The sequence below is a fragment of the Panthera onca genome, chromosome C2 (genome assembly GCF_046562875.1).
Source record: "Panthera onca isolate mPanOnc1 chromosome C2, mPanOnc1 haplotype 2, whole genome shotgun sequence".
NCBI lineage: Eukaryota > Metazoa > Chordata > Mammalia > Carnivora > Felidae > Panthera > Panthera onca.
In genome coordinates this window covers 27,934,199-28,006,287 of record NC_138347.1, presented here as the reverse complement: position 1 = coordinate 28,006,287, position 72,089 = coordinate 27,934,199, and positions in this window count along the sequence as shown.

Genomic DNA, 72,089 nt, shown 5'->3' with positions numbered 1-72,089 from the left:
TATGAGATTTAACTGGTAGTTACATCAGAGGCTCTCACTCTCAGCTTAGAAAACCCCACTGCCAATATTTCTGCACAGGTCCTAGACCAGTGTCAATGGAGGTTAACATGCATTGAGCTCTTGCTATGTGGTCCAACTATGGATTAATTCACCGTATTGGTTCTCACAATAACCTTGTAAGGTAGCCACAACTATTATCCCAGAGATCACAAATACCGAATCAAGGCACAAAAAGCTAAAGTAACCTACAAATTTATAATCGCACTTCAACAAAGGAGTGAAGCTGAGATTTAAGTCCAGATGCATCAATTATCTATTGCTGCATAAGAAATTATCCTAACACATAGGGGTTTACAACACTTATTTCAGTTTCTGTGAGTGAGGCTTCCTTGTGGCTTAGCTGGGTCATCTGGCTCTAGCTTTCTCATAAGGAGGAAATTACTGTCATCTCAACATTCAACTGAGGATGGATCTGTTGCCAAGCTCATATGGTTGTTTGCAAGATTCTGTTCCTCGCTGGCTATTGGTCTGACAGCCTCAGTTCCGTGCAGGTTGCTGCCTGGAGGCTGCCCCTGTGGGCCTCTTGACAGGCTGGCACCAAACAAGGCAGCTGGCTTCAGAAATGAGCAAACAAGAGAACCCCAGAAAGAATCTGAAGAAAATGGAAGTCACTGTCATTTACAACATGATCTTGGAAGTTGCATCCCTTAGAAGCATGACATTAGGTATAGTGCCCACTCAGGGAAAGGAAATGGAGCAAGGTGTAAATACGAGGAAGCAGAGATCATTGGGAGCCATCTTAGGAACTGTCTACACTTTTTAAAAATGATTTTTAAAAATGTATCCTAAGCCTTTTGATGATATAATTTGTAAATCTACATTTACTCCACCTTAATCCTTCTAACAGATTGTAAAACCACCATTACCAATCACGTAGAAACAGAACTCCTACAATTTTATGTATTTTTGAACAGTTATTAAAGAACAACTCTGAATTACAACTTAGTGTGACTTAGTAAACAATTCAAAAGCAAATTTAACTTGCTAATACGTCTTGTAGCTCTGACTTTAAAAGCATCTAACCTTATAAAATCATCTATAAAATGTGATAAGTACTAAATATTCTTTATTTGCTGTTACATTTAAACCATATTAAAAGGCAGAATGTTATTTTTTTCTTTATCTTTTTTCTTCTTTTAGGTAGGCTTCATACCCAGGGCAGAACCCAACACAGGGCTTGAACTCACAATCCTGAGATCAAGACCTAACATGGATGGAACTGGAAGGTATTATGCTGAGTGAAAAAAGTCAGTCAGAGAAGGACAGATATCATATGTTTTCACTCATGTGTGGATCTTGAGAAACTTAACAGAAGACCATGGGGGAAGGGAAGGGGAAAAAAATAGTTACAAACAGAGAGGGAGGGAGCCAGACCATAGGAGACTCTTAACTACAGAGAACAAAGTGAAGGTGGATGGTGGGGTGGGGGGGAGGCGGGAATGGGTGATGGGCATTGAGGAGGGCACTTGCTGGGATGAGCACTGGATGTTGTATATAAGTGATGAACCATGGGAATCTACCCCAAAAACCAAGAGCACACTTTACACATTGTATGTTAGCCAATTTGACAATAAGTTATATTAAAAAAAAAAAAAAAAAAAGAACTAAGCTGAGATCAAGAGTCAGATGTTTAACCAACTGAACCACCCAGGAACCCCAAAGGACAGAAGTGTAGATGCACAGAATTTTAATGAGCTTGACATAAGAAAGTTAAAAAAAATAGAGTAAACATTGCTTCTTATCTTCAGCCTTTGTTTTAGACAAACTGATGAATACAAATTCAAACACAGGTGAGGCTTGCTCTGTTTTATGAGACAGTGAAGAGATTTCCTCTATATTTAAGTATATTTGTATAACCAGTTATACATACATATATATAAAATCAATCTTCTCTAGGTTGCGTGATGGCAACTAACACGCAGCCTCAATTTCAATAATATCTTTCAAGAGGGCAATAGTGATAGTAGTTACTAAAAATTTAAAAGTGTGATCATATTCATTTAACCACCAGCCAATTTTATTTAAATCAGGACAGTTCAACAAGAATATTCCATTATCCATTCATGATCTAATTCCGGTTTATCATATCAATTGCAATATGGCACCTTTAAAAAAAAAAGTCATGAGACATTTCTACCTTGTAACAAATAGGTAGTGGCAATTACTCGATACTAGCATTTTTGAAGCTAGTTCTCAAGTCAACTTTCTCCTTTCTTTTTTTTAAAAAGTGCTTATTTATTTATTTTGAGAAAGAGAGAGAGAAAGAGTATGAGCAGAAAAGGATCAGAGAGAGAGGGGGAGAGGGAGAGAGAGAATCCCAAGCAGGCTCCATGCTACCAGTTCAGAGCCCAATGTGGGGCTCAGTCTCACAAACAATGAGATCATGACCCGAACCAAAATCAAGAGTTGGACGCTTAACCAGCTGAACCACTCAGATGCCCTGCCCTCTCTCTTCTTATTAATGCCAGCTGAAAGGTTCAGGCATCTTCACGACCATCCTCATTTACAGCAACAACTACAAGTTCGAGGGTCTCCAAGACCATCCTAAGCTTTGATAATTTGCTAAAAGGACTCCCAGAATTTAGAAAAGTCACTATCCTCATGAGTGAGGATACAGGTTAAAATCAGCAGAGGAAAGAGTCCCAGGAAGCAGAGCTAGGCGACACCGAGGTGCAGAGCTTCCAGTTGTCCCTGGCAGGTGTAGACAGTGCCTGTTTCTTCTAGCATTGATGTGGGACAATATGAATAAGGTATTGCCAACTAGGGAAGCTCCCCAGGCTTTAGTGTCCTGAGTTTTATTGTGGCTCGGTGACATAGATATGATTGACCTTCCACCAGGCTGACCTTAGTCTTCAGCCCCACCACAGGTAATGTGATACTATGTTGCCTAAGGCCCTTACCATAAATCACATTTTTAGCATAGACTTCCCGGCATGGCTCAAGTTTCCAGGTAAGCAAAGACACCCATGTGAAGCAGGGATCCCAAGGGCTTGAAGATTACTTCCCAGAAGTGAGGGAAGTAAGCCTCTCTTTGGGCCAGGTTAATTCTTACCAAGTAGAGATCATTTTTGTTCCAGGAATACACTTCTTGGAATTCTCCAAATACTCCTCAGTGTCTCCTATTCCCATGTAATATATTTGTTCTTGTTGGCGTCTGTGTAAGAGAATCCAGGGCCAGACCTGTTTCCCACTCCAACAGACCACGAAGACTTGGCTCAGTTTTGTGCTTGCCTTTCCTTTCCATGGTGTGGCATTGGGCACACTTGTGAACAAAACTCCCCCAGCCCTCTTGACGTCAGCCATTTTAATTCACTCTCTGGCCACATGCACTATAAGGTTTCCAATTGAAAACCAGATGTGCCGCTCTCTCCTGGGCATGTTTTTAGCCACTACATTATTGTCTTAACTTGAGTTGTTCCAAAAGTAGCACTTGAGCTAAGAACTGAAGTGCAGGTGTTCATTTGTGAAATGATTCCAGGAAATAGGGGTGAGGTAGTAGGAAATGCGGGACAGAGAAGGGAGGAAATCCAAGATGAGTATGTGATTCTGAGATTGCTACTGTGCAAAACAGTGCATTATTCCATTGGGACCTCCTGAGAAGTCCAAAGAATGCCTCTCAGAATTGTTTACCTGAGATGGAGAAGGAATATCAATCTATTGGCCTATATAACCCATCGGTCAAGCATTACCCTACTGAAACTCACTCTGACCACAGTCTTTGGTGTTGGAGGAGGCCTGGGAAAGAAATCAGAGTCATCGCTGTTTGACAACTGGAATGTAGACTGGAACACTCTACTCCCGAAGATCCTGGAGCCAGAAAATAAACTGCGGTTATGTCCGCTGAAACTTTATTACCCATACTAGAGGTTCACAAATGTTGAAGATTTTCTGAATCACCTGGGGAGCTAATAAAGAACACAGAGGCCTAGATTCATAGAAAAGAAACAGAGCGTGTACCTCTTTCTTACTAAACTCCCAGGTGATTCTGATACCTACACAAATATTTGAGTACCGATTATGGCAGTAAAACCTCGGTTTTGAGAGCATAATTTGTTCTGGAAACATGCTTGTAATCCAAAGCACTTGTATATCAAAGCAAATTTAAAGAACCATTGGCTCAGTTGTGATGTGATGTTCAGTATCACATACTACTTGTACTGTAAGACATCACTAATTTTCAGGTTAAAATTTATTAGAAATGTTTGCTCATCTTGTGGAACTCTCACAGAACAAGTTACTCACAGTCCAAGGTTTTAATGTACTCTATATGAACCCTGTTGGGAATAGGCATCCTCACTAGGAATTTGAGGTTAATTTTTCTACTATTAACCTGAACTCATGGCAGGTTGAGACTGTGTTCCAGGCTCCCCTACACCCTCCCTGTCTCCAGTTGTATTGTTCTGTCCATGAAATTCATGCTCCTGCCTATTCAGCAAGAACCTTGACACTATCTAGCTCTTGTCAACTCTCTCTCTCAAAGGAAAGGAAAATTACATTTAATGAGCATTTGCTATGAACTGGCCAATTAGATAGGTATATCAGTGGTATGACTCCCTTTAATTCTGATGACAGTCTTGCAGAGTAGGTGGTATTATTCTCATTTTTTCAGGTGAAACAGAAATTAAAGCTCAAGGAGATGCAAAGTTATACATCTACTATGGACTGAATGAGAAAACCCGTCTACTCAACCGTAAAGACCTCTCCAACCCATCACACTCCTTTCATTGTGGAGAACTAGAAACAACAATCTGCATCAGCTTCACCTAGAACACATCTGTGCTCTCTTAAACTTGAAAGAGGAAGACACTAACCCAGTTAGGCAGACGTCTTAAGTTGTAGAGGTCAGACCAGTCATCCTGTGTGAAAAACGGTACCCGATCACACACTGACTGATGGATTTATCTGATGGGAGAGCATTTACTGAGCACAGCGGGCCAGCACTGGGTGCTTTGCATCCGTCTCTTTCCTTTAGTGTTCATTGTAACCAGGCGTTGCTATCTCTTTCCTGATCTCCCAGAATGGCACATGTATCTTCTTACAATAGAGTCCCAGCACCTGTATTAATCAGGAAATAGATCCTCACAAAACATTAAAGGTGATTAAATGCAGCAAATTTTATGCCGGTTTCTTGCTGGTTTTCTCAGATCTGCATAAATTTCTTTTGGAGACTAGACTAAGACAGCCCTTATTTTTGAAGTTCGAAAATTAGGACTGAACTTTATTTATTATTCATACCCTTTGAAAGAATTTTTAATTATAAATTTAAATGCATTATATGCCTTTTAAAGTGTTTAAGAGGAAGTTGAAATACATCTTAGTATTTAATGGCAGTCGGGGCCATACCTTTTAATATTTATTTTCATCCTCTATAGTCTAAATGGTTCTTTCTCATTTCCCATTAGCTCTTAGTAGCAGAGGACAGTCTTATGAGCATCATATGCCATGTGTACACTCAGTACTTCCTGTCTCAAAAACAGCAGTCCCATTCACTCTAGCACTCACATGTCCGTGGGAAATTGTTCATCGTTTCAGAGCTGCTCCGGACATTCTTCAAAGCAAATGTATTTGGTATATTACTTTATGTTCCTTGAACAGACAGCAACATAGTTTTTGACGGCCTATTTTCAACAGCTAAGCATGAAGTCATTGTAAAACAGTCTAAAGGCGTTTAGTCTGGTGTTAATGATCTGTTTTGACTCTATGTTGTCTACAGTGTCTGATGTTTCTGTTTCAACTTCTGCAGCAGAAGATAAGGTGACATTTGATACTTGGGTTCAGCCCATAAAAAGTTTAATTTAATTACAGAAGGGGCTGATTTGCTGGATTAAAAGGTCAAGTATTGTAAAATTCATTTTGGGGGACAGAGATTTGAGAGGGCTGCCCAGTGCAAAGTTCACTGTAGTCAGATGAGAGCAAGGCACCCGAGGAAATGAGGCGGAGTTAAAAACCGCTGGCTGGCTGTTTTCATTCCAGGAGACACATTCAAATATATCCAAAGGGTCCAACGTAATACTTACAATCCTTTATCCTCAGTATTATTTTTTTGGCTGTTTAAGAGTTTTGCATTAGGGTGATTTGCAAATAATAACAATAATAATAATAAAAAATAAATAAAGGCAGAGTTAGGGAGTGAAGCTAGAACTGTCTTTGTTTGTAAAATGCTACAAAACCCACTGTTAACACGAAAGGCCACTAGCATCTGCCCGCTCCTTTACCTCGACCACTGCACGCAAAACCCGCTGGATTTTTATAAAGTGTCATCAGGCTTAAAGTACGGCAGCGAATTCCAGAGAGCTAGGCTTTGCTCTCGGCCCGCTGCAGAAGACGCGGAACAACAGCAGCCAAGGCTTCTTTCTGAGTAATCTCGTTTAAGGACGTGCCGCGCCTGGCCAGGGGCGACCCGACCAGCTGATTCTAAAACCATTTGAAACAGCTGAGCGACCCTTCTCCCAAAGAATAAAGAGCAGCAGAGGTGCAGCTGGTTAGAGAGGAGTTCAGGGCTGCGGGAGCATCAACCACAGAGGGCAGGGAGGAGAGAGAGTGGGGCGGACGCTCACAATTTGGCTTCGTTCCACAGATCAAATGTTGACCAAAGGATAAAAGAGGATCAGAAATGACTCAAAGACTCCCGGCTGGAGCTGCTGAAAGAGGGGCCGCTTCATTAGACAATATGGTGTGAGGAATGTGAGCAGCCGGATCTCCGTGCCAGTAAAAAAACCTCCAGCTCACTGTGCGCATCACACTTGCGCCTGCATCCGGACTTGGCCGCACGAATTTTCACTGCGCGGGGAGGCGGCTCAGGGACAACTCGCCCCGGGAACTTGATCTCCTCCCTACCCACCACGCACCTCCCCTACTTTAAAAAAAAAAAAAAATCTAATTACAAAATCACTGGCTGAAGGGAACGTGTGGATGTAATATGCCTGGACCTCCGTAATCCATTTGACGCGGTGCCTTGCAAAATCTGACTTGAAAAATTAATACTAATTGATTTGGACAGAAGTGTTGTCACATGGATTGAAAACTGGCTCAAAGTCTGTAAACAAAGGATAATGACAAATGGCAGTGCAATCAAGGAGCACTAGTCGAGTTTTCCATAAGAGGGTGCTGTCCGGGGGGGGTGGGGGGGGGGCTCCCTGAGTCAGGACTGGGGTGTATTTTTGGTCAGTGCGGATATTACCTACAAAGAAATGAAGAGGGGATGGACGAAATCACAGCTGACTCTCAATAGGAAGGAGGGTAAACATTAATAAAAGGGGAATCACGCTGGGTCAAAGGAATGCTGGAACCATAGAAGGGGAAGATCAATGGGAAAAGAAAATCACTGTAAATATGAGAAAATGACAGGGAGACATTCTTTCCAAACACAGAAATTTAGAGCATACATGTAGTTTGCCTGATATTTTATCATCTCTTGAGCTTTCCGTTGATGCTCTAGCATTTATTTGAACAAAATAATGGTAGATTTCAGCGCAATAAATATTCTTACATTTGGAAAGCTTTATAAAAATGCTTACCGCCAGCCCTACTGCTTACAGAAACCAGATCTTTGGGTGTAGGTTCATTTGCATGCTGATTTACGAGCTGAAAAATCAGAGTAAAAATTGAAAGCATTTGTAGTCAGGCAACCAAAATGAAGCATAAAAAGAGAAAAAAAATGATAATGCAAATGCAGCTTGTATTATTTGCACCTGGAGCTCTCATGAGACCTGGTTTACCTTTTAATATGAAGAATACAATTTCCTGCCAAAATAAAATGAGTCAATCAACTACCCATTGATTGAGTTTCTATTGTGCGTCGAGTCCTTTACTAAAAGGTTTTTGTTTTTGTAAGAAAAGAGTTATTCCAAAGTAAACTGAGGAAAAACAAGGAAGGCACATTTCCTTATCTCTTCCCAAGTCTTAGAATTGCAGTGTTAAAAAGAACCTAAAAGTTCATGGATTCTGACTCCCTTCATTGTGGACAAGAACTGGACCTCACAGGTACATAAGTCTCCCCTGCTTCTGTTGATGTCTCCTGGTTGGGGACCTATGGAAGTTTCTGCCCAAATGCCTCCACACACCTGCGCATCCGTGAGGCCCAGTGGAAACTTTCACTTCCCCTACGCATCCATCACGCCTGAGATCTCACTTCACCACTGTCCTTCCAGCCAAGCTGAGCCAAGCTCAACAGAGGCACAACGTACTTTCCCCAGGCATTCCTTTTGGAACCCTGACCAAACCCGCTGACTGGGCCAGGCCACAGGGTGCAGCACCCATCGGTGCCTCTCTGTGCCGGGGTGAACAGCACTCTAAAGCCAGAGTCTTTCAGAACTTTGGGGCCACTTAATCCCACAGTGCTTTTCATTCTGGCCATCCTTGGCCTCCACCCAAAATACACGTTCCAGCAGTGGTCTGTCCTCTCACATCCTAATCCTCACCGTTCTCTCTGCTTCCTCTCCTATGAGTCATCTGCCATTTACACTTCACTTTCCTGTCAACCTCTTGGCTTTTGCTCCCATTGCTCCCTGGGCCTATCGGGACTTTCCCTAGGTACTTGTAAGCGCCCACTCTCCTTTGCAGGCCAGTTTCAATCACCATGCCCCTCTCTGCAAAGGAGAATCACCACCTACCTCCTCTTAGCTGCCTTGGCCTGTAGAATTGACAACTCCTTTCATTTTTTTCCCTTGGCTTAACAGAAGCAGAAATGGAAGAAACTGACAATTCTATGGGGCAAGGCAGTTACCATAATTCTTTAATGGTTCAAGAATGTGTTTGTATGTCTGTCTGCACTGGAATACAATTTCTCTGAGGGCCTTGACCTTGTTTTGTACCCCCTAATGTATCCTTAGTGCCTAGAACAGTGCCTCCTACATGTACTAGGCTCGTCCCAAATATTTAAATGAGGATCTCTACTGGACTGTTAGCTTCTTGGAGGCAGAAACAATGTCTTCTTTCCCTACCATCTCACAGTTCCTAGCACATATAGCTGGATAATCATACTGAATTCTTTCCACAGTGCCATCTGGAACCCTTCTTCTACTGTAAATAAATTCCCCTTTCACTGAAACTCTTTACTCAGCTCTCTCCCAATTTGCTTACTCTATCTTAAACCTGGTTCTCCGTTAAGATGAGACTTCTCTTTTTGTCCTCTTGAAAAGAGGCTACTCATCCACACAGCCTCTTTTACCTAGGACCTAAGGTCAGCCCACTCCTAAGTTCCCATTTCAACTCACTAACTGTCCTTATAAGCAAAATTATTGGAACAGTATTCAATATCCTTGTGGCAATCAGCCTCCAGTCCCCATCTTCACTGAAATGGCTCTTAGTAGAGTCAAATGTAATGGAGAATTCTTAAGCCCATTTCTGGCTACTTCCAATTCTCAGTTCATATATTTTCCAACCTCTCTATAGTATTTGACACTTGCTATACCTGCTTCATTTCCTCTCTGTTCTAACTTTTTCAGTGTTTTAAAAGCTGTCTGTCTTCCATCTTATCCTTTATCTAGCATTTTGCCCTCAGGCCTCTGAGCCTTATTCTCTGGTTAAACTATTACCTTTGCAATGATGACTCTCAAATGCATTCTTCTAAGACACAAACTCATTTATCCATCTGTCTCTGGAGAGCTCCTATTGGGTAACATAAAACACTTCAACATCAGCCTTCAGAAAGATGAATTTATGATGTATCCCCTAACTTTTCTTCTCCCGTGGCATCCTCTTAACTTAGTCAAAAGTACCCCCCAACTATCCTGTCTTCCCAGCTAGAAACATGGAGGATATTTCTCGACAGCATCCACTCTTTCCCTCTCAGTGGTCAATTGTTTTTATGCTATTTCCCATGTTATTGTAACATCTATCCCTTCCTCTCTATCCCTATAATCACTATGTGAAAATAGTCTCCGAACACAATGCTCCTGTTTAACAAAGATAAACATGATTTATACATGAGTCTTTTCAGTGTATCTCCCTCCTCCTTGCAAGAAATACTTAAGAGCCAGTTGCTATGCCCATAGTGGTAATGAAGCAAAAGAGTAGAACATTGAAAATAACCAGAAACAGGAGCCAGGGAAAGAAAAGTAATAGGGAGAAAGCACACCTTCAGGAAAGCAAGAACAGAGGTGGGGAAAAAATCCTGGAGCCCGCACCTGAAGTGAGGATAGAAGAAAGTTTTGGGTATAGTCGTAGGGTTTGAGAGAGATAGAAAGATGGATGGGGAAAAAAGATTTTTATAACACCATTCCTGAAATTTTAATAAAGTCTTATATTGCATTTAAATATCGTTGGCTCCAAAATGTGTGTTTATTTGACTGTGCTATCACAAAGAGACTGGGCCACATGAACGCCAAGGTTTAAATGATCTACACATAGATTATTGTAGAAGCTCTATGGAATGTCCTGGGTGCTTTCTTCAAACCTCCATCTGGATGTCAGAGTGACATTTTAAAGATAAAAACTTGATTATTACAATGCCTTGTTTTAAAATTTTCAGTGATTTATCCAAATGGTCACAAAAGTTCAAGCTGCTAATTTAGGCATGATTGTCCCTTATACTGTGACCTTTGACCAAGCATTCAACCAAAGCTTCAGCCATTCCTCAGTGCTAAAATCTTTCTGAATAGCTAGCAATCCCCCGAAGACATCACCTTGCATATGATTTGTTTCCTCTACTTCAAATGATCTCCTTTCCTTCTTCACATGACTAGTTCGTATATGTCTTCAAATTCTGTACAAATGACTGCTCCTAAAATGCCTTTCCTGGCATCCGAATCTGAGTCAGATGATTGCCCCCATCATCCCTGTAATCATGACCCATGCATTCTCTAACCCATCAACCCTTCCTTCTCCTTGAGAGAGCCAACATTACCAGATTGATGTTTGCCTGCAAGATCTTTTTTTCAGAGCATTTATAAACACCATACACAATGTGTATATGAAATATGTGTGTGTATTTTACAAAATTGGATTATATGTATTATAAAATCAATTAAGAATATAAATAAGACAATATCCAGGATTCTTTTCCGCAAAACAATAAAGACCTTCTATAACAAATAGTAAAATAGGGGCGCCTGGGTAGCTCAGTTGGTTGGGCGTCTGACTTTGGCTCAGGTAATGATCTCACAGTTTGTGAGTTCGAGCCCCACATAGGGGCTCTGTGCTGACAGCTCGGAGCCTGGAGCCTGCCTTGAATTCTGTGTCTCCCCCTCTCTCTGCCCTTCCCCTGCTCATTCTCTGTCTCTCTCTATCTCTCAATAATGAATAAATGCTAAAAAAGAAAAAATAGTAAAATACACAGTCTCAAAATGTAAACTGAGTATTGTGGACATATATGAAGTTTTATCCAGACTGGCGAATCTGTGCAGAGTCCATGAATAACACAGGGAGTTAGACATATTCTAAAGTCAGTATTTAATATCAGTGGATAAGAATGAGGCATTCAATAAGCGGGTAAGAAAAACTAGCTAAATATTTGAAAAAGAAGACGTAGGTTCCTACTGCAAAACAAAGTAGATCTTATGTGGATTAAACACTAGAAAGCAAAAATAAATCCATAAAAGTACTTGAAAAATACAGGAAGTTGTTTTTGTTATTTTAGAGTAAAAAAAAAAAATCCCATCTGAGTAAGTGTAACCTGAAGATTACATTCCTTAAAGGAAAAGACTAAATAGTTTGTTCACCAAACTGTATTTTTTCGTGGTAATTATTTCTTTTAAATACTGTGCAATAATGTTTTTTTTTACTTTGCCTCTAGCCTTTTCTCAGTGAAAATGACACTAGAGCTATTGTTTCAATCATACAATTCAAGGAAATCTTTATAGGTCATCAATATTATCCCAGATTTTAAGTTTCAGTATCTTCCTGAGTACCCTCCAAGATATTGAGCTCTATCTGGTTTATAGAATTTTTCCATCTTGAAATTCTGTGACTCTTGACAATTTTTTTTTTTTTTACTGTTTTATCCCAATCCTTATGTTTACCATGATTTTTTTCCACACCTATCTCTCTGTGGATATGCAAAACAACTGATTGCCCTTCTCCATTTGGAGAAAAGTAATGGAATTTAAGAATTTAGCAGTCCTACTTTTCTATTCACCATCTTCCCTTCAGATTCCCCTCCGGTTCCTATTATTTCCTACAGTGTCCTCTTAGATGTATCAACATGCTAAGTCCTTTATTACTTACTGTCTCTTGTTTGATCAGACATCAGAACAGGATGGGCAACCTGAGAAAGGAATCTAAGAATGAGAAGTTGGAAAATGTTTCTGAAGTTTAAGAATGGAGGGTCAGTGGGGTGCCTGGGTATCACAGTAAGTTGAGCATCCAACTTCGGCCCAAGTCATGATCTGACGGTTTGTGCGTTTGAGCCCCATGTCAGGTTCTGTGCTGATGGCCCAGAACCTGGATCCTGCTTCAGATTCTGGGTCCCCCTCTCTCTCTGCCCCTCCCCTGCTCACGGTCTGTCTGTCTCATTCTCTCAAAAATAAATAATAAACATTAAAAAAATTTTTAATAAAAAATGGAGAATCAAGGCTAACAGCCAGAATCTTGGCACCGCAAATGGAGGGCAAAAGAGCTAAGAGCCTCATAGAATGCATATAGGCCAAGCCAGTGAACGGGTACACCCAACCACAATCTGAAGAAAGACCAGTTTAGGAAAGAAAGTAAAGTCAAAAGTCATGACAGAGAGGTAAACATTTCTGTTAATGGCAAGACCTCGAGGAAGACTCAGGCGTCTCAGGCACTTAGAGGATGTGGAAGAGGACATGTGGGATCACACAGGAACGTGAACATGGTGAGCTTGAGCAGCTCCTGTGGCCCAGTAGTTCCTTCTGTTTTTTCTTGGTCAGTTCAGACTAACTACAGCCATCTACAGAACTCTGAAATCTCTCCAAGTTCTTTCTCCCTCTTAAATGATAGACGTGAACATGGAGGTTAACTTCAGTGTAATGAAATATAAGGACTTGCCCCAATTTCTTATTTGTCTAGAACAGGGGTCAGCATAATTTTTTTTTATGAAGAGCCAGATAGTACATATTTTAGGTTTACAGGCCATACAATTTCTATCACAGCTGTTCAACTCTGCTGTTGTAGCACAAAAGCAGCCACAGACAATACACAGAAGAATGGACACAGATATGTTCCAAAAAACTTTTATTTATAAAAAAAAAAAAGGCAAGAAATTTGCTAACTCCTTGTGTAGAATTTGCTTGTGGTAGACATTGTTGCTCACAATTATTAGATCCTGAAGCTAGGTTTGGGAAACATTTTTTATTACATGCAAATTTATATTGTAAAGATATTTTAGAAAGGATCTGATCTATGATGTTTTAGTAATGCTTTACCTAATATTAAGTGCAAGGAAATTTAATTCTGATTTTCATAATCTACTCTCTCATTTAAAAATTAGAGACATGATGTGCCTTTTCTATTTCAAATCTGTGATTTTATATTAGTGCTGACAAGAACAGCAACAGAAAGGATGAGTTGCAAAGCATTTTTCCCCTAAGACAATGAAGACCAGTGAAGTATATTTTTAAAAAGTGATGTTGGAAAGTGCCTTTTGCTGGTCATCTCTTTCATCTTGCACTGTAGCCAAAATAAGAAGCATTTACTCTTATTTTATTTATTTTTTATGGTTTCCAGTAAGAAATCATTCTCTAATTCCATCACCGCATTCAGGATGCTAAGTAAACCTGTAGAGACACATTCCATGAAGGAGTTCAAGAGGCCAAATGATCAATTATTTGCCAAAGAAGCAGAATATTGCTTACTTGCCTACAATCCTTTAAAGAAAACAAGAAAAATTAACAAGGGAAGAACAGTAAAGAAATTGAAAAGGTCTCAGAGTGTATCAAGCATCCACAAAACAATTTAATTTTCTCAGTCAAGATGCTGCAAATGGTAATGAATAAATCATGTCCCTATTTGTTAATATGCTCCATCAGGTTACTTGTTTTGAGGGAAAACAAGGACTCTGCTGCTAGAGTGTTTTCATTTATTCCATAGCTATAAATTTTTAGCATTTCTACTTACGTATCATTAACACTTTGTTACCACTTTTCATACTTCAAGAGCTCAAAGGGTAAATCAACTCCAGTTGGTTCACAATTCAATTCAATAAATATTTATTTATATATTTTTGAGTGCCTACTCAATATATATTTATTTGGTGCCTACTATGTACCTGATAATGATCAAGGAGATTGAGATTCAAAAACAAACAAAGAAGAGACTCCTTTTTTCACGAAGTTTAGAGTCTAGTGGAGACACACCAACCATAACTATAACAAAGAACAAGTCATGTATTTAGTAGATTAGAAGATGATAAACAATGGTGAATTCTGAAGCCTGGGGAGGGGGTAGATCGTTACAATATTTGGTAGAGGTCAAAGTGTGTCTCTCTGAGAAGGTGAAATTGTGAGCTGAGAATTCAAGGATGTAATACATTAGCCAGGACCGTATCTGGGCAAAGAATATTTCAAACAGAGGAAATAACTAGAGCAAAAGCCCTAATGTAAGAGTGTTTCTAGAAAATTGGAATTAAGACAACAGTGTGGCTGGAGTGGGGCAGGGACTAGTGGTATAGACAAGGAGTTCGTGGATTACAAGATTAAAAGATTGGAGCTAGGGCACACTTGGGGACATTCTGATGCCTTCTGCTCTGAGTGAAATAAGGAGCAGTTTAAGTATTTTGAACAGAAGGGAGATGTGAGGTGACTTGTAGTTTAACAGGATCATTCTGGCTTCTATGTAAGTAAAAAAGTAAGGAAGGGAATGGTATAAGGACAAACACCAATTAGAAGGCTATTGGCATAATCCTGATAAGCAATGATAGTGATTTTGGGTGATGAGAAATAGTCAGATTCTGAATAGAAGCCAAAGAGTAACCCTTGCCCTGATTGATGCATTTGAAAACCCAGCCACCAAATGGAATCGCTCTTATTAACTACACCATGTACTCAAGCACTCCATAGCTCATAAATACGTACATTTTCCTCCTGATATTCCCAAAGATTTGGAGGAAGATTGGGGAAAAAAGTTTTAATTCAGATTGCAGAGAGAAAAAAAGAAAAAAAAAGAACACCGAAAAGATGATAGATAATGCTAGAATAATGTGTCAGTCAAATCAGGCTGGATTTGTGTGATCCAAACATCAGAAGTTAGATCAACCTAGTATAGTATGGGTTTTGGGACAAGAGAGGATAGAAACCATGGCAAAGAAAATCCTAGTATGTATACATGTTTTACATTAAAATACATGAAAATTATATGTAAAACATTATCTTTAAAGCTTATTACATTTGATGCATTTGGCTATCTATCTATCATAGTATTATCTATCACTATGTAACAAATTATAGCAAAACTTAGTAGCTTCAAACAAGAGACATTTAATATCTCACAGCTTATGTGAATCAGTAATCCAGACACAGCTTGGCTGGGTGTCTCTGAGTCAGGGTCTCTCACAAAGTTGCAATCAATGTATTGGCCAGGGCTAAAGTCATCTCAACTCTGGAAAGATCTACTTTTGAGCTCACTTATGCGGCTTTCGGCAGACCTCAGATCCTCATTGGTTCTTCTCTCCAGATGTCATTTCCTTTTTGTGTGGGCTTTACCATAATGCTCCTCACAACACTATAGCTTACTTTCCCTGAAAAAGGGCAGAGAGAGTCAGAGAGAGGGAAAAAGAAACACAGATAGAGAGACAGAAAAAGAAAGCACCCAAGATGGATACCACAGTCTTATAACCAAATCTAGCAAGTGACATCCCATTACATCTGCTTTATTCTGTTCATTAGAAGCCCATCCTCAAGGAAAGGAGGTTATACATGGACGTGAGTGTCAGGACTCCAAGACTGCTGGCCATCTTGGAGGTTGCTGACTGCAGGACATTCTACTGCACAAGAATTAAGGTGATAGGCACCTAAATAGTTACAGTAGATTAATGCAAATCTTAGATAATTGGTGTTCTCTGACAACTACGTGAATCTTAAATTTCACTTTACTTGTATACCTGACAAATAAGTTCCCACTAATTTTTCTCAGCGAACTCATTCATTCATTGTTAAAGTTTGGTTATAATAAAATTCCATAATTTCCAGAAAACAAAAAGTTGAATTAAGTATGGTTATAATTCTGAGAAAGATTAAATACAATGCATATCAAATAATATTCTACATTTATTTCCTGAGTAGTAGAATAGTATCACAATATTTTGTATCACTTATAATAGGTACATAGAAGTTTTAATTTTTATTTTTTTCTATTTTCAAAAATGACGAATCAATTAGATTACTTACCAAAATTCAACATTTTATCTTCTAAAACCTTGTGATTTTTTTCATGGCAAAGCGGATATGGGAAGCTTTAATTCATTGCTTAATGTCTATATGCAATTCTCTAATATCCACATGTTTTAATAGAAGAACACATCTATAACCATTCTGAAAATATTTGAAATTTTTCTAATTGTAGTAAAATATGCATACCATAAAATTTATCATCAGAACCATTTTAATGTGTACAGTTCAGGAGTGTTAAATACACTCACACTGTCGTACAGCCAATCTCCAGAATTCTTTTCATCTTGCAAAACCGCAACTCTATATGCATTACACAACAAACGTCCATTCCCCTTTACCAACCCTTGGTGACCATCATTCTACTGTCTGTCTGTATGAATTTGACTAGTCTAGGTACCTCATGTAAGTGAAATCATACAATATTTGCCTCTTTGTGACTGGCATATTTCACTTAGCATAACGTCCTCAAGGTTCATTCATACCATAGCATATGCCAGAATCTTCTTTCTTTTTAAGACTGAATAATTTTCCATTGTATGTGATACCATATTTCGTTTATCCATTTACCCACCAATAAGCAATTGGGTTGTTCTACCTTTTAACTATTATGAACAATGCTGCTTGTTAACAATTCATGTTAACATGAATATACAAATAGCTCTTTGAGAACTTGCTTTCAATTTTTTTTTTTTTTTTTGCATTTATACCCAAAAGTGGGATGGACGATCATATAGTAATTCTATTTTTAATTTTTTGAGCAAATATCATGAAGTTGTCCACACCCCCTGCATCATTTTATATTCCCATCAACAATGTGCAAACTTCAATATCTCCATATCCTAACCGACACTTGTTATTTTCTGGTTTTTTGATAGGAGCCACCCTGGTGGGTATGAGGTAATATCTCACTGTGGTTTTAATTTGCATTTCCCTAATGATGAATAATGTGCATCTTTTCAAACACTTGTTGGCCATTTGCATATCCTCTTTAGAGAAATGTCTGTTCAGGTCCTTTCCCATTTTGAAATCAGGTTTTTTGATGGTGTTGAATTATAGCAGTTATTTATATATTCTGGATAATCCCTTGTTGGACATATGATTTGCAAATGTTTTCTCCTGTTCCATAGATTGTCTTTTCACCCTTGTTGCATGTTTCCTTTCATGCACAGAAATTCTTAATTTTGATGTTTTTTAAATATTTTTATTAGTTCTTCCAATTTCAAACTTACAACTTAGAACTTAGTGGTGTAATAGCATATAAGTTTGAGTCTAAATGTTTTTTTAAATCCTTTTGTAAATTTCAATAACCTGGGTGACAGGATTCCCATAAATTGGTTTATATGAGAGATTTCAACTTGCTTTAGCCAGCTAACTAGTAGGCTGGAGGACGGGAGCATATAGGAAAATTTTAGGAGAAATCTAGTGGATTTACATAGTCATGTGACACTTTTGAGGATAGTTATGTATCACTTTGAGGGGTGGTGAGTTAAATTATGCAACACTTGTGATTCCTTCCCTCTTGGCACTTGACACAATTATACGTTTATTAAATAAAGTTCCTTGTATACATTTATTAAATAAATGTTATTTAGTCTTCATTTTATATTTTCTCAATGAAATGTTTGTGCTTTGTGTTTGACTGAGTATGAACTTCAGAGGATAGAGGCCATGCTTAGGTAACCAGCCAAAGCTGTTTCACAGGGCATGCTTAGTGATAACAACAAAGGTAAAATTTCGAAGAACTATGCACCTGGACACTGTCAAAAGACTCCTTGGAGAAGCAGGCGAACAGATCATATAGGGACTCAACCAAATGGAAATAACATGGCCAAGTGCAGACAAGACATATAAGGACACCAAGGAATCTGCATTTTGATCTTCATCATATTAAACCTGAGGGCCTGAAGGGGCAACTCTTCTAACTTTTCTGACTATAATTTCTTAAGTTCCTGAACTTGATTTACATATTTGGTTTTGATCTCCTAAGTTCCTTGCCTCCTTTGGCTTTATTCTGTCTGCATCTTCCTATTCTTTTCTTCCTGCATTCATATATTGAATTATTATTAGAGCTTCCAATGTACCAGAGCATTAGAGTCAAAACAAACAATTCTTGCCCTAATGGAGCTGACAGGCTAATGGGGAATAAAAAGTCAAAAATAGAAAAGTACAATTGAAAAAAGTACAATAGAATGTGACAAGTATTATGAAAAGTAAAATGAATTGCAGTGGAAGCAAAAAGGCAAATCCCCAAACTAGTTCTAGGAGGAGAAAAAGCTTCCCAAAGGAAGTTATGTCTAAGCGAGACTTCAGTTGTATGTATAATTTAGCCAGAAGTAGTACCTGGTGAGTTGAGGCGGGGGCAGGGGTGGGAGTGGGTCGTGGAAAACTCAAGACAGAAGGAAGAGGCCTGCAAAGACTTAGAGTAAGGGGAGAGGGAGAGAGAAGAGAGTTCAAAATCTAAATGGTTGGGACATTAAAAGGCAAACAGAAGAATGGTAGAGAGCTCAGAAGGAAAAGGATCATATGAACCTTGTTAAAGAATTTGGACTTTCAGGGTAATAAAAAGCCATTTAACGCTCATAAGCATAGTAGTAGCATATGCATAAGATTTGCATTTTAGAAAAATCCCTGTCTGTGATGTAGAGAATAAGTTGAAGAGACTAGAGATAAGTTCTGGCTAGGGGAAAGGAGATTCCCTGTGAGGTGAATGAAAATAAGATGATAGACTGAATTAGGTGAGTAATAGAGGTAATAAAGAAAAAAGTGATGAATTGATCCATATCTAGGAATTCTAAAGTAAAGGAACAGGAGCAATCAAGGATGATGCTCAGATTTCCAGTTTTGACTAGGGGTTGGAAGTTGAGATAGAGCAGGTCAACAGAAAACATGAGCTCAGTTTTGCAACTATGCGCTTTGATGGACCCATTGTATCTCCAAGACACATTTTGTAGGAAGAGGGATTTCCAAATCTAAAATTTAGGAGACAGTTTTCCCCTGGAAAGATGAGCTTTGGGGTCATTTGCATATAGAGAGAGGGTTATTAAGGCCACAACAGGAAATGATGGAGACACTGAAAAATTGAAAGTGTGCAAACTGAAATGAGCAGACAATCTAAGACAGAATCCTGAGAAGTACAAATGTTTCAGGATTCTACAAAGGAATCTGAGATTTCAATGTTGGTGAGATGGAATGGAAAGGGCGTGATGTTAAGGATCACAAGGGGATGGTCAACACCGGAAAGAGGAGTAGAGATGTCAAACAAGGAAAGATTTCAATGATTCAGCAGTAAGAAAGTCAGTCATCACTGGCTTTGGCAAGAACAGTTTCTACTGGTGGCAAGAGTAGAGGCCATATGGAAAACGTGTGAAGAATGTGTGGAGCTAAAAACCAGGGGTAGTGAATGTAGACAAATCTTTCCAAAGCAGTGGTGATAAAGGACAGTACCTGATGGAAGGTGTGAGACTGAGGGACACATTTTTAGTATGTGAGACCATTGACTACGTTTATGGACTGATGAATAAAAGAAGGAAAGTAAGACTTGAAGATAAAGAAAACAGTATCATCTTAGTCAGCCCAGGCTGCCATAACAAAATACCGTAGGGTGGGTGGTGTACACAATAGACATTCATTTCTCACAGATCTGGAGGCTGGAAAGTCAAGATCAAGGTCTCAGCATGTTTAGTTCTGGGTGAGGACCTGCTTTCTGGCTGGCAGAGAGCCACTTCTCACTTCTCCTCAATGGTGGTGTCAAGAAGCCCTGATGTCTCATCCTTTTCTTACAAGGGCACTAATCCCACCACGGAGGCTCTAATTCTCTTGACATCATCCAAGCCTAATTACCTTCCAAAGGCCCTCACCTCCTAATTCCGTCACACCAGGGGTTAGGGCTTTGACATACGAATCTGAGGAGACACAAACATTTAGCCCATAACAGGTATCCTAGGAAGGCAGGAGACAGGATCACGAGTGCAGATGCAGGAATTGGCCTTCAACCAGGAAAATAAATTGTCTTTCCTGGGACTTCTGTTTGCAGATTTGGTAGCAGGAAGTTGGAGTTGTACTTTTCCTCTGATGAAATAGGCAAATTTATTGGCCAGTAGTGAGGACAACAAAATGAAAGATTTGAACAGAGTGGAGAAAATTCAGTAGGTAAATATACATAGTACTGAAAGCCTAGTTGAGTTTGGGCACCAGTAATTTATGGGTCATCAGCATGTATGGTTGTGTGATCATCTTCAATAACTCAGCTGTCTGGGTTACATCTACAGAAATGGGGCACCAGGGGTATAGCTCAGTGGTAGAGCATTTGACTGCAGAAATGGGGCACCTAGATTGAGTGCCACAAGAATGGAGAGAAAGGCAATAGGACTAGAATTTTTAAAAACTGACAACAGAATGGCTGAAACGAGGGTCCACGACATCAAAGCAAGACAGAGAAGGAAAAGAGGACAAAATAGAACCAACAGAGGAATGTAGAGGGATCCCAGGCTGCCAGCCTTGTGGAGTCAGGGAGAGGGTTGGTGAGAGTACTGAGTGGGAGAGTTTGTGGGAGGGGAGGTGTGATAAAAATGGCCATTCAGATTTAATGTGCCAGAGGTGGGACTGTTCCAACTGACGACAAGTTCCAGGTGTGGCCATAGGATTGAATTATGAAGGTGTAGATTAACGTGGCCGGAGATTAAGTAGTCAAGGAATAGAGCAGCGAAGAGTCAAGCATAGTGTGAACTAGAGTATAAAAACATTAGATGCTAAACCACGGAAGGCATGAGCGTGAGTACCCAGAAAATAAGTACGTGACGATAACAATCAAGGCTACAGGACACCATCATCTGATGCAATAATGTCAGAGTGCTGGACATCTTTCCCAAAGGCTAATGCACTAATGCTCCAGAAGCAGCACTGGGGGTAGAGGAGGATGGTTGACATGTGGAGTGTGGAAAAAAGTAGCCCCTGCAAGCAATGTCATGTCCTTTCTTATGAAAGAGTTGGGTTTCTGTCAAAGAAAGGGAAAGAGGTTTAATGAAGAGTTTGAGGGTGAAAAAGGGGTTTGGGGGGCACATGGGTGGCTTAGTCTATTCAGCGTCCTGCTCTGGTCATGATCTCATGGTTCGTGAGTTTGAGCCCTACATCAGGCTCTGTGATGACAGTGTGGAGACTGCTTGGAATTCTCTCTCTCTCACTCTCTCTGTCCCTTCCCCCTTCTCAAAATGAATAAATAAACTTAATAAAAAGAAAAGAGAAGAGGAGAGGAGAGGACAGGAGAGGACAGGAGAGGACAGGAGAGAAGAGAAAAGAAAAGAAAAGAAAAGAAAAGAAAAGAAAAGAGAAAACAGAAGAGAAAAGAAAAGAAAAGAAAAGAAAAGAAAAGAAAAGAAAAGAAAAGAGGGGTTTTTATTGTCCTTAGATAGGCACTGTAAAAGTGATCATTTACATAAGTAGTTTGGGTCAGGAGGAAAAACAGGTAAAAATAGCAAGAGGGGACATAAGATTGGAAGGGAAATGACAAGGCTAACCAGAATGGCAGGCAGGATGCAAAGTTTAAAAAAAAAAAAAACATATCCTAGGAGCTCCTGTGGTCTGCTGCCTGGTCTCTGGAGACTGAGGATGGCTGGGACAGAAGTCCTGGGGCTTGCGAGTGCATCTGCAGGTACTGAAGCATCTCAGATTTCGTGATAAAATATATCCATTCCTCCACCTCCTACCACATGACTGTGGACTATTGAAATGTTCTTTCAGTTCAAATGGCCATGATGTCCAACGTCAACTTGATAAAATGGCCTTAGTTTCCAATTACTTGCAGTTGTGCTCACTTTTTTTGACATGATATTTACTCTAATGACTTCGCATGCTGAGCTTTTTCCTGACACACTCAGTCGATGTTTGTCAGTGACCTAATCTATAACTAAAAGTAAAAAGGCCTCTGTTTTTTATTACCATCAACAACAACAATTGTCTGTAAATGTTTGTTGTTACAGAGGTAAAATGCTCCCTAGAAGCTTGGTTTCGATTCTGAACTTTGATAAAAGACTGAATGTTTAAAAATTCTTCCAAAATGTAGAAAGGCATTCCAGACAGAGGATATATTTATTTTTTTTAAATAGCAGAGAAAGCGTACAGAAACAGAATTGTTTTTTCAGATTCTGATTTTTTCTTTCCAGCTTTTTTGAGATGTACAAAGAAAATTATGTAGCTTTAAGGTGTACAATGTGTTAATTCGATACACTTACATATTATGAAATGATTATCACCCTAGAGTTAATGACCATCTCCATCACCACATGGTTACCATTTCTTCTTTGTGGTGAGAAATGTAACTTCTACCCTCTTGGCAACTGTCAACTATATAATACAGTATTAACTATAATCACCATGCTGTACCTTAGATTCCTCAAAACTTCTTCATCTTTTTTTTTTAAAGTTTATTTATTTGTTTGTTTGTTTGTTTATTTTTGAGAGAGAGGGTGTGCAAGCAGGGGAAAAGGCAGAGAGAGGGGGAGACAGAGAACCCCAGCAGGCTCTGTGCTGTCAGCACAGAGCTCGCCACGGGGCTCCATCCCATGAACCGCAGGATCATGACCTGAGCCAATATCAAGAGTCTGAGGCTTACCCCACTGAGCCACCCAGGTACCTCAAAACTTCTTCATCTTATAACTGAAAGTTTGCACCCTTTGACCAACATGTCCCCATTTCTCCACCTCTCGGGCCCTGGTAACCAGCAGTCTACTTTCTAAAGAAACAGCAATTTATAACACTCAAAGTTCTAGATATGTAAGATGATTCCAAAGAAGTTTGAAAGGATGATGTAAGCACCTTTTTTTTCCAAAGTAGTTTAGTCCAGTATCTACTAAAGTACCCAGAACAAAAGATTTATTTCTAATTACTTATGCAAAAAAAATTACTGGAAAAAATGAAATTAAAAAAAAACCTACATCAAAAATCTCAGTTTTTTTACTATCAAATTCAGTAGAAACTTTGCAAAAATTTCTAAATGTTTTTTCTCAATGTCTGTATTTATTTTATTGTGACTCAGTAATAGTTCAGGGACAGGAACCAGGCTGTGAAGCAAACTTTGAGTAGCACTGGCTTAGTGGTCTTCATCCAACATATTTCTAATGTTTACTCCTAATTCCTATAGAGATCTTTGTTTTGCAGAAGGAAAATAAAACTGAGATGTTAATGAAAATCAGTGCCTCCCTTTTAAAAGTAGAAATATGTTTATATGTTAATCTTAAAATTATATTGTATTATCTTTTATAACCCAATAATTTTTGTAGTTGTCAAGGAAAAGAAAGCAAACACAGAATGAAAAAGAAAGGTATCCTAGAGTTATGCTATATCATTGATTTATAGTCACGTGCAACATTTATATCTCATTTTTCTTTCTATGTAATCTAAGCAAGCATAATTCTTACTAGTACTCAGCATCCTGATAGTCAATTGGTTGGCATGATTTTCTTTGGAACAGGAGTGTTATTTTTCTACTATTTCAAATGATACACCATTGATTCTCTAAGCAATATCAAGAACTATTACAGATTTTAAGACTAAACTAATAGTGTGGACAATGAATGTAAGAATGTTTTAGTGACTTGTTCCAAAATTTGAGATGCTCTGATTTGCTTCTGGCAATTACAAGAGGTTAAATTGGCTTAATATTTTGTCTCACAGTAGAGGCTCATGATATTTTAACACCTTACGGGTGTGCCTTTCCTTTGAGGACACTGTCACCTCCCTTGATTCCTAGTTATTGAAGTGTTATGCAGCTTACTCCCTTGTACCCTGTCCCAAAAGCCTCTTGGCAGCTGTCCATGTGTATGGATGTGATGGTTTGGAATCCTTCCCTTTTGTCTCTGAATCACTTATTATCTTCCTAATTAAAGCACCTCTTTCATTAGCTTATGATGAACTATGTAGAGTAATGTAGGGCACTTTGTATTAAAAGGCACATTAATGGCAATCCTATTAACATAAGCAAGACTCTCTCCCAATATCAGTCTATATCTTCTGTTCCTATCTCTCTGTCCCTCATGCTCTTTCTTTCTTTCTTTCTTTCTTTTTTTTTTTTTTTCTAATTAGAATCCATTCTTACCTGGGGGGTGGGGAATGGCTGCAGTTCTCAACTTTTCCATTATTACAGTCAACCTGAAGTAGGGAAATGAGGTACAGAAAATAATGGAACTAGTGGCTCCTGGGTGGCTCAGTTGGTTAAGCATCTGACTTTGGCTCAGGTCATGATCTCACAGTTCATGAGTTCAAGTCTCACATCAGGCTCTGTGCTGACGGTCAGAACCCGGAGCCAGCTTTAGATTCTGTGTCTCCCTCTCTTTCTGCCCCTCCCCCACTCATTCTCTCTGTCTCTCTCAAAATAAACATTAAAGAAAGGTTTTTAAGAAAATAATAAAACCATTAAACTAAATATTTTTCTATATGAGGCTTCATGCAACTGGGACAAAATGAGTTAACCAAGCAAACTTTTTTTTAATCTTATCTTTTTTATCCTGTACTGCAGAGCTTTTATTCTACAACAAAGAAAAAACAATCAAAGTTGAAAAAAGATATACAATGTGTGATGAAGAAAATAAATACTCTTACAGAAATATGGATCATATATAATGTTGTATTTGTTGATTTAAAAATAATTATTGAGGACTTACTATGTTCTAAGCTGGGAATACAGCAATGAATAAAACAGATAAACTTACATTCTAAAGAATTGGTGCAGAAGGTATTATTCAATAATTCAGTAAAATATGTGTAGTATAAAAATAGAATTTCAGTTGCAACATATAAAAACAAATTGATTTTGTAAAATAACATTAACATTAATTGGATACCCAGTAAATTTGACTGCTTTTGTTTGAAATATAAGAAAATTATGGTATTCTGGAGTATGGTAGCTAGCTTCCTATTGGGGAAAAGTATAATTTGACCATGTGTGCTTAACATTTTTGGGAATTTTTATTCTCTTTAATTATCTCAATGTGGTTTCAAGCATTTAGAACTGCAAATCACATTAAGAAATAGCCAGAATTTGAACATGGTGTAATCATAATCATTATTTTTAGTCTAAATGTTTCTGTAGTTAAAGGATTTATTCCTTGAGCAAGGATTTGTTAAAGAAGACTGTAGAGGCCACTTTTAGGCAAACAGGCTTGAGTGGACCGACCTCAAAATACCCAGTGGCCCTAACTGACCAATGGGCTACTTGCATCTAGGCGCAGTTACCAAAAAAGGGAAAATTCCACATGTCGCCATACTTACTCACATTCACTCTTTAGAAACAGCCCCCACCCACTGCCGGGTGGCAGAGAGCCTTTCCTTTGCTCTCCTGCCAGCGGATCCTTCACGGTGTATTCAATAAACTTCTTTCTCCTTTGCTCTGCCTCAGGTGAATTCTTTCCCCTCCCGCGCCGATGGCTTCCACCCCATCTTCACCCCACATTTGGGGGCCCCCCATCCGATCAGGAGAGACACCACATTTAGACACCACAAAGACTTCCTTGTAAGGTAAATGCTACCGCAAATTCAGAAATAATGATTTTAATCGTGTATGAAGTTATTTTATTATGCGTATCAGATAACCACTATACCATATTTCACCAACAGAAATACAAGAACATTATCTGAGCGGGAGTGTTCCTGTTGATCAGATATGTATGTGAAGCCGCCAAACTCTGGTATCAGGGATTGTATTCTTCTGGCCACCTGGGGAAAGAAGCAGCCAGGAAAATCTGGCTGGGGCTGGAAGAAGACTAATGTACTAATATTTATTTATGAAAGGCTCATATATTCTGCTCTTCCAGGAACTATTACAGGAAGGGTTTCACTGCAGTGCACCCAAGGTGAAAATAGAAACTGCAATGTTTACTACATGGAAAAGCCACAACCTACCACTGAAGAAACGTCAAAGGTTTTCTCTTTGACTTAAAAAGAAAAAATTAAAACCAATTAATTATGATCTCACTTATTTGACAGTTAAGATAGAGAATTTTTAGCAAGATAATATGTTGTTACGTAAGCAAATCTCTTCATAGGCAAAAAAACGGTTTGCTGATGTTTTTGAAAGTTAATCAAGATTCCACATAGACATTAGATTAATATTCGTATCCACTAGAAAGGGAAAGGTTCAGATAGTTTAATTTAACCCTTTTCATCTTCCAAAGATTATTCATGTGAGTATCCTTGGTGAGCTCATTTTTTTATGCAAAAGAAGGCCAGCATGTAATCAAATGAAGGCTCTATGTAATCAAATGACCCATCAAATTAATTAGTAAGATTTTAATCCAGTGCAATTCGCATGCTAATTAACATGTCAAGTATGTACACACAAAATCTTCCCACACAAGTTATTTTGAAAAATCTTTACAAGTATGTATGTCTGGTTATAAGTGCATGATATGCCTCTGAAGCAACTACACAAGAACCTTCGAAGGAACAACAACCGTCTCCATCGAGGTAAGAAGTTGAGAAGTAGCTGAGAAGCGAGGAAGGCAGAAAAGGAAACTTTTTTTTTTTTAGTTACATATATTTGGTATTTCTAGTTCTGTTCCATATGTATGTATATGAGCTATACAAAACAAATTTTTAAATATTTAAGCTTTGCACAAGACTTGACAAAAATGACCGAAAGGAGAAGGTGAAAGAGGCCAAGGAAAGAAAAGGGTTATGGGAAAAGATTTAAGAAGGATGAGAGAAGAGAAGTAGGGAAAGGAAAGCATCTATAGGGTTTTATTTCTGTAATACTACCCTGGGCTGAACCCCCCTACCCTTTCTTACTATCCTTCCCCCACAAAGTCTGGATCCAGTTCGAGTTCTCTTTGTCTCTTGCCTGGTGGACTACCACAGATGCCTTTCTGTCTTCCCTGTTTCCAATGTTGTCTGCTCAAACCTACCCTCCACCCCACATCGCCTACATTATAACCTTTCAGTGGCTCTCTCTCTACCATCTGCAGGTTGTTCACTGCCTGCCTCTCCATCTCTCTCATTTCTCCTACCTTGAATAAACTCTAGCAACCCTCAACCATTTATTTTTCCTTCAGCAGTATGTGCTAGTTTTATTCATCCTGCTATCATTCATGTGGTTCACAACACCTTAAAAAAAAACATGCTATGGCCTTCCCTCCCATTTTTTAATGACATTATTTTATGATTATCTGTCTCTGTTACTGGTTTCCTCCATGGACTGCGATATGCCTTATTCCTACTCGCATGATTAGGACCCATTATTTGATCTGGCATGTTTAATAAGTGCTGACTAACGGTGAAAAGGAGAACACCCTCAACCTACCTCTGCTACCCTAAGAAAGGCATTTTACTTGATAACTTTATTTGTTTAATATAAGAGCACAATATAACTAAAGAATGTATCTCTTCTGAGATTTTCCATTAGTTAGTGTTTATATTGTGCCTAGAACCCAAAGGTGCTGTTATCCATATCATAACATCATACTCTGGCTTCCTCACTTTTTTATTATGGAAACTTTGAAACGTAATCAAAAGTAGAGAGAAGGGTTCCATGAGCCCCAGGTGTCAACATCTTGCCAATATTGCTTCATCTACCCTCCCTATCACACATGCTGAAAGCAAATTTCAATCATTCAAATATTTTACCTGTGAACACTTTATCATGCTTCTCCAACACATTCAGACTTTTTAACATAACGTTGATAGCAATGACTGGCATTTAGCCATGGTATTATAATCTGTCTGAAGATTTTGAATAATTATGTGAAAAAATCTAAATTCCAAAATCACTTTGGTTAGGTTTAAATAACTGGTTTGGGGACATTTCTCTTGATAGTAATTGGCCAGGGTTTGGTGAAAGTCAACAGTCTGCATTCTTGCAAAGAGCCACGGACTGTGTGTTCAGGTCGGGCCTGAAGGGGATTAAAGGAACTCCGATGTGGAAGTTTCAGACATTCTAGCTCTGCCGCTCAAAGGGATGTTGCCTGTCCCCCCACTCTCCTAGGCACTAAATTCCCATCTGCATTTTTTTTCAGGAAATATTAGTCTTTTTACTTCAATTAGCGAAGATAAGCCCAGAGCAATAAAAACTGTTGTGTTTCAAAACTCTCATGCTTACTGTGATTGCCACAGCAATGATCCTTTTCTAAATATGTAAGTTATTTTAAATGGCTCAGGACACTCGGAGCCACTTTTAGTCCAATTCAGGAACTTTTTTTTAAAACTTAGGTAAAATGGGTATATAAAGTTATATTAGCTTCAGGTATACAACATAATAATTTGATATTTTCATACACTACAAAGAGACAGACCAAGGAAGTCTAGTTACCATCCCTTACCGTACAATTGACATCTTTCACCTGTTCTTGCCTACTCTCAACTCCCTTCTTCTCTGGTAACCACTCTTTTGTTTTTCGTACTTAGGAATTTTGTTTTGTTTTGTTTTTTAAATTCCATCCATAAGTGGATTCATACGGTATTCATCTTTCTCTGTCTGACTTATTTCACTTAGCATAATACCCTCAATATTCATCCATGTTGTCACAAATGGCAAGATTTTCCTCTTCTTTATGGCTGAGTAGTGCCCCATTGTGGGTCTCTACCACATCTCTTTTATCTATCCATCTGTCGACACTCAGGTTGTTTCCATGTCTTGACTGTTGTAAGGAATGCTGCAATAAACATAGGGAGGCATAAGTCTTTTAAAAGTAATATCTTTATTTTTTTCAGATAAATATTCAGAGGTGGGATTGCTGGATCATATGTGAGTTCCATATTTAATTTTGTTGAAGAATCTCCATACTGTTTTCCACTGTGGCTGCACCAATTTACATTCTCACCAACACTGCTCAAGGAGTCCCTTTTTCTCCATATCCTCACCAATGCTTGTTTTTTCCTGTCTTTAAGGTTTTTTTTTTTTTTTTTTTGATGTTTATTTATTTTTGAGAGAAAGAGACAGAGCACAAGCAGGGGAGGGGCAGAAAAAGAGGGAGACAGAGAATCCAAAGCAGTCTCCAGGCTCTGAGCTGTCAGCACAGAGCCCAACGCGGGGCTCAAACCCACAAAATGTGAGATCATGACCTGAAACGAAGTCTGATGCTTAACTGATTGAGCCACCCAGGTGCCCCAGTTATTTCTTGTCTTTATGATACTAGCCATTCTGACAGGTTTGAGATGATATCTCATTGAGATTTTGATTTGCATTTCCCTGCTAATTAGTAATGTTGAGCATCTTTTTCACATGCCTGTTGGCCACTTACAGATCTTCTTTGGAAAAATATCTATTCAGATCCTCTGCTCATTTTTGATCGGATTGTCTGTTCATTTGCTATTGAGGTATATCAGCTCTATATCTTTTGGATATCAGCCCTTTATTGGATATATGATTTGAAAATATCTTCTCACATTCAGATTACCTTTTTATTTTGTTGATGGTTTCCTTCACTGTGCAGGAGCTTTTTTAGTTTGACGTAGTCTCGTGTGTTTATTTTTGCTTTTGTTGCCATTGCCTGTAGAATTAGAGCCAAAAAAAACATATTGCCAAGAGCTATGTCAAGGAGCTAAGTTCCTATGTTTTCTTCTAGGAGTTTTGTGGTTTTAGGTCTTACTTTCAAGTCTTTAATCCATTTTGAGTTGATTTTTATATATGGTATAAGATAAGGGTCCAATTTTAGTTTTCTTTATGTGACTGCATCCAGTTTTCCCAGCACTTTTATCGAACAGATTATCCTTTCCCCATTGTATACTCTTGACTCCTTGTGGTAAATTATTGCCCTTATATACATGCACTTATTTCTGGGCTCTCTACTCTGTTCCATTGATCTATATGTCTGTTGTCTGCCAATACCCTATTGTTTGATTACTATAACTTTATAGTATAGTTTGAAATCAGGGAAGGTAATACTTCCAGCTTTGTTCTTCCTTCTCCAAATTGCTTTGGCTATTCAAGGTCTTTAGTGGTTCCATACAAATTTTAAACTTATTTGTTATAGTTCTGTGAAAAATGTCATTGGAATTTTGACAAGGATTGCACCGAATTTATAGATTGCTTTGGATAGTATGGACATTTTAAAAAATTTTAATCTTCCAATCCATGAGCAGAAAATATCTTTCAATTTATTTGTATCTTCTTCAATTTCTTTAACCAATCCCTTACAGTTTTCAGTGTACAGCTATTTTACCTCCTTAGTTAAATTTATTCGTAGGCATTTTATTCTTTTTCATGCCATTATAAATGAGATTATTTTCTTAATTTCTCTTTCTGATAGTTCATCAGTAGTATATAAAAATACAATCAATTTCTATATATCAATTTTTTATCCTACAGCTTTACTGAATTTATTTATTAATTCTAAGAGTTTTTGGATAAGGTCTTTAGGATTGTCTATATCATTATGTCATTTGCAAATAGTGATAGTTTTACTTCTTTCTGTCCTATGCAGATGCCTTTTATTTCTTTTTCTTGCCTAATTACCACAGCCAGCACTTCCAGTACTATGTTGAATAAAAGTGGTGAAACTGGGCATCCTCCTATTGTTCCTGATCTTAAAGGAAAAGGTTTCAGCTTTCCACTGTTGAGTGTGGTGTTTTCTGTGGGTTTGTCATATGTGACCTGTGCGATGTTGAGGAGTTTTTCCTCTATCCTCACATTTTGAGTGGTTTTATCATAAATGGATGTTGAATTTTGTCAACCACTTCTTCTACATCTCTTGAGATGATTATATGGTTTTTATCTTTCTTTTCATTAATGTGATGTATCACATTAAATTATCTGTAGATGTTGAACCATCTTTGCATCTCTGGAATAAATCCCACTTGATCATGGTGTATCATCCTTTGAATGGATTGTTGAATTCAGTTTTCTAATATTTTTGAAGATTTATACATCTATATTCATCAAAGACATTGGTCTATATATATTTTTTATTGTCCTTGCCTGGTTTTGGTAGCAGAATAGTGCTGACCTCATAAAATGAGTTTGGAAGGATTCCTTTTTCTTCAAATTTTTGTAAGAGTTTGCAAAGGACCAGAAGCTTTACAAAAAAAAAAAAAAAAAAAAAAGGAAAGTTTTTTTTTAATTTATTTATTTACTTGGAGAGAGAGTGTGGGGGGGGGAGGGGCAGAGAGAGAGGAAGAGAGAGAATCTCAATCAGGCTCCATACTGTCAGTGCTGACCCGACGTGAGGCTAGATCTCACGAACCCTGATTGTGACCTGAACAGAAATCAAAACTCAGACGCTTAACCAACTGAACCACCCAGATGCTTCTCCAAAAGAAGAAAATTAAAGCCAATAAATCTAATTATGGACAACCTGCATCTTCAGCTAAGATAAATAAATAAACTTTCACTGAAGTGCTAAGAAATTTTACTGACCACAAACTCACTAAACAAAATACAAAATAATTTCCTAGTCTAGTAGTCAATGTCTACATCCCATTTAGGAGTAAGATGATGCCTAAGGTGATTTCATTGACTATTTAATGAGATACCTACCCAATTACAGAAGTAGTTGCTCAATTAATAAATAGGACCAAATTAGTTGTTCCCTTCCTTTCTTTGTGAGTCAGCCATTATAATTTTTGCCCCAATGGACTGCAAAGTTGGCCATGAAACAACACTTAATTATTTTACCTACTTCAATTACATAAATTTACCACTCAGTTATTCAGAATTAACCTGGAGAAAATTGGAGATTATGTCAGTCACAGTATAATGAGATATGTGCAGGTTTATGGTAGTGGGGGCAGAGAGGAGAGTGCCGACACTTCAAAATTTACTTCTCTGTAGCTTTATAAGGCAGAGGTTACTGAAAACTCAAATCAATTCTCCAGTGACAATATGCAGCGCCCGACATCTTTACATCTGTAAACATCTGTAACATCTTTACAACAGCTTTATCTTACAAAACATTACATAAGTAACTTGAGCATACAAAAATATTTCAGAGAGATTACAGAGGTACTAGCTGACATATGTTATCATGTCAAAGTGTATTCCAGCCACTCCTAAGATACAGAAGAGTCACATAAAAACATGCCTCATCCATTACTAATGCTGCCAGATCTGGTAGGACTTGAGCACTGGAACTAATGTATTTTGACCAGGGTTAGCAATCCTCCACAATGAAATGGTACAAATCTTTACAAATTGCATCTCTTTATGCATATCCTTACCTAGTATTCGTGGTATATGCAAGCACAATATGGACTGTCTCAAGAAAACGAAGGAAGAAGGACCTCACCTTGGGATTCTAAAAGTAAACTAAACTCAGATGACTTTACCCTCTTGAATAGACACTAAAAAAAAAAATCGTCTTAAGGTAACATGCATCTGGAATTACCCACTGAGTCTTCAGTCGTATCTCATTAGCAACTTCTCCTAGATTGAAATGTAATGTTTAGAAGTTATTGCGCTTTCTTGATTTTTTTTATTAATAATTACAGATCCCAACGATCAAAGGGCAGAATAACATTAGGATCTTTTTTATGGTTCACGCATACTGTCAGTTTTTGTTTGTTGGTGGGACTTGACATAATGTTAATGAAATAAATCCAGGCTTCCTGCCAGTCTTTTGCTTCTTGGAACAACAAAAATAAATGAAAGACATTTGTAGTAGGCATTCCTTTATATATAACCGATGACATGGTAGCATCACTGAAGCAGGGTTTTTTTTTTGTAAAGTTTATTTTTTTATTTTGAGAGAGGGAGTGAGCATGGAGGAGGGGCAGAGAGAGAGAGAATGAGAATCCCAAGCAGGTGCAGAGCCCGATGCAGGGCTCAATCCCGTGAACGTTGAGATCATGACCTGAGCCGAAATCAAGACTCAGCCGCTTAACTGACTGAGCCCCCCAGGTGCCCGTAGTATACATAAAAACAGTTTTGTGCTAGAGAGAGCAAGCAGGGCAGGATGACAGTCACAAAGCTACCAGTCATTGCCAGTATCACAGTCACCTGACCACTTTTATTTCAATTCACTATGTGTGTGTAGGTGTGTGTATGACTTGGACATATTTTTGTCTCATTCTGACCCTATGAGATACACTCTTTTGTGTCTTCCTCAAATGTTGGAACACCCATTCATAGCAAGGGTGTATCAACTAAAAGAGGATTAAATGGCAATCCTGAGTTGAATTAAATAGGGACTGTATATACAGTGTTAGCATCTGAATTAACTCACTTGGCATTTCTTTTTAGTGTATTTATTTATTTTGAGAGAGAGAGAGAGAGAGCATGAGAGGGAAAGAAAGACAATCCCAAATAGGCTCCTCACTGTCAGCATGGAGCCTGATGCGGGGTTCAAACTCACAAACCTCAAGATCATGACCTAAGCTGAAACCAAGAGCTGGAGGCTTAACCACCCAGGCACCCCTTGGCATTTTTCTTTTAATTTTAAAAAATGTTTTATTATTTATTTTTGAGGGAGACAGAGACAGAGCACAAGCAGGGGAGGGGCAGAGAGAAAGGGAGACAGAATCTGAAGCTGACTCCAGGCTCTGAGCTGTCAGCACACAGCCGGACGCGGGGCTCGAACCCACAAACCGTGAGATCATGACCTGAGCCAAAGTCAGATTCTTAACTGACTGAGCCACCCAGGTGCTCCATTGGCCTTTATTTTTTTATGCAATATCATGATTATAGTCTCTCATCTTAGCTTCTCACTTCACATATGCTTATGTAAAGTTCAGCAAGAACAGACAATTGTTTCTAACTTAGAACATCAGAATGATAAAAACCGTAATATACAGTTAGAAATATTATTTTCTCCAAGGCAGAAAAACTTACTGGCACAAACTCAAAAACTACATTTTCTTGGCTTTTGTCTTAAAGTAGAACTGACAGCCATGAGTTAAGGAAATAATTACGGGAAAGGATGCAGAGGAATATAACCCGAGAGAGAAGAGACATGTAATACCTATGAATTACAACTTTGTGTGGTCAGCATTTTTATTTGTAGAGATAGTCTGACTATGTATTATCTGTACATAAATAAATATGGTCACAGTACATGTAAAATATTTATAAATTATTTGTCAGGTGCAAGTACTTATTTATATTTGGTTTTTACTGCTCCAATCACTACACAATCAAAGCACTTTAAGGAAATTAAAAACACAAGTTAGTTCTAGCTGTATCTATAATAAATTCAGCTTCATAAAAATAATTAGTCCTGCATCCGAGATATAATTTTGGTGGATTGACTTCCTTTTCTAAATAATAAATATACGTAACCAGAGAAATGTTGTTTATAAGCATCCAGGGGAAGGTGGTAGATTACAGCTGCATCATTTAATTTCTGTCCCATGGAATTTAACAAAGTGAGAAAAACAAAACAAAAAAATAAATAAATAAAACCCAATCAAAAATGTTCACCCACAGCCACAAACAAGAACAAGAAAATAACATAATGCAATCTAAAAAACTAACTACAAAGAAAGGTTTCCGGAAGGGGAAGAAAAATGCCATATAAATGGTGTCAAGAAAATTCAATCTTTTTCTTTGGATTGAACACTAGTGGAAAGTGCTCCAGGAGAAAAGTGGATGAAGTCAGGAGAAAGGAACTACAGGGTACCTCTGATAGAAGTAAAAGCTCCAGGGTTACACAGTGAAAGGATCTTGACCTACAGTATCTTCCACTAGGTAGAGTTACTCTAGACCAAAGCCAGGGCAGAGGGCAGAGGAGAGAGTAGAGCCCTGAGTTCTAATAAAGATTCCATGACACTTCATCTGAGCTATCCCATGTGCATGACCACCTTCCCTCCTCCCAACCATCGGGCTACAGAAAATTGACCAGAACATGAAATATTCAGCTTTTAGACTCTAGCTTGGGAAAACAAAAAAGGATGGATCCAGAAAATGCAGTGCAGTGTTGGGCACTTTAATTTTTAAGGGAAATTAAGTATTAGAACCCAGCCATCCACATGTAAGCAAAATGAAAAGATAAGATTCCATCTCAAAAAAAAAGTATGAATATATCGTTTAAAAGCAGAAGAAAATTCCTTGTGATTGCTGCACTCAGTGCAGTGACGAGAACACAATGATTCAGTGAGAACACAAATTCGGTAAATCAGGCACTTAATGGCCAGTCTTTCTTCAAGCTCTAAGACCCACCATTATTCTGAAGGTCAGTACACCTGTGGATCAGCTCATCTCCAGTCCTCTCTGCATTTCGAGGCTGAATCAGCACTTGCCTCCACGATCTTCAATTCCAGTATTCTACTCCGATCACAACAACCCTATCCATCCAGTCTCCCACTGTTCTTAGTCTTCCATGTCCAGCCTCTACCTTTCTCCAGCTTATCATCCCCTCTCACTCTACCGTCCTTCCCTATCCAGTACAGATCCTAATCACCTATGACTAGGTGAGTCTATGATTCTAATCACCTCTTACCAACAACTCCATTCTCCTAGAAATGTTCGCTCTCTTGGTTTCCGTGAGTCCACCTTTCCTTGGTTTTGCTTCCTGGGGTCTTCTGCACTAGAACATTCTCCTCCCATTATTCCTAGTGGGGAGTCTTGCCTCAGATTTCATCTTCTGCCCTCTTTTTCCCTCTCCATATCTATTAGTTTCCTTTTGTTGCTATAACAAAATGATCACAAACTTAAAACATAAATTTATTCCTTTATGGTTAATGGAGGTCAGAAGTCCAAAACAGTTTCACTGGGCTAAAGTCAAGGTGTTAGAAAGGCTGGTGTCTTCTGGATTTTCTGAGGGAAGAATCAGTTTCCTTTCCCTTTCCAGTTTCTAGTGGCCACCTGTGTTTCTTACCTTGTTCTTTCCTCCATCATCAAAGAGCAATACTTCAACCTCTGTTTCAATAATCACATTGCTTTCTCTTGACTTTGATTCCTCCTGAGTCTGTCTTATAAGGAGCATTATATCAGGCCCACCAGATAACCCAGGATAATCTTAGTTTTATCTTAAAGTATCCTAATTTAATCACGTCTACAAAATCTCTTTTGCATTTAGCTAATAGTCACAGATTCCAGGGGTTAGGATGTAGATAAAAGTTGGAGAGGGAACATATTCGGAAAGTCATATAATTCATTATTCCTGAGGCAATTCCAAAGTCTTTTAACTATAATTCATATACTAAAGATTCTCTAAATTAGTTTCTACTGTTGAGGCTTTTCTGCTAAGCTACAGACCTACCTCTCCAATTCCTCCATGTCGAGTATTCCAGGCTCCTCGAACTCAAAATATCCAGATAGTTACCAGTCTAACTTTGTACCTTTTATATTAATAAAACTGTCCTCTCCTTTCTCATATATTTAAACTTCTCCTTCAATCTGCATCAATTTCATTAGAATGTAACCATAATTAAGGGACCCCTTCTTCCACTTACACCTGCTTCCTCAAAAAAAACTTTCCAATGCCCTCCGACTAGGTTAAACTTCTCTATTTTACACTTTCTATAAACATTATAAGCATTATAAACCATCCCATCTATAGTGCTTAACACATTATAATTTTACACAGAGTTATATTTTATATAAATTTATTGGTATGAATATTTTATCCATCTGTTTCTTCCACCAGACTATAAGCTCCATGAAGGAATAAACCATGACTGCTCTTACATAAAAGTGCATTTCACTAACTTTACACAGGTCCTGGATCATAGATGACCCTCAGCGGATACTTGTTAAATGAATGAATCATTAAGGACCTGTACTCTGCCAGAAAATGTGCCAGATGTTTGAAAAAAACAATAAACCATGCAAACATAAGCAGATTCCACTATTTTTTTACCTTTATTTTAGTAGTTTTGGGTTAATTTTGATTTGAAGTTTATTATTGTAGTATTTTTCCCTAAAAAATTAGTGCATACATAGGACTGGTATTTTTTTTTTCCGATTGAATTTTCTTGCTAAAGAATGCAGATATAAGTTTCTTTCTATTTGACATGCAGAGATGGCCTTAGATTGGAGCATCCTGGTGGTTCAGTTGGTTAAGTATCCAACTTTGGCTCGGGTCATGATCTTGCGGTTCGTGAGTTTGAGCCCCACAACGGACTCTGCACTAGTGCTGCAGGGCCTGCTTGGGATTCTCTCTCTCTCTCTCTCTCTCTCTCTCTCTCTCTTTAAATGAATAAATAAATAAATAAATAAATAAATAAATACTTTAAAAAAGAGAAAAAAATGGCTTTAGAATGACTAAGGCAATTTTTGCTCCTTGGCCAACACTTCCATATTTTGAGGGGAAATGGACATTAAAGACAATGCCACTATAGTAAATACTATTGTTTCAAAATGTATGAATCCATAGCCTCAAGGGTGTAAGATTTCCCAGAGTTGGAGCGTGATCAGCAATCAAGACACCTGCCATTTTTTGATGGTCACCTGACTTTGTGTTAGGAAACTGGGAAGAGAAAGATGATCTGCATCATTACCCCACCTTCTGGTAACCCCCTAATTGTGACACAAGGTCTTCTAACTTGATTGTGTGGATAGCATGAGTACAAAGAAAAACAACAGCCCCTAACCTGTGTAGCTTTAACTCAAATAATGCTCAGGATTGTCACAAAAAAATGCAATCAGTCTTTTTCTATTAAGAATGATTGCTAAAAACTTTAACTTCCCATCTCCATTCATTCTTCTGAATAATTGACTACTTGGAAAATACAAGCAGAAAATTTCATTTATCATATTTGTATTGAAAGTTAGTTAGTGGCAGATAAATTAGAGTAGTTAGGAAAGAGAATGCAGACATCAAAAACTTCAGGAAGTCAGAAAGAACACATTTCTGAAACCAGATTTCATGACATAGAAATGTCCTACATTGCGAATATGGTTATTTCTAATAATAAATCTGTCAATGGAAGCAAGCAATAACATTTCCACAATATTTGCACAACCTTTATTTGCCTATTTTACACATATCAACTCTTTGAGTTCAGGGTATCCAATATCCTAAGTGGAAAGTGGATCTACTGATTTATAATATGTTTTCTGTTTACGAGTACAATTCATCCTCGACTTCTCTAATACCTCAAGTACAATTCATAATCTTGAGGAGCTAGTGGCAAGTAACATATAAGAATCACATCTGAAAATCTCTACGTGTTCTGAATGGGGTCTTGCTAGAACTTCTGGCACCCAGCCAGCTATGGGATTTTTCATCTATATATAAGGCCTCCTACTTTTCTTCATTATTCAAGATGGTATACTTAAGGGCCTCTTCATCATTTCACTACAGCTTGGTGTTTGAAGAACATGGTCAAGATTTATTTATTGGGAATGAGGAGTTGCTTGAACTTGACAGTAATGTAGGGTTTACTTCCCTCTTCCTACCTACTAGACCAAAACTTCAACAAATGGCCATTGTGTCTTCATTACAAAACTAGTCAAACCCTTTGTATTGTCTAGTTTGGCAGTTAAGAGTTTACTCTAAGACCTGCTGCAGCTACCCATTGATAAATCCTGTTCTTTGAATTGGAGAAACTCACGAGGCTTGCAGGCACCTTTTTTTTTTCAATGTCTGACGCATATGAACGTTTAAAGAACTTTGACTAAAGATAATAAGGTGATACTCTTTTTTTCCTGGCTTTTCAAATTGAAATTAATAAACGATGTCTTTAGTTGATTAAGTCATAAAGCTAATTAATGCCAAGGAGTTCCTGTGAAATTAGTCAGATTCCATAATTTGAAAGAAATTTGTATATGGGATAGCACAATTCAATATTTATAAAGGTTTTTTTCTAAGACTAAAGAGATACCTGTTAATGGGTTTCCAAAAATAAAGAGATTCAGTAATTATCACTTAAACAACTCATTATCTATTTCAGAATTAGACCAGTCAATTTCTTTATCATTTCTAATTCATATTTAGAGAAGAGAGTAGCCGTGGTCACTCTTCTTTTCCTAAAATTGGCCCCCTACATCATATCACTTTTCCAAAGGTATGATGGAGTAAGCATGAAGGTTGTTTTTGCTTTTTCACAAAAGCCTTCACTTAAACTACCCAAGCCAGTACTGAATTTTTTTCAACTCTATTTTAGTCCTTTTCCCCCTGCTGCCACCTCATTGTTTTACAAGTAATGATAAATGTGATAATGAGTAATGACATCTATTCATGGAAAATGTGAAAGGTCTGAAGTTACAGTACTTTTCATTAGGAAAATGTGTCTCTAGCAGAGTCAGGCACTTTGACTTAATCAGCCCCGCTCCAGTTCGGTAAAGGGAATGAATTTTCCTTAAATTTCATAGAGTCTCTGTTTCTTCCTCCGCCTCCCACCACTTCAGTCCTATTAACTACACAAGATTTTTCACGGTAGTTTAAGTGTAAAGAAATGTTTCAACTCTTATTTTTATCCATTAAAATGCAAATGATGTAGGGCTTTCTGATTGTTTAATCCCCTGGGGGCTTTTGGATATGCAACATTGAGTACATGTTTTCAAAGTGCGTTCTTCTATATCCTTCATCCTCTCCCTTCCGATATGCAGGACACAGTGAATGATTAGTGTTAAGCCAGGAAAGCAAGATGTACGTAGAGATTTAAAATGACCTTGCTTTCTTGGTCTCCATTTGGGACTAGCGGTATGATGCACAGAGGCCATTTTAAAAACAGAAGCTGCACTTGTTATTTCTATAGTTCTTCCATATCAGAAGTTCACACTATTGATCTCTAAACTGACATAAGTAGTATGTTATTTGAACTTCAGCTAAAAAACTACTACCTGTGAAATTAATGTAAGAAATATGATCCACCACAAAAATCTGTGGGTTTAGAAATATGGATTTTTGTCAGTTTGACTTGCAAAAAAAAAGAGGTGTTACATATTTATATATCAAGCATTTACTCTTACAGATAGAATATATCTATATAATACCAACTATATATATATATATATATATATATATATATATATATATATAATGCTACCAAATTGAAATGTTAATGTCTACAAAAAGAATGAAATTAATTTATCTGTAGCACAGAGTGGGTAAGAATTTTTTAAAAGATAATATATATCGCTTTCATACTAATCAATCTGTGTATGTATACATATGATATACATACCCCTGTAGCTAATTCTAGATTTTTTTTAATACTGTAAACAAATAGACCATCTGGTATTATAAAACCTGTGTGTTCAGGAGTTTGTTCCTCTGAGATAGGTAATGTGTAGATTGCTGTATTTATAGCCCCTCCTTTTCCAACCATTGTGTTCTCAACCCGTTTCTGTACATGCCCTTTATTTCCAAGTGACATTTTTAGTCATTCACAATAAAAAAATTATCTCATATATATATGATTTATTATTACTTACATGATATAGATAGATATATATTATTTATCTTTACTTATATAAGTACATATATAATATATAATAAATAATATATGTACTTACATCATATATATATATATATATATATGTTTTCTCAGTCAGCTTCTTAACTTCCATTGAGTGATACCAACATGACTTTTCTTTAAAAAAATTTTTTTCAGTTTATGTAGTTTTGAAAGAGAAACAGAGCATGAGCATGAGTGGAGTAGGGGCAGAGAGAGAGGGAGACACAGATCTAAAGCAGGCTCCAGGTTCTGAGCTGCCAGCACAGAGCCCAACGCAGGGCTCAGACTCACAAACTGTAAGATCATAACCTGAGCTGAAGTTAGCCTCAGCTTAACTGACTGAGCCACCCAGGTGCCCCTCAACATGCATTTTTAAGGTGACCTACCTTTATCCAAATATCCCTTTCTACAAACCCAAGGGGAAACACTACACCAGTCATCTTTACTATCTTCCCTTTCTCCTCTCTTTTCCAGGAATACTTACCACCCAGGCCACATATGTCACCTAAACTTGGTTTTCCTTAGCTCACTTTATGCTTCATGAAAATGTCCCTGTTTTGTGTCCCACATCTTCAAGTTCTTAGTCAGTACTATAAACTAATCTACTTCCCACATTAATATTTGCATATATCTACATAGTATTCCATGTAATGTATAGAGGGAAGATGGTTAAAACCACAAACCCACTGTCATAGTAAGGAAGTAGGGCAGTCCGTGTATAAGATATTGGATTCAGTATCTTAATGAGCCCTTTTTTGGCTTCTTAAGTTGCCTGATATAATTATCTTTCTGCACTTTCAGAAAGTAAGATCTGCTTTGAAATGTGGAAATTCAAGTAACATATTCCCAAATCAATGGCCATAGCCAAGCCAATAGGCATAGCAATTATGGCTCTTTGGGGGAAGATTGTATCAAATGCAAGTTCTTGGATCTGCCTAAAATATTTCCTTTTCCCTGATCTTGTTTTCAATTTAACGATTAACTGTCAAAAACAAAATAAAATTCCCTTAAATTACTTTTGAGCATAATATTCGTCTTTTGATCCTAACAGGTAACACTCAAGCTGAACCGCTATCAACAAACCCCTCTTTGCTGATTTCTGGACCAGATTATAGGCAAGCTTCTCCACTTAGAACCATGCAACTATCTTGTAGTCACTTTATTTCCCAGGCAATAAATACTAATCTCAGCAAGTGTTTGCCTAAATAAGTTTGTGACCATTTGAAGACCCACTCTATGAATATCTCCACAATGCTCTGCCTGTTTAAAAATGACACTTCAGAGAAGGCTTTTGGTTCAATGAGTCTCTCAGTCCCAAAGCATTACTTCTTCTAGCTTTAAAATGCTTCCCTTCTTTTTGGATGGAGAGGATGGTAGGGTAGTTTCATTTCTGTGAGTCAAAAGATTTTTTTGTACCACTTGACAAAGTAACAATGCTGCCTTCCTGCCATCTAACTGAAAAATTTTGCAAAAGGGTTGGAAAATTAAATTCTTAATCTATAAAGATTTTTATGCAAATAAACGATTTGATTCAATAACACAAATTTAATTGCTCCTGGAGTTTGAAAAACATTGTTTTTATAATATGGTAATTAATTTAAACTCGTTCATATTATAAGCCATCCAAAGATTTTAAGCAAAAACTAAATGGATCATATCTGTAAAAGTAACAACTGGCGTTGCATGTGAATTTAGTCTTAAAATTATAGTATACGCTTCAAATTAATAAACACTAAACATTTACATAAAATTACATAGCATTTTTTTTTACTCATTCTCTTCCTTGTTTAACTCATCAATTCTGTTTTTTTTTCAGTAGCACACTTGAACTCTATGCCTATGTCATTTCATCATAAAAAGTAGGCTACATGGAACAAATAAGTAGAACAAATTTCTGTTGTTCATACACAAGTAAGAGCTTTCATAATACATTAGAATCTTCTAGAAAAAAAATTATGTCTTTCCTATTAATAGGCCCAAAGATACAAGGATGAAGAAGAAGCTAAAGTTTCCTAAAAATTAGTTCTTATATCTTGCACACCAAGAAATGTGATCCGATGCTATATCACAGGAGATTCATAGAGGATTCATAACAGAGAGAGCCACAGAAAGCCAAGCACTTAAAAAAATTTAACTTGTCAAAATTTCAAAAGCCCTTCTGACACTTACCAGTGCCACGGAAATGATGCATCTACTGGCACTGTGCATTCGTAGTCTGAAGAAATACAGTAAAACTACATGGATTTCTGATGTATTAAAAATTTCCCCTTTGCTAGGGTTTTAAGGCCAAGTAATACACATTAGGTTTGCCTGAGCTTGTAGCCCTAAAACTCTCCCGTCTATATTTAGTTAGTTTTATATTATTCTACACTAAAAGCTAAGTTGCTTTTGTAACTACTCACAATTCACTTTACTATGCACATATTATCTCTCTGAAAAAAACCCAGTATGGGCATACCTCAGGTTGGGATGGTATCTTTCATTTATTTGGCACTCTCCAACTGCATTGGAACCATCCAGTGCCTCTGGTACAGGCATCACAGTAGTTATCACAACTAAATCAGGAAACCAAGCCGCTAACTGGTTCTCTGACCCTGGGCCACTCATCTCACCTTCTGAGGCTTCCTCTGGTGCTTCTAAAATGAGGCGATTATACTTTTTCTAAGATACTTTCCAGGTATAAAATTCCATGGTTCTTTTCTTTTTTTTTTTTTTTTAATTTTTTGAAATGTTTCATTATTTATTTTTGAGAGAGAAAGAACACGAGCAGGGGAGGGGCAGAGAGAGAGGGAGACACAGAACCCGAAGCAGGTTCCAGGCTCCGGGATGTCAGCACAGCTGTCAAGGCAGGGCTCGAACTCACAAACTGTGAGATCATGACCTGAGCCGAAGTTGGAAGCTTAACCAACTGAGCCACCGAGGCATCCCTAAAGTTCCATGGTTCTTAATTAAGGGAGCAAGCAGACGAAGGGAGTCATGGCAACACGTAGGAAGGAGTGGTACCCAATTCAGAGCACTAGATGCCAAATCTTTGACAAAACTATTCATGTATTTGAAAAGCAGAGGGATGGTTGTGGAAAAGTCAGGAGAAACTAGAGAGAGATCCACTGTCTGAAGATAAAATGGTGTGGATCCAGATTTGTGAGTCTGATGCTTTTCTTTACCGAATGCATTGTCTAACCATGCGTAGCCTGGGTTGCAAAAATCCTCAAGTGACAAAATTAAGTTAAGGCAAAACTTGCAAAACAGATGAAAATTAGGAAAACCCCTAGAAATAAGAAAACAACAGAATGGTGATTCTAATGTCTGAACAACAGGGGGGGAGGCTGAAAAGCAGCAGTGGGAAGACATAAGGTAGATAGATACACAGCTGTATATCATGAAAAATTGGGGGGTGGAAAAAAATTTGTAGATTGATTCCCAGCAACTAAGCACCACCAGAAATAAAAGAAATCTCCCATCTTTGGAAGAATATAATGACTCTAGAGTTGCTGCAATGTATTATCTGTAATTTGCACGTTTTAACCCCAAATTCATCTATATACAAAAAAACCCCAAGAATCTATGAATTTTTACTCAGGAAAAGGAGTCAGTCAATAAACAGACTCTGAGTGGTCTCAGATATTAGATTAACAGGCAAGGATTACAAGGTAGCTATTATAAATATGTTCAAAAATAATAAACATGGTTAAATAAAGGAAAATATCAATGAATAAACAGATAATCTATACAGAAATTCTAAAAAAAAATATGGTTATTAAAATGAAAACTTTCCTAGATTGGCTTGATAGAAAAGTTAGACATGGCAGAAGAAAGAAATGGTGAACCTGAAAATAAATCAGTATAAATTACCCACTTTGAAGAACAGAGACAAAAAAATATTAAAGAAAAATGAACAGTACCTCAGGATATGATCTATTCTGGAGAATGTTCTGTGTGCTCTTGAGAAGAATGTGTATTCTGCTGCTAGTGAATGAAATGTTCTGTATATGTTTGTTAGGTCCATTTAGTCTGAAGTATGCTTCAAGTGCAATATTTACTTATTTTCCTTGTCTGAATGATGTACCCATTGTTGAAAGTGGGGTATTGACGTCCTCTACTGTTATATTATTGTATACTTCTCCCTTCATAGCTCTTGGTATTTTTTGAATATATTTAGGTACTCCAATGTTGGACGCATATATATTTATGATCATTACATCCTCTTGATGAATTGATCCCCCTATGATGAACCTCTTTGTCACTTGTTACTATTTTTGGCTTAAAGTCTATTTTGTCTGATATGAATATGGCTGCCCCTGCCCTCTTTGGGTTTCCCCTTGCATGGACTATCCTTTGCCATTCTTATGTGTGTCCTTAAAGCTACCTTTTGTGGGTAGCATACGGTCAGGTATTTTTTTAAAGTGCATCCAGCCACTTTATGTCTTATGATTGAATAATCCAATCCGTTTATATTTAGCAAATTATTGATAGGTGAGGACTTACTAATGACATCTCATTAATTGTTTTCTGGATATTTTATAGTTCGCTTGTTCCTTTCTTCCTCTCTTGCTGCCCTCCTTTGTAGATTTTCTGCAGTTGTATGCTTTGATTCCCTTCCCTTTAACTTTTGTGAATCTATTACAGGTTTTTGCTTTGTGGTTTCCCTGAGGCTTACATAAAACATCTTATAAATATAGCAGTCTATTATGTGCTGGTAACAACTTAACTTGCATTGCATACAAAAACTTTACACGTTTACTCCATCTTTTTGTTTTTTATACCACAATTTACCTCTTTTCATATTGTGTACTTTTTAACAAATTATTGTACTTGTAGTTATTTTTAATACTCTTACTCTTTAACCTTTGTACTAGAGTTGAGTGTTTAACATTCCACCATATTACAGTATTAGAATGTTCTAAGTTTGACTTTATATGTACCATTACCAGTGTGTTGTACATCTTCATATTTTTTCATGTTACTAGTTTCAGGAGATTCATGGATGAGATGTTCCCAGTGGCTCATAGGTAGGCTCTTTGATGGAGTCCATAATGCAGTTAGTAGGATCCATATCCTTTTATGCCCCCCAAGAGTCCTATCCATTGTTCTCCCAACCTTTTTCCACCCTCTAGTCATGTAGCTCAGGATTCGGTAATGTCTAATGGGCAAGACAGAAATGAGCTCCTTTGGCAACATCTTGGGTAAGCAGGATATTCTTTCACATGCTCTCCTTTTCCCCTGTGGGACAAATCATGGGCCAAGAAAATCTCTCTTGGCTCTGAGATGTGTCACCCTGGGGAATGGGAAATTTAGGTAAAGTAGAACTATTCCTCTTGCCCTCTCCTATGTATCCAGACATACTTTCGTTTGTTTGTTTGTTTGTTTTGTTTTTGCTCCAGCAATGTGCTGGAACTTCTCAGGAAACCTGGACTTCCACAAAGGCCCCCTTGTCCATGGGTGATTTTCTAAGACAGTTTTCCAGGAGTTCCTGGACAACAGCTGAAGGGCAAGAACTGTTCATAAATCACTGCAGAGTCCACAACTAGGATATCCACAATGTTTGTCTGCCTGTGGGCCAATGCACAGTTGGGCACAACTCCTGCCCATGTCCCTCGGCACATGGTGCTGGATTCCATGGCTCCCACAAAGGGACTGTGACTGTGGATGGATGCTGAATTTTTGCTGTTGAAATGAGGACCAAAAAGAAGAAATGTCTTCTCCTGCCATGATGCTGATGTCACTCTGAGTCCAGGATTTTCATTCGGGGCTGGTCACATTGGCACTTTTTCCCTACACAACAAGCCATGATTTCCAAAGTTCCAGACTCCCAGAAGAAAAGCAGGTATTTACTATGAATCACATTGTTTGCACAAACAATTTCGATAAGCTGGTACAGCAGGGTTTAGTGCCCAAGGCATGCAAAACAGTCTTATGATTTAGTAACAGGGAAAATTCCAAAGTCAAGTTTCCATATGCCACCCTTACAAGCAAGTTCTTCAAAGGGCAACATCAGAGCTGCTATATTAACTCCTTCCTACACGGGCACACTGGCACTGTTACTACACCCAGCAGAGGTATTTCCTTTCCTTAGCTACAGTTGAATCTGGTTGGGATTTTATTTCCACAACTTCCAGAAATAGCCTCATTACTCTGCCGAGAAACCAGGCACCAGCCCACTATCTCCATCTCTTCAGATGTCTGAGTTTCACTTCTACAAATCTCTTCCTTAGAGCTTTTAAATTTTAGTAATTCCAACCCCGTCTTTGTTCATCTTGACCTAGGAGTGGTCACTGCTTCCTGAAGTTACTATTTCTATGTTTTATGATTTTAGTGGGTTTTTTTCCCCTTTCACGTGACATTGTTAACCACCTTAGACTTAGCTTTAAGATAATTGATGTTCAGTTGTATCTCTTCAGGTAACTACTGTGCTTTTTGCTAGACCCTGACTGATACAAAAGCAGAGACCATCTTCCTTTGGCAGAGATGGTAAACAAGCAAGAGCCAACAGGATTTATTGATTCCTTACTCACGAGTCTCCCTTTTTGGTACCAGATTTGTGGTACCAAATCTGTGGTAAAGCAGCTGTGGTAATGGCAACAGTGACAGCACCAGCTGCAAATTTACTGACCTCTGATGACACTTATGGTAGGTGAACTTGAAACAAAATTTTAGCATCGGCCTCCCCAAATCTCCCTTCTCCAGTTCTTCCAAGGACACTTCAAGTGTTTTTGAAGTTTCTTCCTCCTTATATCACCTAGAGTAATTTTTGATTCCTGTGCTAAATTTTGATTGCTCTATAGGTCTACAGGCTATTTATTAAAAGACTACCGGGGGGCCTGGGTGGCTCAGTCGGTTAAGTGTCCGAGTTCAGCTCAGGTCATGATCTCACGGTTCGTTAGTTGGAGCTTCCCGTCAGGCTCTGCGCTGACAGCTCAGAGCCGGGAGCCTGTCTCGGATTCTGTGTCTCCTCCTCTCTCTGCCACTCCCCTGCTCACGCTCAGTCTGTCTCTCGAAAGTAAATAAACATGAAAAAAATAAAAACAATAAAATAAAAGACTACAGAAAACAAAAATTTAATGGTGAGACTTTAAAAATCTTCTCCATGATATTAGGTATGAGATGAGCGTGCTTGTTCTCACCATTTAAATTCAACATTGTATTGGAATTAGCAGATCTCACAAGTAAATGGAACATGGTTAATACAAACAAAACAAACTTGCAATTTGTAATTGATATGATTATCTACATAAAATCCTTACATAGGATGCATTTAAACATATGCAAAGTTTAAATGTACCAAAAAGGTTACTGTAGCCATATTGCACTCAGCACTGCATTGTGCCTACTTTCGTAAGACAGAAAAAGACACATTTGAAGTACTTTTGTGAGCTTTATTTCCCAAAACCAGATGAAATTATATTCAAAATGATCCATAACCTAGGAAATCTGGTAGTGTCTACTTTTAGATGGTTACAGTTGAATGGAAGCCTTGAGCTAATTGCGCAAAAGGGATTGTATCTATAAATTGGTCACGTGGCTTGTCTCACTAGAACACAGTTTAAAAACAAAACAAAACAAAACAGCTCTCCAATCACCTTGATTTTCAGAAAACCTATAATCTTGGCTCTTAAATCCTATTTTCATACAGATGAGCTGGAATGGATAACTTGAAATTGTAGAACCATTACACTTTTATAGAAAATAAGGATCAAAAGATAAGAATATGCTATGACCACAGTCACTACACCCAGGGATTTTATCTCAATGCTGTAAATCCAGAAACTCTGCTCTCGACCACGACTTACATCTATGGCCATTTCAGAGATGCATCTCCATGACATTTCCCTGAATTCCCCCCAATACAAGTTTCTACAGTAGGTAATGGCAGCTTCCAGAATAACCTCAGGTCACTGGAACACCCCAGTTCTGCAAACAACCCATTATAAGCCAGATTCCATCATGAAAATCCATCTTGCTACTGCTGTGGACATGCATCTTTATGACATTGGAGGAAAAAAAATGCAGAGGTATCTGGTGTTTCTCTGTGATGAAAGCAATGTTGTATCGGCACAGTTATTAAGAATTGGCTTTGGCACACAAGGGTGACTCAGGTGGTTGAGCGTCTGACTCTTGATTTCGACTCAGGTCATTATCCCAAGATTGTGGGATCGAGGGTCATGGGATCAAACCCTGTGTCCGGCTCCATGTTGAGCATGGGGCCTGCTTGGGATTCTTTGTCCCTCTCTTTCTGCCCCTCCTCAGCTGGTGCTCACACACTCGCTCTCTCTGTCTCTCTTAAGTAAAAATAAAAATTAAAAAAGATTGTCTTCACCTCTTGGTTTTTTCATCCCTTTCTGTCTCATGAAACTCTTCTAGGGAGTTACATATATGTTGTGTGACTGTAAATTAATAATATTTGTTCCTAAAATATAAAACTTGGTGTTTTTTTTTTTTGGTTTTTTTTTTTTTGTTGTTGTTGTTTTTTAACGTTTTATTATTTATTTTTGAGACAGAGAGAGACAGAGCATGAACGGGGGGAGGGGCAGAGAGAGAGGGAGACACAGAATCGGAAGGAGGCTCCAGGTTCCGAGCCATCAGCCCAGAGCCCGACGCGGGGCTCGAACTCACAGACTGTGAGATCGTGACCTGAGCCGAAGTCGGACGCCCAACCGACTGAGCCACCCAGGCGCCCCAAAACTTGGTTTTATCAAATACTTGGTACAAAACTTCCACTGTTCTCCTCAGACCGTTGTCTCCATCAGGGTCCCATAAGGGGATAGGAAGCATACCAGTTACTGAACAGAGAAAGTTTCACAAGAATGGTCACCTAGGTATAAAATTGTGAACTAGGGAATTGAAAAATGAAAAAAGAGCACTAATGTACCACAAAGGCAGCAATTGCAGGAAGCAGAGATCCCTGTGGTTGAAAGAACAAAGGAAAACGGTTGGAATGACTGAAATTTAGAACCTTAGAAGAGGGCCCCTGCACAGCCAAAACTCAGGCCTTTGAGGCAAGAGGGTAGTGGTTCAGTTGCTCAATGGGTTCTAGTGTCTCTGAGCTTGGAAGGGAAACCCCAAGAGGCTGGGACCAACAGAGGATAGGACCCTCTTGGCCAATGCTGGTGACTGTAAGTGTGACACTATGAGAGGTGATCCACAAGTATCGAAAAATTGCAGACTGCTGCTAGCTACCCGGAGAAAAACAGATGTTGCCTGCCGGAAATGGCAATGCCAAAGTGACGCGCACCGGAAGTCCAGGCAGACAGGAAGCCGGCAAGGAGCAAACAGAACGGGGCAAGTCCCTTTCTCCTGCAGCCTTCCTGTCTCCCTTTTTGCCCCCTACCGGCAGGATCTAAGGGGGAGTCAGCGGGCAAACAGAAATGAGGTTTGCAAATTCCCTGCCTCCTCATCACAAGATACTCCTAGAAGGGTGATTCGGAGCTCAGAGACGATTGCTTAATGACTGGCACAGCAATCCATACAAGATCCTTCTGAAATAACTGAAAATGGACTCATGATTACAGTTACACTGTGACAAATGGCTAAACTACTTACAGAGTGTAGTAGCTTACTGAGAAGCCTTATGACTCAGCACAGCCTCACAGTTTTAATGGAGAAAGACCTAAGAATTCAAATTCTAATCCCCACTCATTGTATAATACAACATAACACCGTGTATCTCAATGTCTGTTTCTGACTCTTGTTTAAGGAATATTGAACCAGCGAGAGTAAAAAGTGGTAAAATAAATTGGACACATATTTAACAGACATAAAAAAAGTAAGAAGTTGCGGTTCTCTAAACCAGACCAAATAAAGCTAATCTCAAATGAAGTTTGTTAAAAATACACTCACTCTCAGTCCTCTCAACACCATCCCAACATGAGCTACATAACTAGAAATTCTCAATTCTACCTGCATCAAAAAAAAAAAAAAAAAAAAAATCAAACCCTGGTTTTGGACACTGTGTGGAAACATATGCTGCTATTTACCATTAGTGAGAATTTCATTCACATCTCTATGCAGGAGGGCAGTTTGCCTATATGCATCATAATCCTCTAAAATATGCCTTGTTCTTTAGACAGAAAACTCATTTCTAAAAATTTACCTAAAGGAGATAATCACATGGGTATAAAATTAATTTAGCCCAAGATAGTTCTTATCAGTGTTGTTAAAAATAAAGTAGAGCTAAAAATAAACCTGAAGCTTTATCCATAGGAGCCTGGTTAAGGAAATTATACAAGTAATGAAATACTATACAACCTGTAAACATGACTAGCTAGACAATCTGTATCAGCATAGAAAGAACAAGTTCCAGAACATCCATCCATTCATTCACTCAAAGCCTGAGTTTCTGCATTGGCCAATGAACCTATCACTGACAAGGTACTTGCCTATTATAAAAAGCTCCCATTTATGTAAAACTATTTATGGAGGGGCCCCTGTTTATGTAGGGTAGCTCAGTCAGTTAACTGTCTGACTTCGGCTCAGGTCATGATCTCATAGTTTGTGGGTTCAAGCCCCACATAGGGCTCTGTGCTGATGGCTCAGAGCCTGGAGCCTGCTTCAGATTCTGTGTCTCCCTTTCTCTCTGCCCTTCCTCTGCCTGCACTCTGTCTCTCTCTCGAGCTCAAAAATAAATAAACATTGAAAAAAGGTAAAAAAAAAAAAAAACCTATTTATGTATACTTATCTGAACATATGTAAAATTGTCTGGATTTCCTCAAAAATATTAAGAGACATTGGCTAAGAGAAAAATGTACTTGTCTCTCAGTGATGAGGCCGTAGCTGATTTCTACTTTTGTCTTTGTACTTTTGTATATAGGGTGCTAGTGTGAAATTATTTTTACAAAAACAATATAGCCACTTTGAAATATCCCACACTTATTCAAAATCTAGGGCACTACCTTTTAGCAGAGTTCCCAGTTGAATGTGCTTTCTCTTTTGCTCAGAATTACTTGATCATTTGGTCCGTGTCATTCTTGGAAATTTAACATTTTGTCCTGAATTATAATTGGCTTGTGTTTGTCATCTCCCCTTATAAGATTGCAAGCATTTGAGGACAGTGACACTATCTTGTGTAATTTTCCTTACAGCATTCAGAACAAAGATTTGATTTTAGTGTCGCTCAGTAAATGTTGTGTTGCATTCCTAATTTCACTCACCATCAAATTGCACTGGGCATTCATCAGAGTAACTGCTTTGCCCATCGAGTTTATGGGTGATCATGCACCACTTATAGCCTGTCCTGAGGAGCAGTCTTAGTGAGCTATGGTTTATAATATACAGCCTTAATCCTCCAGACAACGCTGATTGTACTAAGGGTGGACTCTTGACCCAAAAGCAGCCAGTCCAAAGCCTGGCCACAGACATGACCTGGAATGAAAAGTTGATCAATAGGCCATTCACAAGAGAAAAAAAAAATCAGAGTGATTATAGACCTATGAAATTATTCTCAGTTTTATTAATAATCATGGAAATGCAAGCTAAAACAAAACAGAGACATGATTTTTTACCCATTGGATTATTTTAAAAAAGGAAAGAAAAAAGACAGTGTCCCATATCGAAAAGAATAAAGAAAAGGGGTCACTTCCATATACCACAGGTGGGAAAATAAATGAAGGCTTATTTTGGAAGCAGTTGATGGCATCTATCAACATTTACATTGTGCTTGTCTTTTGATGTGGTTATTCTGCTCCATGAATGCAAACTGCAGAAATATCCCCATGTGCACAGAGATGAGGCAAGGATGGTCTTTGTAATTTTCATTAGAGAAATATTTAAAATATTTTATCATTAAGAAAGAAGGGTTAAGTAAACTACATTATATCCACACTATAGAAAAAGAGACAGGAACTGAATAAAGTTAATAAAATCAAATCCAGGGGCGCCTGGGTGGCTCAGTCGGTTAAGCGAACAACTTGGGCTCGGGTCATGATCTCACTCTCCGTGAGTTCGAGCCTCGCATCAGGCTCTGTACCGACAGGTCAAAGCCTGGAGCCTGCTTCAGATTCTGTGTCTCCCTCTCTCTCTCTGCCCTTTCCCCACTCACACTCTGTCTCTCTCTCTCAAAAATAAATTAAAAACATAAGATTTTTTTTTAAATCAAATCCAACATCCTTACTATGACCCACAGTCCTGTATAATCTGACCTCTGCCTCATCTCCTCTGTCTCCCCGCACTACTTACCTTGTTTCAAAATCCATGAATATTTGCTCTTGCTTATTCCTCTACTTGTATTATTCCTTCTCCAGACATTTTGTTGGCTGATTCCTTCCCTCCAGCATCTCTGCTTAAACATCATCTCATAGAATATTTTCCTGACCATCCTGAACTTAACCCCTCTATATCTTATCCTTTCTCAGTTTCCACCCTAGAATTTACCAATTCTTGACATTAAATTTTGAGCTACATTTTTTAAATTATCCATCTCCTTTACTAGAAGTAAAACATCTATGGCAAGGAAATTATCTATTGGTTATTATCAAATCCCCAGTGCCTAGAATTATGTCTTAATGAATAAAAATGTTAAATTAACTAATTATTTTAAAGGTATGTGTTTAAAAGAACTATGTGTTTTAACATGGAAAGATATCCAAGATATACTGAGGTTGCTGAAAAGATACAAATGATGGGGCCCCATTTATGTAAAGATGTGTGTGTACATGTGTGTGTGTATGTGATACACAAATGCATGCAGATACCTAGTCAAAGAACTAAAGTTATACACACCAAATTCTTATCTGACAAGGAGAGTGTCTATAAGAGGCAAGGAAAAAGAATTTTCACACTTTACGTATATCTATATTAATTAATATCTTTATGAGAATAGATTTACATACTTTTCATAAAAGGAAACAAAAAAGAAAAGGAAGAAAAAATGATCAGTAATAATAAGAAGAAATAACATTTTTAAGATCTTGTCTCATAATACAATATATATTCTTAAATGTCTTTTTATTTATTTTGAGAGAGAGAGGGAGACTGGGAGGGGAAAAGAGAAAGGAAGAGAGGGAGAATCCCAAGCAGAGTCCTCATTGTCAGTTCAGAACCCAACACAAGCTAGATCTCATGAACTGTGAGATCATGACCTCACCTGAAATCAAAAGTTGGACACTTAATTGACTGAGCCACCCAGACTCCCCTCCTAACACGATATTTTGACACTACAGATGTAGTAGCTCATTTACACTTGACCTTAGCCAAAAGGCCAGTAGTAGCTCATTTAAATATCACAACAACCCTGGAGGATATTTATTATTATTATTATTATTCCCCATTAGGAATAAAGCTAAGGAACAGAAGAATTAAGTAGCTTAGTCAAGATTATTCAAGCTTTAAGTGGTAGAACCAGGGAAGGAAATAAGGAGGAAAGGAAGGAAAGAAGAGAGGGGCAGTAAGGGAGTAAGGAAGGATTCATTCATCAATTGATGGACAGAAGACTAAATTTGGCAAAAAAAAAAAAAAAAAAAAAAAAAAGTGGTTCCAGTTGTCAATACTTGCTATGCAAAATTACAGGTTATTCGAAAGAGAATGAAAGAGGGGAAAAATGTTCAGCTCCTGTCCTGTGGTGCTCAACTCTTCCAGAATTCCTTGACCAGATTACTCAGCTCTTTTTGGATTCCTATGCATGTATCTCTACAAAAACTCTGTGGTACACAATGACTTGAGTGGGGCTCTGTTCTTTGCCTAAATCATGTACATTCCATATAACAATGTATGTTCTTGACCTAAAGAAATAATGCCATGTGTCAGAAAACAAACTCCCCTAGTCTTTTAAAAAGGAGAACTAACCTAATTAAGCTCAATAGTGGACAGCAAAGTATGGACATTTTAGAGATTTTCCAAGAGACCAACAAAATAATCTGCGTGTGTGTGTGTGTGCATTTATAAACTGATCTTTCTGCCTATTTGTCTTATGCTTATTTGATATGCCATTTGTCGCTTTTAATCCTGCAGTGTGGTGTAATCTAACTGAGTGAATTTAAGGTAAGTCGTATGAAAAAGCACAAAGGAAAAAGAATATTACAAGAGAAAATGTTATAAAAATAGATGTGCCTGATGTTAAATTAAAATACTTCATCCAAATTTCTTACTCAACACATCAGTGCATCAGGATAGCTTGCCTTATGCACTGCATTTTACTGTCTTAGAGCTTCTCCATGTGATGATGGAGAAATCATGGGTAAGCATTTCAGAGAGCTGTTATATTAGGTCTCCTCTTATCTCTTTAGCTATTAATAGTTCACTTATTTCTATTACACTGATATTGAATCATACCTGTAACTCTCCTATCATAAGCTTTTATCATCTTTAAGGTTTCATGTGGAATCTAAGTAAGATTGATCACTGTAGTCATCATAATCTTTTAATTAAAAACACTGTGTTATGTTTACCCATAAATAAACCCCGAACATGTTCACACCGTCCACCATTGGCATTACGTTACAGGGGACTCCACTTTACCAACAATTTTGAGACTACCTTGTGGTTTTTCTGCTTCAGAGCATGAGCTTTATCTCTTGTGAATCATGGGTAAATCTGAGCGTATCTGATCACAAATGCACACATGGCAAAGGTTGGCTTTCACAATTCAAAGTGTCGACATATAAAGAACTGCTCTTTTCAGAGCAGACTGGGAAAAAAAATAATAAGGTATCATATGTCATTTGTAGATTTTGTTCCTTCCTCTGAAAGAAACTGAAAGATTAGGTCACACTGTTCTATGAAAGCATATTCCCTTTTCCACTGAGGCAGAGATATGATTTAAGTGTGCTCGTCACCATAGCTATGCCTTTGATGCTGTGAGCCATTGAAACATGAATACTCCACTAATTCTTTGCAACTACTAGACTGTAAATCAAACATGCCACTTAGTAAATGACCCTTATTCTTCCTTTCTCTTTCTTACTGGAGAAGATCACTAGCTATTTGTAGGTACTACAAGAAAACATAGGAAGTTTTGAGGAAAATGCTTTTAACCCACCATTCCCCTCAGGAAACTGGCATCATTTGAAGCTCTCAGAGTAATGAAACAAACAGCTAGTTGAAGGGTGAAAATTTTAGTCAAACAATTTTTACAGGGTTTATATCAGTATTCCTTCCATAGGATACTATATAATGGATGTAAATGATTTTTTCCCCCACGGAATTTACCCATTGTTTTCATGGTCGGTCATTAGAAACACAAATTCATTAAGAAATGAAATGGTCGGTAAAGTGATGATTTGTAAAGGTAATTCTTCTTGGAGAAAAAAAAAGCAAAGTTTAGCAGTAACATTTAAAAAAATGAATTCAGCCTAACCATAATAATAACAACCCCAATTTACTGAATATTTGCTGTGTACCGGCTGCTCATCAGAATTTATCACCTCTGGCCAGCTCGGAGCTGAGAGCCCATTGGGTTTAGCAATAAGCAAGTCATTGTTATGTTTGCCAAACTGAATCTCAGAATCAGTTTCACTGGGGGTGGAAGCCAGGTTTCAATGGATTGGGGAGGGGTGGGAGAGAAGGAAGTAGAGTCAGCTACCATGGAAACAAAATTACTCATGAGGGGGAAAGGAGAGATACGGCAGAAGCTGGTTGGAAAGTGGACTTTATGAAAAGAAGTTTGTTTAAGACAGGGGAGAACTGAGTATATATCAATGAAACCTGGAACAACACTTGGAAGGTACAGGAGACAGATGAAGTAATATACTGAGCAAGGCAACGGAGGGATCAGAAGGAGGAGAAGGAATTCGGGAGAATACATCCTTTCTGTCTTCTGATCCCATCAAATCCTACTGGACATCTGGCCTTGAGTATCCCACGGGCAGAGAACTTCCAGTTCAGCATTTCCACCTTTACCCCCAAACTTATTCTTTTGCTTCCTCTCTTAACAAATGGCACCCTTTTCTGCCTACATTCCCAAGCCAAAAATCTAGACACAGTGCTGAATCATGCTTATGCTCTCAACCTATTGCCAGGCTCCATCCATTTTATCCATTTAAAAAATAGGCATATCACATAACTCCCGAGGATCTTTCCCTGACTGTCCAAATCCAGGTTAGGTGCCCTGCTTTATTAGTCAGGATCCCACCAGAAACACAGAAACTACTCTAGACATCCCAGCAGAGGTGACTTAAAACAAAGAATTAATTCCACAGAGGAAGGAAGAATTGAGAAGTTGAGGCAACTAAGGCAATAACAGCAAAGAGAGCCAGCCACCACCCCTAGAGTTTGAGGAAAAACTTCAAGAGATGGTGTCACTAGACCCAGTGGCATGCTGGTGAATGTTTAATATCCAGTTCCCTGGGAGAATAACAAAAACTGTTTGCCAATTTCTGTAGTATAGGTATCCCACCATGGCTGACTTCAAACTACCACCTCATCGCTAAATGCAGAGTTGGGAAAAGATACACACATTCAGCTCTTGTGAACTCACATGCCAGAAACTGGAAGCTGGACCCGTCAAGCAGAATTTCAAGCTATAGAGAAGATGCAGCTCTTTCCAAAGACGCTGCCTGGGTGGGGCAAAGGGGCAAATACCTGAGCTTCTCTAATTCTGCCACCTTCCATTCTCTCTTCAGTGCCCCTCTTTGGCCAAAGACTTCTTAAAGTCCACTTTCCAACCAGCTTCTTCGGCCAAACCCAGCCAAAGTTCAGCTGAGCCTGGGAAATGCAGCCTGAAAGTTCAGATCTCTTCTGATACAGAGCAGATCAGAGAAGGGCAAGGAATGAATCCAAGAACAGTTGAATAAAAAACTCTGGGAACACTTCTAACTCCTTTATAACCGGCCTACTGGTCTATAAGCTCTGTGAGGACAGGGACCACTTCATAGAGTCTGGAGTTCAATAAGCAGCTCATATTTTGTGAAACAAATGAGTGACTGATTAGCAAATATAATGCCTGCATTTAGTAACCAGAATATCTGTGTCTCTTTGTGTATATATATATATATATATATATATATATATATATATATGGCTGTCAAATCACATATATTGATATGGTGAAGCTATAACTTAACAAAATCGTATAGAAAGATATTATACTACTCGATTTCTTAAACTTCTTGCTAGGACCTCAGCCCTTTGAGCATATCTCATACAACTTGCTGCAGAAATGAAAGCTTTTGTGTGGTCTCATGACTGTTGTAGTTTAAAAATCTCCATGGTGCCTGGGTGGAGTTGGTTAAGTGCCTGACCCTTGATTTCAGTTCAGGTCACAATCCCAGGGTCATGAAATTGAGCCCCGAGCTTGGGACTCTCTCTCCCTCTCCCTCTGCTGCTCACCCCCAACTCTCTCTCTTTCTCTCTCAAAATATATAAATAAACACTTTTTTTTACTCTCCAAATTTTTACAAATCTGTGTTTTAGCAATTATCATTCACGTAGTACATCCTACAAGTTTCCTGCTTAAGCGTAGGCTCTTCCTCCAGCAAGTCCAAAGCCCTTAGTTAAAATCTTCATCTCTATCACTAGTTCCCACCAGCAGGCAAACTTCTTAAATTTCCACCAGTCCTCTGTCTTGTCCAACTTCTATTGCTAACCACCTTCAACAGAGTCAAATAGATTTCATTTGAAGGACTGTCGTAGAGTTTTCCTGTGTATCTTACTCCAGTAGCTTCTGCTTTTGTGGCTGCTTTTGATCATAAATATATTTAGAAAGATCTGTAAAGTCTTGTCAGAGATAAACCAATCTGGACACTACTAGAGTGGTAAGGACAGATTTCATCAGTAATATACTATATTGGGGATGTGGTATATTACTACGTTCAATAGGATAAAGAACACAATGTGAACTGACCTCCACTTCTATTTGTACAGAGGTGACTGGACGTTTTAAAGGGAGAATGAGGGACCAGGAAGGGGGGTGGGGCAGTGAACAGGGGCTCAGTAGAATCAGGAAAGTGAAAAATTACAAAAAGAAGGAAGAGGGGGGTTGGTGCACTTGAAACTCATCTGGGTTTGTTAGCTGGTGCTTCAAACCAGCTTGGTTTGAAGTCTTGAAGTTGGACTCTTACCCTCCCACAGAGGCTGGAAAACAGGGCGCTATCTTCAGGTGTCTGTTGGAACAAACAGGCTTTCGGCAGACGAGTTTTCTCAGGCAGGTGCTTTAAGGGGATTAGCGTCATCATAGGGGTATAGTCTTTAGCTACTAGCTACTAGATTCTCTGTTAATGTTTTGAGTGTGTCTTTATAGACCAACCTTGAACCTTATCCAGAAGAGGGCTCGGAGGAGCCCTGATGGCATTCGGTCAGGGAGAGAATCATTCAGTCTCAAGCCAAATCACATGCACCGTGATTCACTCTTACCAGGTATTCTATTCATCAAACACGTATGAGAAGGCCATTAAATCAGAGAGTTATGTCTCTTTTCCTCACCTACAGCATAAACTGTCTTAAGAGCAGGGATAAGGTGTGGTTCCCTTTTGAATTACTCCTCTTATGAATGTATGCATTTTTCTCCACATTCAGTGCCACCCAGAAGCAGACCAAGTGGTGGGTGAGGTCTTCCTCAGGTGCAGGCAATAAAGGGGTGTCTTACCTATAGAGACTTTTAAAACATATATTTTTTTAAAATTATTCCCATGTGCTGGCAATTCTAAACAATGTCAATGATAAAATTACTCCTGCTCCCTAAAATGTTTGTTGATCTAAATTTGAAATAATTGCTCTGGCTGATGTTAAGTTTTGTTAATATATATGTAAGCTTCAAGTTAGCACATTTCTATCACTTATTCTTTAATAAATATTATATTTTTAAAGGGGAGTTAATTTGGAGAATTTCCAGTTGTAAAGTCAGCTTTCAGCCCTTGTGGACTCAGCACATATTTTCATTTCAAAATAACTTTGTAATGGTTCAGAAACCATTTGAACTCACTTTGGGCGCTGTATGTAGCTTTCATCATTTCATTTATACAGCAGATTCAAAATATACAATGACAGTGCAGTGATTATAAAAACAAAGAAACAGAACTTGAGTTACTTCAATTCTGTCATTCTCCGTGACTACTTGGAATCTACATTTGTGTAAAAACATTAAGAAGTGAAACAAAGTTGTGAACCATGAGGTACAGTATTCTATTTGCTACATACAAATTTTATTTCATACATTTTGAACAGTATCTTTAAAACTGAAATTCATTATTCTTGGATTAGTAATAGTTTTAAAACTAAACTTTGAATCAAGGGGAGAAAAACCATTCTATTAGAATGATCACTGAGTTGTTGCTTAAATGTTGGTTGTAATTAAATTCACTTACTAATTATCAGAAGAGTATTTACATAAGAAATTGTAATAGAACTATAACTGATTATTGAAGTTCAAACTGTTAAATAGCTGTAAAAGCAACTGAATGCATAGCTGTGTGTTTACCCATTTTGGTGCTGCATTTGTATTTTATCTTTGAATTTTTATTTTTTGTTTATTTTTTTTTTTTTAATTTTTAATGTACTTATTTTTGAGAGAGAGGGAGACAGAGTGCAAGTGCGGGAGGGGCAGAGAGAGAGAGAGAGAGAGAGAGAGACGGAATCTGAAGCAGGCTCCAGGCTCTGAGCCGTCAACACAGAGCCTGATGTGGGGATGGAACCTCACCCGAAGTCAGACGCTTAACTGACTGAGCCACCCAGGAGGCCTTATCTTCAATTTTTTTTTAAATTGGCATGATACAAAGTTTAATGAAAGAAGTTTTTTTCTTGTCTTTTTTTTCTAGCCATTATCATTGTAAGCTCTTTGTTTCACTTGATTAGTTCTGAAAAGAGCTTTGTCACAGAGGAGGTATCAAAAAACTGAGACTCTCGGGTGATAAATGTTCTAGATAAGCCCCTGCTGCAACCGACCATCAGCCCCTCCCTGTCCTCTCCCAAACCACAGCACCCGCCTGCTGTCTGGGCCTCTTCCCACTCAGGCACCCTTATGATCTGTTTCCCATATAGGGATCAGAGTGACCTTTTTAAAATACAGATCTGATTATACCCACTCGATTCTCTTTAAATCGGCCCATGGCTTTGAAATGTTCTTAAAGACCTGGCCACGACAGCAGCCCTGCCCTTCCCCGTCTCCCCCCACCCCCAGGCTCCCGGTGCTCTCCCCACTCGTTATGCCAGCTTTGCTCCAAGTTCAGTTCTACTTCCGCATTCCCTCTCCAACTGCAGACCATGTTCACTTTGCCAAAAAGGCTAGTTCCTCTGCTTTTTTTCTAGGTCATCTTACTCATCCTTCAGAGTTTCACTCAACTGGTCGTTCTTCAAAGATGTCTTCTCTTGGTCCCCTGTGGCTGGATGTAAACACAATTCTAGTCTCCAATCGTGTCTTGTGTCTCTCCTTCCAACCCTGTCACAGAGTTACAGTTTCACAGGTGTTGGATACTTACTGATGAATGTTTATTCTCCTGTTAGATTCTGCTGTTTGCTCATCATCGTACGTCTAGAGCCTGGCTGGCACTATGCATTGCACATGAAAGAGAGAGAGGGAGAGAAGGAGAAAGGGAGAGGGAGAGAAGGGGAGAAGAGAGAAGTTGAAAACCTCAGGGATAGAGAAAGAAAAGTGTGACAAAGAATTTTAAAAACCTAGACAATTAGATAAAACGTTAACTGCCGGATGTTAGAATGGCATGAGATCATTTGAAATGAAACTCTTACTGTAAATATTCCATGAAGTATTCAGGAAAAGTGAATTCACTCTCAATATTTATTTAATATAATCTCTCATACAAGTCTCTTCTCCAGTAATTACTTTGTAATCACCTCATCTTAAAAAGGCATGGTTCAAAAAAATGCAAGAAAACACCAGAAACAAGTAAATCGACAAACACTGCAAAAATTGTGTTTTTAAATTATATTACAGATAAAGTGTTAATTTTCCTAATACAACCTTTTGAAAAGAAGAAAAAAAAAAAAAAGACTAGCTTCCCTTTAATCTAACTTCTATAGATAAATGGGCAAAAGATATGAAGAAAGAATTTACAAATAAACACAGAAACATGCTTAATCTTGCTCATAATGAGAGAATGCAATTAAAACTGCCTAGGCGAGATTGGCAGAAACCCAAAAGTTTGACAACCTACTTTGTTGGGGTGGCTGTAGGGAAATAAGCTCTCACATTTTGTTGGCAAGAGCTATCTACAAGGATACAGTCCTTATGAAGGGAATTGGGAATAACAAGCAACATTGCATGCGTATTAATCTTTTGATCACCTCGCAATAAAAATATTGTCGAGAAATCTACTTCAAAGATACTCTGGGGGAAGGGTATATGAGTGAAGGGTACATGGGGTTCCAATTTCCTCCTCTCTACTTTAGTGATTATTTGTAAATATCCATGATGAAAAGGTTTTAACAATCGGTATCTACTGATGTTTTCTTGTGACTGCAGTATTCTAATGCCTTAGCTTGGGTTTCCCCCAAAACAAAGCCTAAGATAAAGGCTGCCACATGAATGAACTCTTTAGAAATGATGAAGAGGTATGGTAAACAGGGAGGAAGGGAGAGACCTCACAAAGGCGCATTGTTGAGTTGGCCACCACAAGAGCTTGCTCAAATGGAGGGACTTTCTGAGAAGCCTAATGAACTTCAGAAGCAGGTACTCTCAGCCTCAGTGAGACCCCAGAGCAGGATGTGAGCAGTAGTACCCCTGTGGTACCTGAATCCATACCCTGTCAAGTGACCCCTGTGAGAAGTCAAGCCTGTCCAGAACTTGTTCCTGCATCTGTGGCTGGACAAAGAAATTCAATACAGTGTACCAGATGTGTGTGCTACCCTGAAAAGGGATTATTCACACATCTAGGTGAATTTTAGGACCTTCCTTTATTATGTTAATGGTGTAGAAGTATCGTAAATATATATAATATAATATAATATAATATAATATAATATAATATAATATATCATGTGTGTGTATATATATATATATATATATATGTATGTATATATACTAAATCTGAAAATTCTATAATAAAAAGAGAGGGAAAGTGAGCTGGCATATCGTATGCTCCACAAGCAGTTATTGAGGCAGTGATAGAACAGCCAAGTGCTCATTCTAAAATGCTGATTATTTCTCTATGCCAGACAGAAGTGGGAATCAAAATGATTTACTCTAAGAACTTTGACTGTATTACTGTGAAATCATTTATACACTGTTAAATGATTAGAATACCCACAAAATCTATAAGTCCCCAAAGCATGGTCTTTTGCATTTCCCTGCATTTCCTCCACCAAAACCAGATATTATGTGAAGTAATGAGTCTAGAATTCATAAGCAGATAAAATTTTTGTTGGTTTCAATCATATGGGCTGGTTAAAAGGTTGCTGTCTCCTCAAAATGGTCTTCCCATCTGCATTAGTTTCCAACTGCTGTTGTTAATTACCACAATCTTGGTGGCTTAAAATACCAGAAATTTGTTTTCTCACAATTCTGGAAGCCAGAAGTCCAAAGTCAAGCGGGCAGCAGGGTCATGCTTCCTCCTGAGACTCTTGAGGAAACTCTATTCCTTACGTCTTCAAGCTCCTGGTGGTTGCTGACATTCCTTGGTGTTCCTTGGCTTGCAGGTTGTATCATTTCAATTTCTGCCTTTGTCTTCACATTGACTTCAAATCTCCCTCTACCTCTTTCTTATAAGGACACTTGTGATGCTATTTAGGGCCTAACCAGGATAACCCCAGGTTATCTCTTCATCTCAAGATCCTTAACTTATTGTTTACATCTGCAAAGACTCATTTCTTCAAATAAGGTAACATTTACAGTTTCCAGGGATTAGAACCTGGTATCTCTGAAGCCACCATTCAGCTCATTATACACCAACCATGAGTTAATCTACTGAGATTCTAATTTCTGTCTTACTTATTGCTACTATAGAATAACAGTTGAAAAGGAGATTCTGTAGCTCTCACACTTATCCTTATACCCACCCTAAGATTAGCCATAATTTTGTTTCTAAAATCAGCACACTTTTTCTACAAAGTAAAATTTGTAACTATTTAATATTATCTCTGTCACAACTATTTAACTCTGCCATTATAGTGTGAAAGCAGCCCTAAGCAATACACAAATGAATGTGTTCCAATAAAACTTTATTTTCAAAACCAATAAATGGGCCAGATTTGGCCCGTAGACTGAAGTTTGTTGACTCTTATTATAAGGTCTAGGCTTTTCTTGGGGAAACCAAAAATATATTTGTATTTCAGCGTTTGTACTACAGAAACACTCTTATATTTTTGTAGCTACCCGGAAAGAGGGAAGGGTGGATATTCTGGAGCTGAGATAGAAGGAAGGCAAACTGTGTCAGAAACATAGATATGAAGTGAAGCATCTCATGTTCAAGGGAAAGAGATGTGGCAGCCTCAGGACTGCATCGGTTTCCTACTGCTACTGTCACAAATTACCACACACTTATGGTCTAAACACAAATGTATTATCTTACAGTTACGTAGGTTAGAAGTGCAACAGAGGTCTCAATGGGGCCAGAAGCCCGAAGTCCAAAATCGAGATGTCAGCAGGCTCTTTCTGGAGGCTCTAAAGCAAAGTCTGTTTCCTGATTTTCACGGGCTCCTAGAGACTGCCCACATCCCTTGGCTCCTGGTCCCTTTCCTCCATCTTCAAGGCCAGTTGCCACATTGCAACACTTCAATCTTTTTTTCTGCTAAACTCTTCCACGTTTAAGGATGCTTATTATTACATTGGTCCCACCCAGATAATCCAGAAAAATATCTTTATGTTAAGTCAATTGATTAACAACCTTAATTGTTTCTGCAACTCTGGTTCCCCTTTTCCATATAATGTAGCATATTTAAGTTCTGAAACTAGGATGTAACATCTTGGGGACACCACTATTCTGCATCTACAAGGAACATATAGGTCTGTATTCTACCCTAAGCAAAGCTCAGGAGGAAGTAGAACTTCCAAAAGGTGATGAATATAAGGATCCAAGAGGCCGAAAACTAAACGCCCCAACCTGGAGAGTTTCTTGTGGCAAAGAGAACCACGTGAAAGATGTCTGTCTCTGGACCTCAACAAGAGAAGCTTTTCTGGTCTGTCTCCACAGACTTGTCAACAGTAAATTAACAAGAAAACAATGGTGGCTATCATAAACGAAGGACCAGGGACCCCCTCCCCATTCTTATGGAATTATTCAAGTTCCAGCTTCTTAGAAGAAAGTAAAGAGTGAGCCCTGAAAATGACTGATAATGGATGTCCTGCCAGTCAGATGATTGGGAACTCAGAGATAAGTTAAATATGATTTAGAAAAAATAGAAGAATATGACAACCTCATTATCCCTGGGGTAACACAGAATTTATTCATACTCACTACGTTATTTTTCAAAGTATAAGTGTTCAGGGGTGACTGGATGGCTCAGTTGATTAAGCGTCCGACTCTTAATTTTGGCTCTGGTCATGATCTCATGGTTTGTGAGTTCAAGTCCCGCATCAGAAGGATTCTCTGTCTCTCCCTTTTTCTCTGTCCCTCCACTGCTTGCATTCTCTCTCTCTTTCAAAATAAATAAATAAACTTTAAAAAAAGAAAATCAAAAAAAGTATAAGTATACAACAAGTATGTTTTCTTTCTGTCCTCCTCTGACCTAATATTATAATCCTGCTACTCAAAAGCCTTTGATGGTTCTGAGGTTAGCATTAAAGATCCTCCCCTACCAAGATCTGATCAAATCCTACCTTTGCAAATTCATACTAGATATTAACTTTTCCATATTGATGATTTCCAACATACTTACAATATTTTTCCTATTAATGAGTATTTTTCGTAGTGCTTTCCTGTCTTGGAAAGTTTTTTTCAGCCCCATCTCTACACCTCTAAATCCCACTCATATTCAAGACCATTTGCAAATGCTACTTTTAAACATAAATCCTTCCCTATCTTCCCCACTGAATTATTGGAGAATCCCACTCTATTTACGTAGCCCTCCAACTACTATAGTCTTCTAGCAGTGTAGCAGTCAGATGCCTTCAGAAAACAGAAACCACAATAAGCATTTTAACAAAAATGATTTCATTTAAAGGCTGATTATACAGGTGTTTGAGAGCTGAAAGAGCAATAGAGAACATTAAGGATTACCCAGCGATAACAAGCAGCTACTACCCATAGTACTGATAGAATAAAAAGGAAGACATTAGATTACTAGAATTTAGGATCTCGAGTAGGGGTCTTTGGTTGGCTACAAATTACGCAGTCAGCAATCTCAATCTCAACAGTCTTGGTTGAGCAATCACTATGTAAAACAATGCAGTAGTCACAGAAATAATTATTTTGGAAAGACAATGTTAACACATACTCTTTAATTATATAACTAATGATAGAAACCTCCCAGTGAAAATTTTGGAATTCATAAACAAGAGGAAAGAATGAGACTAAAAGTATCAAAAAACAAGACAAGAGATAGATGTTGAGGGATAATACAAATTTCTTAGACAAAAGGGACAGGAGAAAAACAAGGGAAGAGGGCACTCCAGACTGAAGGACAACGTAAGCAAGAGAAAGAGGCAAAAATGATCATACTGACTTTTGGGGGGATGCAAAGGAGATAGGACCACTCATACTTCAGGGTGCACCTGGGAAGTATCAGAAGGTCCTTGTTAGGATGGCAGATGCTTTGTGGATGGATGCAAACGAGCTGTTGACCCACATCCAAGTTACTCTGGAAATAACAGTAAATATAAGTGTAATTGCCATTTCAAAATGCCTAGTCATTGTTTTGAACACTCTTCCTGCCTCTGAGATCACATACTGATACCATTAGTTTCCTTATGTTCAAAAATTGTGTTTTTTATTTAACCCAGTTTGTTTTACTCTTCATTAAAACACTAAGTATTTTGGGGTGCCTGGTTGGTTCAGTTGGTTGAGCATCAGACTCATGTTTTCTGCTCAGGTCATGATCTCACGGTTTGTGAGATCGAGCCCTGCATCAGGCTATACGCTGACAGTGTGGAACCTGCTTAGGGTTCTCTCTCCCTTCCCCTCCCCCACTCACGTGCACATGCACACACGCATGCACACTCTCTGTCTCTCAAAATAAATTCATAAACATTTAAAAAAATAAAACAATAAGTACCTTTACATCAACTTTGCTTAAGTCATATCTTTTCTCATTTTGTATAGGATTTTTCTTTTTAAAGTGAAGTGATCACTTGAGTCTCAGTTAAGATACTTTGGTCAGCAAGGAAGAGGAGATTTAAAAATGGCTGGCACAGATAAGGAAAATACAATCTGCATAAGAAGACCTAAGGAAGCATTTCCATGGTTAGTTATTTCAGGTGCTAAACTACAGCATCAAGACTGGATGGCACCTCCAGTAAGGACTCTGAATGACTGCAGCAGCTTTGGGCATCCCATGTTTAACAACAGCATCTAAAGTCCAGAAGAGAGGAGAAGGCGCCTCCCTTCCACGTGTCTCTTTTTAAAACAGAGAAACATTTTTCAGTCACTCCCTAGACAAGACTTTCCCCTCATGTCTCTTTGGCCAAAATGACATCATGTGCCCATCCTTAAACCACTCCTTTAAACATGAATGGAATAACTGGGATACATTTAAAGTAATCAAGATTCAACTCTTAGGGTACAGGAAAGTTACACTCACCCTTGAAGCCAACAACCACCCAGTAACTTAACAAAAATCAGGGTTCTGTCACCACAGAACAGGGCTTGAGAAAGGCCCAGGATTGCTGTTGAGCAGGCAATGATTGTACCTGCTCAGTCTTCCCTAGGCTTTCATTCCTCCTTAATTATAGTTGTTTCACACTCTTCCAAGTTCTCTTTTTGTAGCTTTCCAAATTCGATATTATTTTCCCGATAGAACATTCAATATATTTTTAAAAGGTTGATAATATACATAAAAATGAGTGTTGATTTGCTCTCATCTATCATTCCTTAAATAGTCTGTCCTACATACCAAGTTTATCCTTTATTATTCTTCCTCTCCCCGTAGCCTGAACCCTGTACTGTCCTTAGCATCTTTCACATGCATGGGCTTATATTAGAGGTTCAACTACCTCACATGCTCTCCATAAATCTGCTTGACTCCTTTACATGGCCCTTAGTGACTTATGGTTTCTGCCATCTTTCTCACATATCTTGTAAAATCTGAGCTTACTAGAGGCCCTTCTTTTTTTTTTAAGTTTATTTATTTTATTTTGAGAGGGGGAGAGGGGCAGACAGAGAGGGAGAGAGAGAATCCCAAGCAGGCTTCACGCTGTCAGCACAGAGCCTGACACAGGACTCAATCCCAAGAACCGTGAGATCAAGACCTGACCCGAAATCAAGAGTAAGACACTCAACCCACTGAGCCACCAGGAACCCCACACGAGACCCTTCTTATCACTATCTGATTCCTCTAGGTGCATCTTTTTCCCTTGCAATTTTGAGTGTTTTGTCAAAAGTTCACTATCGTGATCCTTTTATCTTTCTCCAGCCATCTTCCCTTTTAAATCTCTGTCTATAAAATTCTTAAACATTTTCTCTGAACTTCCTTAGGTCTTTTTTCCAAACATTTATGTTATATGACTATCTTCTATATTTTGTAGCTATCAGATACATGCAGTAGAACAGTCACTTTCTTCCAAAATTCTGGTTATTTCCACAGGAAGCTTGAGTAAAAGAGAAAGTACCTGAACTGAGTTAAAATTTTGGTGTTTCCACTTTAGTGATTAAAGAAATGACTTAACTTCCTCCAAGTCTGGTTCCATACACATATAATGGTGATACAAATAACTGCTTCATAAACTGTGAAATTAAATAATGGTGTGTGGGTGCATGCAGGCTTGCGTGTGTGTGTGTGTGTGTGTGTGTGTATGTGTGTATTACCTCACTCTCATGTTTTTTCAAGTGTGTAAGGGTTTGAAATGTCAAACTGTAAAGTTCTTCAAAACTACCATAAAATAGGAATTACATATTTGATTGGCCTTAATGATCTGGCCTCTCACTGTCCTCTCTGCAGCCTGCAGCCTTCTCCCTTCAAGTTACCATGGAAGCCCACTCGAGTAGTTCAAAGTGTGTTTGTGTGACAAAGTCCACATTTGCCACATTCTCTCAGGACCTTAGAAAGGTCAGACTCCCCAAGGTCAGGGCCCCTCTGCAACATGGAAACATCTTTGAAAATTGCAGTAGTTAATTTGTGGTCCTGCTTGGCTTTTCCCTGTGTCATTTCAAGTTCAGAGTTTATTATACAACTTGGATTGGAATTTTTTTTATTATTTTTTTTCCTTTTCCCAAGAAGAGAGATCCCTCTAGTGGTTCATGTGAGTCTGTATTTTTCAGTGACCAAATGGATAACAGGCAGAGAGAGCCTGTTTAGTTTCTAAGAGCTGTGTGAGTTGATGAGCTGGGAAGAGAGAGAGGTGAACTGCAACAGTAAGACACAAAGAAACGAGACATGACAAGATCCCTTTCTTTGTTATATGGACAGCAATCAAGGAATTTTATAGACCTTTAGAGACTTGTTAGATCCTTGCCATGGATCTATAAGGATCTTTCCAATTATCATTTATGATCATTACCATTTATTATACAAATGATATATATGTATTATTAATTATATATTATGTATAATATATAAAATATATATTATATAAATTATCACTTATTATAATTTTCTCAGTCCCATTTAAGCTCATTTCTCTCCTACCTGCATTGCTTTGGGAGGATGCAAATCCCTGTCATATAACTGCCAAGTTCACGTACAGCATCCCACGCATAATTCTGGATGGAAGTAATTGAGGACAAAGAGTTGGTTATCATTCTTATGTTTGTATTAAAAGAAATAGTCAGGAAAATCCATGTAGAAAATCCAAAATTATTCCAGCTTTGTGGCTATTACTTCATTCGGATGAGAGAAGAGGGTCATGGGGTCATTTTCCCTCCCCTCAATTCTGGTGAAGCAGCTGGAGAGATACAAAAAATCATTCTGCATAGTCAAAACCAATTAAAAGAAGAATGCTAGCTACCTGCAGTTATACACATTTAAGAAAATGATACCTGAGATCTAATTGGATACATAAAATCAACTCATATATCAATAATATTTTAATCAATTATTCCACTGCAGATGTTTTGGCCAAGTACTTCATATGTTTGGTGTTCAGTGTTTGAATGGTCACGGTTTAGCCTGAGCCAGCACTTCTGTCTCCTGCAAGCATACCTCCCCTCAACTGTGGCCAAGCGGAAGATCTTAAGAATGAGTGACAGATCCACAGTTCCGATCTGCTGGTTCCTGAAGTGACCCTGGTGAACAGAAAAGAAAAATCCCCCATGTCCATAGGACCTTTGTATAACAGCTGAGCAGCTTCAAGTGTCCCAGATAAAGAGACTAAGCATTGTTCATGCAAATTATCACTTATCTAAAAACTACAGTCATCGGTTACAGAGCATTGTTTGGATGCTCTGGCAATAAATCATTTTTGTGAGTTAATGTGTTGAAACATACATTGTCCTTCAATATAAATAATCAACAGCAGCGGTGTTTTTTGTTCCACTTCAAACTGCCGGTCCCTGGGAAATTTAGAGAACAAAATGTTTCAATGTCACAGTATGTGTTTCAGAAATTCCCATTTCTCCCTCTTCAGTTCATGTTGAATGAATAAAAAGGCAGCCAGTAAGTGGAAGAGGCAAAGCAAAAACAAGAAAGTAAACTGGCAAATTCACGAACCAGATAATCTAATTGCATTAGTTTAAGGATGGCTATGAAGCGACAAGGACTGCCACCTAATATTCTTTGTCAATCTTTTATATTTTAGCTACATTACAGATTAATACTATAGCCCACTCTCACGATCAAACTTCTTTTCGAAGCATTGTTATCTGGTAGGTTTGATTCTTCCTCATTATTTTAGTAATAAAATACCAACCTCATAATAAAATGTTGAATACCCTCCAAATCCACAAGGAAAATCTGACACATGGGGCTCCTAGACAAGATGCTCGATGGGTTCTCTGGGTCCCTTCCATTCTAGGAGAATGATCACGATCCTATGATGAGGTCACAAGCTTCGGTATCACTTATTTATTTAACAAACAGTATCGAGCAGCCATAGTCATTCATATTGTGTTAACTTAGCTAAGGCGGAACCCCATTTCCCAGAATTCTCCTCACTGTGTAGTTTCAACTTAGTGTCAGCCACAAGTAACATTTGGATATCTGAGAGATGGAAGTGAAGCAGCAGCCTTTTTGTTTTTTTAGCACTTGGAAGGTCTGTGCAGGTTCTCTCCAAGGCACCACTGGAACTCACACCCGTTGTGCAATTGCTACTTCCCCTTGAAGGTGTGGGACAGATCCCAGTCTGCCCCTCCTCTTGCTCCCATCAATACCCCTTTCTGCTTCTCCTACTCCTGGGACAGGTGAATGCATAGTTCTGTGATAAAGGGCTCAAGTTTCCATTGCAAGTCACCTGCACCATCAAAATTGGAGACTTGGAAAGACTGACACGGGTTCCAGTCCACTTTTATGGGTTGCAGTGTGTCCTTGCTCTTTGCTGCTTCACCCCAAGGTTTTCTTCCTAGGTTTTTGCCTTTCTAATTCGGACATATAGACAAGAGACTTTGATAGCCTGTTTAACTAGTTCCCACAGTTACGTGTCAGCTCCCCATAATAAAATATTTTATATCACTCTTGGTGGTTCTGTTTCTCAGACTGAATCCTGATGATACAGATACATATCACTACAACTGGTAATAGGGATTTAAAACACGAATAAGTCAATCTAGTAAAGAAGACCATTAGTTTGCTAGGGCTTCCATAACAAAATACCGTAGACTAAGTGGCTTAAACAATAGAAACTTATTTTATTACAGTTCTGAAGGCTAGGAGCCCAAGATCAAAGTGTCAGCAGGTTTAGTTCCTCCTGAGGTCTCTCTCTTCGGCTTTTGGATGGCTGCCTTCTTACTGTGTCCTCATCTGGTCTTTCTCCTGTGCATGTTTATCTCTGGTACCACTTCATCTTCTTATAAGGACACCAGTCCTATTGGCTTAGAGCCTCACTCATAACCTCATTAAATTAATGTCAATTACCTCTTTAAAGGTCCTATTTCCAAATACAGCCACATTAGGGGTTAGGGCTTCAACAGATGAATTGAGGGAAAACACAATTCAGTCCATAACAAAGAAATAAGTACACAGGAAACTGTTATTGCATGAAAAATGCTAGGTGAAATTATAGAATGCCATGGAAGGCCACAAGATGGGTATATAGCACAGTTCTGGGATTGTGGGTTCAGAGATAGGATAATTATATAATGTATCACACAAAATGAGACACTTGTGAACATGGAAATGTGCCTCACTGGAGGGTGTTATGGTAAGTGAGATAAGTCAGTCAGAAGAAGACACATATCATAGGATTTCGCTCGTATGTGGAATTTGAGAAACTCAACAGAGGAACATAGGGGAAGGGAAGGGAAAATAAAATAAAAAAATAGAGAGGGTGGCAAACCATAAGAGATGCTTCAATACAGAGGACAAACTGAGGGTTGCTGGAAGGGGGTGGGTAGAGGGATTAAATGTGTGATGGACATTAAGGAGGGCACT